Raw genomic sequence first — 72089 nt, 5'->3', positions numbered from 1 at the left:
CTTTGGTTATTTCCTTAGGGCAAAAGTCTTTTCTTCTTTGATGTAGTCAAGAACCATAGAAATGATGAATAGGAAGAGTTCAGAGAAGCATGGAAAGACAAATCTGAACTGATACAGATTGAGGTAAGCAGAAGGAAAATGAAGTGGATGATGATTACAATAATTTAAATGTCTGATAATAGTGAAAAAGCTTGGCTTCAAAGAAAAGTTAAAAAAAATGAACTTCCCTCCCTTACTTGTAGAGGCCTGGGACTATTACTATGTAATATATTTTATGTGTTGGTTATTTCTTCTGATTTGCTCTTATTATGTTCCTTTTTTTTCATTCTTTGTTACAAGGGCTTGCTCGTATGGAATGGGGAAAAGGTGGATAGATTTGAAAATAAATGTGAAAGAAAAACAAGTGATACTAATAATTTTAAAATATATAGATAGATATAGATGGATAAAAAGGTAGGTAGATAGATGTAACAAAATTGTCTGTTTCATCTTTTATGAACTCTATCTCTGATTTGGTTAACAATTCAGCTCTAAGCCATAGTTGTGAAAGGTACCTAATCTTTTTCTCTTCTATTGTTTTATATGATCATTTCATTCAGATCATATATCCATTTTGTGCTAATTGTGGCCTATGTTAAAAGCTTTTAGTCTAAACCTAATATCTGTCTGGGTGCTTTCCAGCTATGCCAACAGTTCTGATAAAAAAAAAAGAAGCTTCTCTCCCAGTAATTAATATTATTGGTTTTTATCAAATATAAATATTGTATAACAATTATGATCAGTCTTTTTTATGTTCAGGACATAAAGTATAACTGCCATATGAAACACATGATTAACATATATCTGCTAATAATGATTTCCGTTTCACAAAGCTGTTGGGCTTATAGTCAGAGGTGATAGTTTGCATTCTTAATCAGCTAAAAAGTCTTAATAAAGCATCTTTTAAAACCTACATATAACCCAAGAACTAGCAAAAAGGTCATTATTATATTCAGCAATCCCTCAACATAAAATCTCATATTTAAACTGTATCTCTTTCTCTACTCAAAATTTTTATCCCAGCTACTGATTTAAATATATTTGCATAATAGGATGCCTCTCTTTGGGATAATAAAATCTTATGTTTTATGTATTAAAACTTTTAAAGAGTCTTTTTTTCAAGCATAAAATAAAACTCCTTTTAAAATAAAAGTATACTTTTTGGTACAATATTTTAACCAATGCCCTTCTTATTTATAGTCAGGGGATTTTAGAAGAGCCATTTCACTAGATTTCTTTGGAGCAGATGTGTCAATTGAGGGTTAGGAGCTGATTTCTAAGTAATAATACTAATGACTACTGAAATTCATTCCTTAGTTTAGCAAAGGCATGCTCTTAAATGAATTTAGAGTACAATATAAGACAATGCAATTGACTGGTACAAAGCAAGGCTCGATGTCCCAAATTCTTTCCATATCTCAAGGCACACAAAGGGGTCAAAAGATGATCTGAGGACTATCAGAGGGCCTTCTAAATTCCTATAACACAAGCCTACTCAAAAATTCAGTCACCTGATTCTCTAGCAGGATGTCAAACAGATTGCCCATCTCCTTTCCACATAAATGCCCTCCCCCCACAACACAAAAGAATATGAAACTTCCCACTTTGTCATACTGTCTAAAAATGAACACATTAGATATTCGTTTGGGTTAATAGCTGGTCTTTTTAAAAAATTCAATTTGTACAATGAAAGGCTACCAGTTATTGGCCTTGGGATTTCAAATGGATTACTTTGTATGCTATCTAGTTTTATTATTACTATGAAGTAAGCTCTCGGGGGCAGGGACTGCTTTTCCCATTCTCTTTTTATTCCCAGTTCCTAACACAGTCCCTTGTACTGTCTTCCCTTAAAAAATGCTAATGGAATTGGAATAGATTGGATAAGATCATGATATTTTGGACCCCAGACCATACTTCAAACATTCAACAACCAATAATAAAGCATTCATAAAATGCCTATTTATTGTAGATAGAGCCTTGTCCTGAGTGCCAAGGGACACATAAGGTACAGATAAGTCTTTCCTAATTCCAAAACATTTGAAATCTTTTGTTATTGTTATCATTGTTGTTTGTTTTTTTTGTTTTTGTTTTTCCAGTTGTCTCTGACTCTTTGAGTCTTCTTGGCAAAGATACTGGAGTGGTTTTCCATTTCCTTCTCTGGTTCATCTGACAGATGAGGAACCTGAGGCAAACAGGGTTAAGTGACTTGCCAGGGTCACATAAATAGTAAACGTCTGAGGCCAAATTTGAACTCAGGAAGGAGAGTTGTTCTCACTATAGGCCTAGCCCTCTTTCCACTGTGCCACCTAACTGCCATTGGAAGTCTAATAGGAAAATAAAACATTGGTATTGATAACTACAGCACAGTTATTAAAAGGTAGTGAGGAAAGATGGTATAGTAGATAGTTAAGCTCAAAGTCAGGAAGTACTGGGTTCAGGTTCTGCCTCTGACATACTGGTTATTTAACTCCGGAGTGGGGGAGGGAATCCTTCAGTGCCTCACCTATTATCCAAGACTGTAAGTCTCATTAGAGATACCACTCTGTCTTGAAAGAGGGAGTTTCTTGACCAGGGCTTCCTCTCACTTGTGAAATCACTGATCATAATTAAAATAAAAGAGATAGAGAATGGGTTGATGAAAGACAGATAGGCAAAAAGACAGACAAAACAATAATTTATTTTATTTTTTTAGCCAGGAATTGTGCTAACTACTGGGGATAGAAATACAAACAAGCAAAACAGTCTCTGCTCTCAAGGATTTTAAATTCTAATTTGGAAGACAACAAATAAAAAGATAATAGAAATGGGGGTAGATAAAGGGGCTATTCAGAAAAGACATTGGAGGAAATATAATAGAAGACTGGTTCTATGTCAGTCAGTCAACTATTAGTACTTTATTAAATAACTACTATTTCTTAGGCCTTGTGCTAAGTGCTAAAGATACAAATAAAGGTGAAAGATAGTCCCTACTTTCAAGGATCTCACAGCCTAATATGAGAGACAACTACTAATAAATATCTATGTAACATTGTACAAACAAGGTTATTTACAGGATAGATTTTTGTGGGGAGGAATGTCTCGAAAGGAAAGAAATAAGTTTAAGGAGAAAAGGCTTCTTGCAGAAGATGGAAAGAATACTGACAAATTATAGCAAACTTTGGGAAATGTGATCAGGATAGTGACGTGCACCAAGATTATGCCATATGAAGACTTAGTGAAGGAACTAATGATGTTGAGAAGCACGTAGATATCTCCTTGAATAGACCACTGAGATGAAAATCATGAAGACTTGAGTTAAAATCTGGTATCAGGCACTAGCTGTATAACCCTGGGCAAGTCACTTAACCCTGTTTGCTTCAGTTCCCTCTTCTGTAAAATGAGCTGGAGAAGGGAATGGCAAACCACTCCAGTATCCTTGCCAAGAAAACCCCAAATGGGGTCACAAAAAGCCTGACATGACTGAAATGACTGAACAACAACAACTCAATGTTTGGCCAAGGCATTTTAACTATAGCTAGGGGGCAATAGAAAGCTAACTAAGAATTTTGAACTGAATGATGTGATCAGATTTGTTGTTAAGAAAATTAATTCTGGCAGTGGCATAAAGTTTTGTAGTCATCATGAGTGCCCTTATTGCCTTGCTTCTCCACTCAAAATACTTTCAGGATTCCCAGATTCAAGGAAGGCCCACCATCCCCAGGCACACCCTCCTTTCTTCACTCCCCTGAGCTCAGTCATCCATAACACATCCAAACTCCTTGAACATTCACTCCACTTGGATGAGATGGATATCACTCATTCTATTCCTTCTGGTGAAATGGAATAACACGAGATCTTCCTTACCATTTGTCCTGCCCTAGGTTATCCAGTCCTTATCATTTTCTTTCGTTCTATAACCAACAGACCCCCACCATGGTCATCTGACCTTGTGATGCAACCTAAGAACCAGTGCCACCTACACTGTCTTTGTACCCTTAAGATGTCTATGCCTGAACTTCCTTTTGTATGCTGACTTTTGTGATTACAGTGTGACTGTCTTGAGAGCAGAGACTATCTTGCTTTTTTCTCTTCATGTCCTCAGTACTTAATATACATTTTTTCATTCATTCATTCATTCTTTCTTTCTTTCATTTGGGAAAAAAAGAAATGGGAAGATCTATAAGGATATCTCAATAGCCCAGGACAGTAGTGATGAAGACCTTCACTATAGTTTATGTGTCAGTGGGAATTAAGAGGAAAGAAGGGATGGACATGATAGATTTTGATGAGATGCATTCATCAGGATCTACTAACTTCTACAATGTTATTAACTCTGCCTGAAGAAGAGACATATAAAATATATCAAGTGAATTTTCCAATATTATATCTCAAAATACAATCTCAAAATTTTTAAATGTTTTATCTCAAAAACAAAATCTGGTGCATGGATTAATGTATCAGGTTGAAAAGTAAGTTATTACATTGGTCTAAATATAGCTCACATGAAAAGCCTGTGGCTTACAATGCATTTGGAGTCAGAGGAATTAATGTAGTTAATTCTCCTACTTATTACCTGAATGACTCTAGGTAAGCTACTAAACCTCTTTGGATATTAGTGTCCTTATCTGTAAAATGAGGGATTCAGATTAGATTAGATTTAAAATCTTATCTATTTCCAAATCTAGTGTCTTCAGTGCTATATGCTTTCTTACCTTTATGAGAAGTCTTTCCTCATCCCCTTTAATGCTAGTGCCTTCCCTTTCTTATTTATCTCTACCTTGTCCTGTGTATATCTTATCTGAATATAATTTTTTTCATATTTTCTCTTCCATTAAACTGATACTTTCTTTCTTTTTTTTTTATTTTTAGTTTTCAACATTTACTTCCACAAGATTTTGAGTTTCAAATTTTCACCCCATCTCACCCCTCCCACCACCCCAAGATTCTGAATACCCCTTCCCTTAGTTTGTTTTTGCTATCTCTCCCCCACTTCCCCTTCTATTTTCTGGTAGGGCAGGATAGATTTCTGTACCCCATTTCCTGTATTTCTCATTTCCCAGTTGCATGTGAAAACATTTTTTTTAAACATGTGTTTTTTAAACTTTGGGTTCCAAATTTTCTCCCTTCCTCCCTCCCCACCCACCCTCATTAAAAAGGCCAGCAACTCAATATAGGCCATACATGTGCAGTTATGCAAAACACTTCCATAGTAGACAGGCTTTGAAAAACTAACTCTATTTCCCTTAATCCTATCCTGCCCTCCCCCATTCATTCTATTCTGTCTTTTGACCCTGTCCCTCCTCAGAAGTATTTGCTTCTGATTACCCCCTTTCCCAATCTGCCCTCCTCTCTATCATCCCCTTACTCTCTTGTCCCCTTCCTCTCCTATTTTCCTGTAGGGTAAGACAGATTTCCATACCCAATTGAGTGTGTATGTTATACCTTCCTTAAGTCAAATCCTATGAGAATAAAATTCACTCATTTCCTCTCACCTTACCCCAGTTCCCCTCCACTGTAAGAGCCTTTTCTTTTCTTTTTTTTTGTGAGATAATTTACCCCATTCTACCTTTCCCTTTCTCCTTCTCCTAGTATAATCCTCTCTCACCCCTTAATTTTATTCTCCATATATGACCCCTTCATCTTCAACTCACCCTGTGCCCTCTATCTATCTATCTATCTATCTATCTATCTATCTATCTATCTATCTATCTATCTATCTATCTATATGTGTATATATATATATATATATACATACATATAATTTTTTCCCTCCAACTACCCTAATACTGACAAAGGTCTCATGAGTTACAAATATCATCTTTCCATGCAGGAATGTAAACAGTTCAACCTCAATAAGTCTCTTATGATTTCTCTTTCTTGTTTACCTCTTCATGCTCCACTTGAGTCTTGTATTGGAAAGTCAAATTTTCTATTCAGCTCTGGTCTTTTCATCAAGAATACTTGAAAGTCCTCTATTTCACTGAATGACCATTTTTTCCCTTGAAGAATTATACTCAGTTTTGCTGGGTAGGTGATTCTTGGTTGTAATCTTATCTCCTTTGCCCTCCGGAATATTATATTCCATGCCCTGCTGTCCCTTAATGTAGAAGCAGCTAAATCTTGTGTTGTCCTGATCGTGTTTCCACAATACTTGAATTGTTTCTTTTTTGCTGGTTGTAATATTTTCTCCTTGACCTGGGAACTCTGGAATTTGGCTACAATATTCCTAGGAGTTTTCCTTTGGGGATCTCTTTCAGGAGGAGATTGGTGGATTCTTTCAATTTCTATTTTGCCATCTGGTTCTAAAATATCAGGACAGTTTTCCTTGATAATTTCTTGAAAGATGATATCTAGGCTCTTTTTTTGATCATGGCTTTCAGATAGTACAATAATTTTTAAATTCTCTCTCCTGGATCTATTTTCCAGGTCAGTTGTTTTTCCAATGAGATAGTTCTCATTGTTTTCTAATTTTTCATTCTTTTGGATTTGTTTTACAGTGTCTTGATTTCTCATAAAGTCACTAGCTTCCAATTACTCTATTCTAATTTTTAAGGAAGTATTTTCTTCAGTAATCTTTTGGACTTCCTTTTCCATTTGTCCAGTTTTGCTCTTTAGGGAATTCTTTTTCTCTTTGGCTTTTTGGACCTCTTTTGCCATTTGGGTTAGGCTATTTTTCAAGGTGTTATTTTCTTCAGTATTTTTTTGGGTCTCCTTTAGCAAGCTGTTAACTTGCTTTTCATGATTTTCTTGCATCACTCTCATTTCTCTTCCCAGTTTTCCCTCTACTTCTCTTACTTGCTTCTCAAAATCCCTTTTGAGCTCTTCCAAGGCCTGGGACTGATTCACATTTTTCTTGGAAGTTTTGGATGTAGAAGCTTTGACTTTGTTTTCTTTTTCTGGTAGTATATTTTGACCTTCTTTGTCACCAAAGTAAGATAATATAGTCTGACTCTTTTTGCACTGCTTGCTCATGATCCCAACCAATTACTTGAGTTTTAAAGTCTTTGTTAAGGTAAGAGTCTGTTTCCTATGTGGAGAATGTACTTTCCCAAGCTTCAGGGGGTTGTAGAGCTGTTTTCAGAGATACTTCTAGGGACCTGAAAAGTGTGAAAAGTGTCAGTTCTTCCAAGGTGCTATGAGACGGGGGGGGGGGGGGGGGGGGGGGGGGGGGCGCGGGGGGGCGGGGGGGGGGGGGGGGGGGGGGGGGGGGGTGAGGTGTTTCCTCTCCATAGCCACAAGAAGCTCCACCACACGAGAGCTCCTCCTCACCCCAGGACCGCCCCTCAGAACTGTGACTCAGATCCAAGCACAGGCAAAGCAAGAGATTCCTGCCTCAGCCCTGGCAAAGAGATCCATGCAATGCCCCTCTGATCAGTCACTGGATTCCCCCTTAGTCTGTGAAGCTCAGAAGCCAGCTGCTGCCCTTGGTGCAGCTGAGGTTTAACTTCTTTTCTCATCACAGTAACAGACTTTTCCCACTGACCTTCTAAGATGCCTTTGGCTGTTTGTGGGTTGAGAAGTCTGGAAACCTGTACAGCTGCCTGTGGTTCAGTCCTCTGAGGCCTGCTCCAGGTTCGCTGCTGCCTGTGCACCCGTGCCGACCTGCGCTCTTCTCCCAGCTCCTCACGATATACCTTTCTGATCAGCCATCCAAGTTGTGTTGGCCTGGAAATTTGTTTTACTGTTTTTTTGTGGGTTCTGCTGCTTTAGAATTTGTTTAGAGACATTTTTTGTAGGTATTTGGAGGGGTTTGGGGGAGAGCTCTGGCAAGTCACTGCTTTCCCTCCACCATCTTGGCTCCACCCCCTCTGATCCTTTCTTTCTATCCATATCATTTAACAGTGTGCCTGACAGTGGGTATTTAATAAATGCTTATTTACTTATTGATTAACTATGTTTGTATAGATACCTATATTGTTTCTTTTGGAGTCATAACCCTTATTTAGGAAGAGCCTATATTTAGTGAGGATAATTCACCACCAATTTACCCTTGCCCCTCTTGCCACAGTAGTGAGTATCAGAAGCAGGCCAATGTGAAATCTAGGGAACCCAAGACCTTCAGTAAAAGGAGTAACTGAAATTGTGTGGTAAATTAGTATGTGCATACAGTATCTCTGTGTATTTGTGTTTTGTGTCTTTGTGAGAAGAATTAAAAGAATGGATCAGAACTGGGAAGATGCTATTCAAAAAGTCTGTACTCCATTTTCTATAAGAGCTGAAGTAAAGGTTAGTGGAACCACACTGCTCTCAAAATGTATAATGGGTATGTAGCCTTCTAACTTCTGGATTAAATGAAAAGGGACCATTTGCTTAGATTCAAAGAATTGGAAATTGCATCGATACCCATCAATTGGGGAATGGCTGAACAAGTTGTAGTATATGATTGTGATGGGATACTACTATGCTATAAGAAATGATCAGCTCAATGATTTTAGAAAAAAAACAATGAAAGACTTGCATGAAATAATAAAGAATAAAATGGTCTCAACCAAGAGAACATTGTATGCAGAAACAGCAATATTGTTTTAAGAAAAACTTTGAAAGAATAAGTTATTTTGACTATTAAAAATGCCCAAATTAACTACATAGGACATATGAAGAAAGATGGTATCTGCTTTCAGAAAAAGAACTGATGAATAGAAATGTGTATAGAATAATTGCACATACACACGCACAAATACATATATATATACACACACACTTATTTGTGTCTAATGATAACCATCTTTAGGGTGTAGGGGAAGAAAAAATAAATTTATATAATAATTTTTTGTATATTTAAAAGGAATAGTAAGTTGTGCATAACATATTTGCATTTTCATGTGCAATCATCTTTTTTTTATTGTACTATGCTATGGAAATGCTTGTTTTATTCCATAAATTAAAAATAAAATTTAGTAATGATTCAAAAAAAGAATAATTTAGAAAGCATAATGTTCTCCTTCAATTAATTGGAAGAGTAACTTCCCCTCCCAATTGAAAACTAAAAACAAATATCTCAAGGTAATATTGTAAATGCAAGACTCAGTTATTTCCACTTACTTCACTTTATTATATAGAAAGAGCTGGTATAAAAGCTCATTATTCTCAAACTAGAGTCAAACAGGATTTACTATTCTAATATTTGATAAAGAAGTTTATGTCAAACATTTGTTACCTTACACTAAGTCTATTTTGAATTTCTACCTTTACTCTACCATCTTGGCTCCACATCCATATTTTGAGTTTCTAAGTCATTTTATGAAGTACTAAGTTTTTATGGATATCTCACCCTTGAAGTATCCTATGAGGATGTCTACCAAGGCACATGGGCAGATGAGCAGATTGGAAAAGTTCTGTGCTTTTATAAGTTCTAGGAAGTTTGAAAAACAATTTATAAAAAAAAGAAAATAAAGGGTAAGTTGATTCCTTAGGATCACAGAGATAGGAAGTCTTATAAGTGGAAATTGGCCTTATTTTCTCTTTAATTTTGTACTCTGACCACTATGTAATGTCTCTACAAAGACAAAAAAAAAATTAAGCTTGTTTTTTTATGATGAAGAACAAGCCATCCATACATAAACATGCAAAATCCAAATTCTCAAAAATTAGTAAAAAAAAAATCAATGATTGTAAGTTATTTCAATTCAAACAATAGGATTTGAAAAGCAGCCAATTCTGTTTCAGAATAAAATTTAGGAAAACACAGATGTTAAATCAAATCCTACATCTATGTCTTAGATCATTCCCCTCAAAAAAGGCTCTTACAAGAGTAGTGTGTTCAGCAATCAGTGAGACAGAAAAAAAGAGCCAGATTTTCCTTAATAAATTGAAGTTAGCTTCTGAAAACCACAAAAAGCTTACAGAAGACAGGCAAAGGGAACAGATATTACTCACTGTACTAGGAATCCTGTGAGACTTTGTTGATGCTTAATGGGGATTTCATTAAGAAGATTCAAGTTACCCAGAAGAATGGAATCTTCCCTCCTCCCCTTTTTAGGTTATCTTATGCTATGGAGAAATCCCTGGAATTTCTGAAATTTTCATTAAGATTTCCACATATCCCAGCTACAATCATTTGATATCTCTGCTAATGACCCAACTTCGTATTAATCATGTTTAGAAAGAAGCAGATTAGTAGGCATGGAATCAGTACTACCTCTGATGGTTACTATCTGTGTGAACCATAGGCAAGCCACTTAACTTTACTGGGCCTCACTTTCCTCATTTGTAAAAAATGAGGTGCTTGGACTAGATAGACTATAAAGTCCTTTCAGTTATTAATCTCAGTTCTTATTAAAGAGCAAAAGTATGACAATGACTGAGAAACACAGTGTCACTGGAGAGTTTTCCTTCAAATTAAATTTATGGACTAAATATAATCTCTGCTTAAGATAAAGGATTATCTTATGATGTTGTTATGTAATCATGAAATATCCTAAAGGAACCCATTTATCATCACCACAAGTTTGAACCCCAGATGATGAATATTTTGTTTAATACAATCCATGAAAATTTCCTACTAAGATATAGGACTATTCTAATCTGCCTGGATAAAGAAAGTACCCATAGGTAAAGGAATCATAATACTAATATTTGTAAAAGTAATTAGCTCAGAGCTTGGAACATAGTAAGCACAATAGAAACATTTATTCCCTTCCATATTTCACCTGTTTTTAAGGTAAGTGAATTTGTTTAGGAGACTTAACAGAGAATTTGGGGTTTAAATTTTGCTCTTTTAAAAAATTAAAGGAAATTTAAGATGTTCTTTATGGCTATATTTTATTCACTTTTTTGATAACTTCATGAATATTATTTCCTTTTTAAAAATTTTTAATTAATTTATTTTGAATTATCAGCCATCATTTCCATAAGCTTTTGAGTTTTAAATTTTTCTCCACCTCCTTCCCCACCTCCCTCCCCAAGAGGTTGCACAATCTGATATAGGCTATATATATATATATATTCCTATTAAACATATTTTCACATCAGTGATTTTGTAGGTAAGAATTAGAACCAATAGGAGGAATCACCAAAAAGAGGAAACAAAACACAACAGAAGAAAAAAAAATAGCAAATAGCATGCTTTAATCTGCATTCAAACTCCATAGTTCTTTCTTTTTTGTGGATAGCATTTTCCGTCAGGAGGCCTTGAGAGATGTCTTACATCCTTGTATTGCTGAGAAGGGTTAAGTCTATCAATATTAGTCATCATACAACATATCTGTTACTGTGTACAATGTTCTCCTGGTTCTGCTCCTTTCACTCAGCATCAGACTGTACAAGTCTTTCCAGGTTTTTCTGAAGTCAACCTGTTCATCATTTCTCTTAGCACAATAGTATTCCATTACATTCATATACCACAACTTGTTCAGTCATTCCCCAAATGATGGGCATCCTCTCAATTTCCAATTCTTTGCCACCACAAAAAGAACTGCTATAAATATGTTTGTACATGTATGTCCCTTTCCCATTTGTATGATCTCTCTGGGATATAGCCCTAAAAATGCTATTGCTGGGTCAAAGGGTATGCACATTTTTATATCCCTTTGGGCATAGTTCCAAATTGCTCTCCAAGAAGGTTGGATCCTTCATGAATATTATTTCAAGGTGCATAAAATTATTTGAGGAAAATAAGAATTTATCTGAAACTTGTACATTCAAACATAAATCCAACGAAAGAACAACATATAAAGCTTGGAAGTTTCAAAAAATATGCCTTTTTCTGATTTAAAAATGTGTTGTTAAAAAAGACATTTTTGATATAGTTCTTGAATATGAGATTAGAGACAGAAGTTCTGAAACATCAGGAGAAAAGATGTCTATGGCATTTATGGTCTGACAGGTATATCACAAAAATAATACAACAAAGCTTTATTTTGTATCACTTATAAAATCACCACCCTGAAATTATTTATGGAGTTAAACTACAAATAGCAGGAGAGTAAGTAAGGAACTGAAGTTTAGTCAGTAGTTAGAAAAGCTATGCTTTTGTAGGAGATTTCAAAATAGAAAGACACATGACTAATATTTTGAGCATTTGAAATCCACATTATCCTGGGATTTCTTGGTGGGTAATATTGTCCTTGGAAAGAAAGAGAAAAATAAGGAATACAGAGGGAACTTCAGTAAATTACTCATTTGGCCCTTACATTAGAGTAGCTGATGTGAAATAGAACTTGGTCTTTATTATAGGTTTTTAAATGAATGACAAACAAAACAAAATGTGGCATATCAATGTGATTGAATGCTATTGTGCTGTAAGAAATGAGGCATATGAGGTGTTCAGAGAACCCTGGGGGCACATCTATGAATTGATATAAATTATGCCAAACAGAATTATAAGTATAATATTTATAAGAACACAATAGTGTAAATGTAAATAACAAAATGAAGCTAACAAATTAGAATGATCATTCTTTTCCTGGAGAAAACTTGAATAATCATTTCTCTCCTTTTGGTAGAGATATGGTATTGTAGTTGCTAAATGTTATGCACATCATCAGACAGATTCATTGTGTTAGTTGATTTCAGCTATTTTTCTTTGGCACAAAAGAAAATACTCATTTTGAGAGATGTTGGTGGATTATCCAGAAATATACATATATACACGTATACATACACACACACAAACATATATATATATACACACACATATATGCACATATATGTATATAATGATCTTTACATGAAAACAAATGGAATTAATAAACATTTTTAAGTAAATGGAGGTAATGTAATTTTTCATTTAATTCCAGTATCACCATTCATTAATCAATGAGCATCAATTTTGTTTCCAATTTTTTCTATCATAAAAATACTACTATAAATGGATTGATCTATATTGCTTGAAACTTTCTTTTCATCACTAAACATCCTTCATGCATACCTAGCATTACATGCCCTTGGTCAAGGAAAATGGACAATTTATTTACTTTCTTCATATAAATCCAAATTGTTTTCTAGAATGGCTCCAGTATTTCACAGCTTTAGTAACAGTACCATAGAGTACCTTTATCTCTATGACCTCTCCCACACTGATAATTTCCAGTCAGTCAATCAGTCAATAAGCGTGTATTGCCTACTGTGAGCTAGGTACTATGCCAAGTGCTAGAGATATTAACAAAGGTTAAAAAAAAAGAATCACCTTCTCTTTCTATGCTGACAATCTGATGGGGGAGATAACATACAAATAACTTGGTATAAAAAAACTATTTTCAAGATAAATTTGAAATTTTCACCATTTGTAATCTTTGCCAACTTGCTGTCTATGAGGTGCAACATCAGCATTCCTTTGATGTACATTACTCTTACTATTAGTGATTTGGATCATTCTTTCATGTCATGGTTAAGAGTTTGTAATTCTCATTTTGAAAAATGTTTGTTAATATCCTTTGACCACTTATCCATTGGAGAATAGCTTTTGATCATATATTTCTTTTATTTGTCTATATTTCTGGAATATGAGACTGTTCAACATAAAAATGATGAATGTAATAAAGAGAAGCATTACAAGACTTTATGGGAGACATATGATCTTAGAAGATTTATATGACTGTAAGACTTCAAGAACCAGAACCAAGTAAACAATACACACAATGACTGTGGTGATGTAAGTGGAAATAACAAGGAAACTATCCAAACTAAATTACCACACTTAGGTCCAAAGATGGCACTTCTTCCCTACCTTCTCTACAAAAATGGGAGAGATTTGTTTGAGTGCAAAGAGAGGTTAAGTGAACTTATTCAGGGCTCACATAGTCACTTTGTCACAAAGGCAGGACTTGAACTCAGATCACCTTGATGCTAAGGCCAGTTGCCATATATACTATATCATGATTCCACTCCGATGTAATTGCTATATGATAAAATCAGGAATACTCGTAGAATTAACTGATATTCCTAACACATTTTAATATATTTAAAGCAATTTTCTTTAGATATCTATTTGTGAATGCTTAGTTTGTACTAATCACTAAAAGTTCACTTTAAAGCAAATACAAAATTGGATATCTTCTGGGTTCAGGATGAATGACAGAATTAAATAGGAAATATTTATGGTAAGGAAGTAAATATAAATGTGTTTTTAAAATGATTCACCTTTACTGAGAGAATGCCTCTCATTTTTTAAATGCTTAGCATAAAGAAAAGAGGTCAATCAGTGAATAGGCATTTAATACGAGCATCTTCTGTGTACACAACAGTGTTGAATGTGACTTAGAATTCCAACAAAGATTACCAGATTTCTCAGCCTACTCAGAAAAGACTCATGTGCCATTGCACAAACCCCCTGATCTGGTGAAGAATCAGCAAAGGATGTTGAATTTGAAGTCACATTAACTGGGTTTAAAAATCTTAATTTTCTATTCATATCTTGCCAAGTTACTTAATTCTCTGGACTTTAACTAACTCATTCATAGAATAAGGAAAGGGTAGTTTAGATGAATTTTAAAGTAACTTTTAGGTCTAAATAAATGATCCTGTGATTCAAAGAACAAGTATTTTCTATCTATTTGTCTGTCTGTTTATCTATCTATCTATTTTTTATTTTGAGTTCCAAATTCTCTCCAAGTCCTACCCTATTCATTGGGAAAGTAAGTAATATGATACTCATTATATTACACATGGAATCACGCCAAACATACTTCCATATTAGTCATATTGCAGAAAAAATACCAGAAAAATAATGTGAAAAAATACCCTACAATCTGTACCATCAGTTCATCAATTTTCTCTGTGGAGGTGGATAGCATTTTTTCATCATAAATTTTTCATAATTGTTGTGTATCATTGAATTTATCAAAATGCCTAAGGCTTTCACAGTTGATCATCAATATAATATTGCTGTTACTGTGTACAATGTTCTCCTGCTTACTTTGAAATAAGTATTTTTTATATGGAGTAAAAATATTATTTTGATTATCTACTGTGTACTGATCTCTTTTCTAAGCACTGTAAGGGATCCCAGGGCAAATCACAGTCCCAGCCCTTGAAATATTTTCAATCTGTGAGGATACATGATTTGAATGAAACAACATTTTTTTCAGCATGCAATATACTTTATCCTGATTATCAAAGAAAACAATGTGAGATATGAGCTCATGATATTTTTGTGTGATTCAGATTCAGAGTTGTAGAAATTCAGATAAGAAAGTGACAATTGAGTCATGAAGGCTTTGTGAAGAAATTGGGAATTGAGCTAAACCTTGAACAGGTGTAGAAGCTATATTTGTGCATTAATATTTTTCATTCTGTGGCATAAGGAGGGGGAAGTTAGTGTCACAGTAGATTAAGTGCTGGGCCTGAAGCTAGGAAGATTCATCTTCCTTAGTTCCAATCTGGCCTCAGACACTTACTGGCTATGTGACCTTGGGCAAGTCACTTCACTCTGTTTGCCTCAGTTTCATCATCTGTAAAATAAGCTGGAGAAGGAAATGGCAAACTACTCCAGTATCTTTGCCAAGAAAACCCCAAATTGGGTCATGAAGAGTCAGACTTGACCGAAACAACTAAAGAATAAACAATAAAAATCATAAGGAATTAGAAAATGTTGTATGAGCATTGTTGGAGTATATAACAACCCAGTCATATAAGCTCAGAGTTCATAAGATTAGAAATCTAGAGCTGGATGGTATCTCTAAGGTCATCTTGTCCAAACTCCCCTTTCTACAAGTGTAGAAACTGTGGCTCCCTGAAAATTAAATCACTTGCTTCAAATCATACCTGTAAATAAGCATCAGAGATGAGATGTGAAGTCAGATCCTCTGACTCCTGAGACAAAATTCTTTCACTGAGTCATAGGTATTTTTAGGATTAAATATAGTAATATCTGTTTAGTCATTTGTACATCATACAGTACTAAATAAATATCAGATATTATTAATGCTCTCATGATGATTCTGACTCTTTCCTAGCTGTGTGACCTTGCTCAAGTCACTTGACCTTCAATTCCTTTTTGCTTTGGCTGTTAACCCCAGCAGGAGCACTTACCAGACTGCATCTCTGCAAGGACTGTTTCCTAGTATGTTGGCTACAGGAATTGTGAAGGAATCATTGCTATTCCTAAAGCTCTTGGGTTTAGGCTCCTGGCCTGTCTCCATCTGTATCTGAGAGGAGTTGGTGGTCAAAGTAATGCTGGTTGTTTGACTTGTCTGACATGTGCTATTTCCTATCTCTCCCTTGCTGCTTCAGCTCCACTGGTTTGCCTGACCTGTGGGTTGCAGTTAGTTGTCAGTTGGAGGAGATGGCTGGTCCCTTCTCCACAGAAATTTCTTACTGGGATGATTGCCATGGGGACTGGCCTGGAAATAGGACCACTAGTCTGGGGAGGGCAGGGGTGCTTGTCTTTAGGTGATGAGTTCCATTTTCGAAATGCCGACTTTGAGACACATATCAGCAATGGTGGCCAATAGGCAGCAATCGATGAAGGACTATAGTTAGAGGATAGATCTGTGATTCATCTGTACACCATTGGAAAGTTCTTGTTCCTCCACCTTTTTGAACAATGTCTCCTCCTCTGCTGCCCAATCACCCTCATGGTGGAGAGAACATGTCTCTTTTCATGCAATTATTTTAATTTATATTTTTCAATATTTTCAATTATTTTTTCAAAATTTCATTTTCCTTCAATAGAATATATTGAGTGTAGAGATTGTTTTGTTTTATACTTCAATCAAGAATCTTTGAATTATTAAGCAGCATTGTACTAAGTACTAGGGTTACAAAGACAAAAACAAAATATTTCCAGTTCTCAAGGGGCTTACACAATATCTGAAGAAATAACATGTAAGCATAGTATATAGTCATAGTACATACATATATATTTTATGATATATGAGGAATAAATACAAAATAAATATAAGATTTTTAGGATGTGAAGGAACTACTAGATGGGGAGGTGAGAATCATTAAAGGTTTCATGTAGAAGATATTTCTTGAGACGAGTAATGAAAAAAGTGAGAGATGTCACAAGGCAGAGGTTAGGGGAATGTGCCTTACAGATGTGTGAAGTGGTCATACAAAAGCCTGAGAACAGAAAGTGGAATAATATTTGGAAAAGCAAGTAGGTTAGTTTGGTTACTGGAATAATGAGAAGAAGGGAATAATAAATACTGAACTTAGAAAAAATGTGTGGGTTGTGCAGAGCTTTATAAGATAAACAGAAGTTATATTTCCCCTAAAAATGATAAAGTACCACTGTACTAAGGGAGTGCCATTATTAGATCTGGGTTTAAGGAAAATCGCGTTGGCAGTTGTGTGGAGGTTTAATTGTAGTGGAGGGAGACTTGAGGCAGGGAGTGAAATAGGAGTCCATTACAATAGTATAGACCAGAGGTGGTAAGGGTCTGAACTAAGGGAAGGACTGTGCAAATAGTGAAAGTTGGGCTGGGGGGGATACAAGAAATGTTGTAGAGATAGAAACGACAGATTTTGGCAACTGTTTGGATGTGTGAGGTAAGGTGAAGTGAGGAGTCCAGGAAAATATTGAGATTGTGAACCTGGGAGCATGGAAGGATAATGGTCAACTCTGCAGAAATAAAGATTTTCAGAAGAAAGAGGAATTTCGGGAAAAAGATTACAAATTATATTTTGGATATGTTAACTTTGAAATGTCTTTGGGATATGCAATTTGAAATATCCAATAAATAGGATTTGGGTGATTCACAACTGGAACTTAAGAGATACTAGGGGCTTGGTAGACTGGAAAGCTAAACTTGGGAGACTTGGAAGACTTGGGAGCTAGACTCCAATATAAGAAAGTGTAGAAAGAGAAGAGAAGAGGTCCATGAAGTAGTAAAGGAGCTTTAAAAGTGTTGTCTCATAAATACAAGGAGAGAAAGCAGTGTCCAAAAGATCCAGAAAAGCTAGCATATCCAGTTACCGACAATAAATTATAAATGCTTAATAAATTAATATTTAATTTATAATTAATAATAAATCAATAATAAATATGTAATAAATTGCCTAGTAAATGCTTGTTGAATTTAAATTGAATTACTCCTTATCACTCAACTCTCTATAAGCTTCCACCAAGAAAAAAAACCATATTCTCTGTAACTAGTGGAAAAATATCCTTTTTGAATAAAATTATTATAATTTTATTCATTCCCATCTATTCTTTTCTCTCTTCCTGAAAATGAGTGGTGGGGTTCCTTGAAAAAGTGGGATTCTGAGAAATCTGAACTGGAATTCAATGAAGGTTCCTTACCATCTGGCCAGATAGATTTATAACCACCGCACAATAAACCATCTTTATTTTCTAAACTATTTGTTGTGGTTATTAGATATCCTGCTATTGCTGGGGATAATATTAGCCACTTGAAATCTAATATTTCCTAGGACAATATAGAAGGAAAAAAAAGAAGGGAGAATGACTTTAGTTCAGGGCTTCAAGGGTTTCCTATATTTTTCTATAATTTAGGAGAATGTACCCTGGACCTTGCTTCAGGCTGACCCTTGGGTTTCTGCATATTCTGATATAGATCACCAGGGGTATATTTCCTCTTTTCATTATTTTTGAATTATTTCAGCATACCATCAACTCCTATCAAAAGTACTATCTGGATCTCAGGGAGAGAAAGTTTGCCATTCACCCTGCATTTTGGCAATATTAATATACACAAGCATACATATACTGGCATGTATTTTTCCCCTAGGAAAAGAATCCCAATGCATGAAAAAAGGTATAATACAAGTAAAAGAATACTGAGTTAAAAGTCAGGAGATGTTGGTTCCAACACTAACTTTGTTAATAATTAACTATATTACCTTGGGTAAATAAGTGAATACATACACACATACACATATTTACACACACACACACACACACACACACAAATATGCATATACACATATATATTTATTTATAACACAATGGGGGTGGACTAGATAAACAGTGCCAAACTCATATAGAAATGAGATCCACTAAATAATACATAAGTTTAAAAATGCAATATTATTTATGTTTTACTGTTTATTTACTTATTTTGTTAAAAACATTTCCCAATTACGTTTAATCTTGTTCAGGCAGCATTTGGAATTGTTGTAGGCTGCATGCTTGAAACCTATGAACTTGATGATCTCCCAAAGTCACTTCCACACTATAAATTTCTGAGCCCATAAATGCTCATCAGAATAAGAGAAGAAAACAATGGTATTAATCACAGACAATTACTTTTAATTTACTATGCTAATATTATTGAACTTATCATCTGTAGAACACCCTGATAAAACTATTCAGTTACACACACACACACACACACACACACACACACACACACACAAAATCAGTTTCTGTGATTCAAAGAATAAATTTCAAATATGGGATTAGTGAAGGAGTTAGAATTTGGAGAGCTTATTCTTAATCCACCTTTCTTCTCTGTCCTCTTAAAAAGTTTAAATAATCAGTGAGTATCTCTAAAATGGTAGAATGCTTTTCTATAAAAATCATAAAAATTCATCTGGAAACATTCATGTGGATGGATTTGAGATGGATAAACCAATATAGAGATATCAAAACTGAGATTCTGAGTTTTGCTGTTTCTATATCAATCATTCCATAATTGATAATCATTTATTAATCTCCTTCTATGTGCCAGGCACTGTACTAGATTTCTGGGGATACAAAAAAGGAAAAGAAAAGAAAATCCATAATCTAAAGTAGCTCAAATTCTTTTTGGGAAGGCAACCTTTACATATATAATGCATACAGAATAAATTCAAAATAATATTCAAGAAATGTAGAAGATGGTAAAATATTTACAAAATGATGTATTTTGAAAGTCAGATGTAAGGAGTACATGAATTCCATGTTTGTGGGACAACCAGCACAAAGTCACTGACATCGAGGGAGTGCTCTGTATGAGGAATAGAGAAGAAGCCAGTTTATTTGGACAGAGAAACATTATTGTGATAATGTTAATGAGACTAGAATATTAAGTTGGGGCCAGAATTTGGAGGGCTTAAAAAAACCAAGCAGAGGAGTTTATATATTATCTTATAGTCAATAGGGAACTACTGGAGTTTATTACATAGGAGAAAAACGAGATCAGGTCTTTGACTAGGTAAAATTACTTTAGCAGATTCTCGGAGGATAGACTGAATTAGAATGGAGAGAGAGTTGAGGCCAAGTGGTAGTGTAGTATTGGACCTGTAGTTAGGAGGACCTGAGTTCAAATCTTGCTTCAAGCACTTATTAGCTCTGTGACTCTGGACAAGTCATATAACCTCTGTCTAGTTCAGTTCCCTCATCTGAAAAATGGGGATAACAATAGCACCTACATCACAGGTTTGTTCTGAAGATCAAATGAGATAACATTTGCGAAGTGCTTTGCAAACCTTACAGCACTATATAAAGATTAACAATTATTATTACTAAGGCTGGGAACTTTATTAGGAGACCACTGCAATAGTCCAGGTTGAGGGGTATGAGGGTCTATATTAAGGTGGTACCTGAATGACTAAAAAATGAAAGTCAGAATGCAAGAGATATTGGAGAGGTAGAAATTGCAATATTTGGCAAATGATTGAATATTTGGGATGAGACAAAGTGAGGAATCTAGGGAAATGGTGAGATTATGAATCTGAGACTGAGAAGAATCTTACTGCCTTCTACAAAAATAAGGAAGTTTTATAGAGGAGAAAGCTACTGGAAAGATAATGAATTTTGTTTCAGGCCTGCTGAATTTGAGCTGCTTCCAGGATATCTTATTTGAGATGTTTAATCAATAGAATCAATAGCCATCGGTGCTTAGATTCATTCACATAGATGTGGCCACGTAGGTGGTCACTCCATTTTTTATGTGTGTGATTTGTGTATACACATGTGTGTGCTTTTCTTTTTCAGTGACTCCATTTAGAATTAGTTTTGTTTCCTACTCCATGATTAGTTTCTTTTCATTAGAACAATCCTCCCATGAAGTAAACCCCCAACTATATACTTCAGGGTAGTACAATGTATTCAATAATATCACAATAGGAAAGAGACATCATTAAAAGGAAAGACCAGAAATTGTTGTCTTTGGTAGCACACTTTTCTTTTTCCTATGTTTTCCCAGCTAGCTTTTATCTGCCATTCATTTCTAATTCTCTTCTGGCTCATGGTGAAGTTCAACAAACGGAGGGCAGACAAGGATAGGGCCTAGTGGGTATCAGGAAGGATCTTTTATAAGTTAAAGATAAATGGTCCCAAGTTAAGGCCAAGAGAAGAAGAAGAAAATGAGAGGAGATAAGATCACAGGGAGAATAAGGTATATAAGTTTCAGAACAAGGCAGAATAAAAACTGCCTTCTTTCAATCAATCATTTCTTACATGTCTCCTATGTGTTCTATAATGTGCTAGGTGCTGAAAATACAAAGACACAACACAAATTATTTTTGAAGAATTGTGTATGGTAAGTTAGAACTTGCTGGGTTTTATTAACAACAAGGTCCTTTAAAATAGTGCATTCTATGTGGTATTTTAAAGTTTTCTCTTTCATTCCCCTGAATTCACATTTCCTAAGAAGTGACCCTGTGATTATATCCCATCTATCAAATTTGGGGGGCACTTATCTCTCGTAGCATCTGCCTTTTACAATTTATATCCTGCCTATTTCCAAGAGGATTTGGCAAATTTTATAATTTCATTCTCTCAACAAACATTTAATGAGGGTCACCTATATACTTATCACATGCTAGGGGTGGTATAGAATACTGATTTCATCTGATAAAATACCATACCACAAAGAACTTGCTGTTATGTGTGGAAGATAAGACATGGAGACAGCTATACGGTAATATCTTACGTGACAAATCATATAATGGTACTGACTTCTAAAAGAATTTGAAGTTAGAAGAAATAACTTACAGCTAGGGTGATTAACAATAATTTAGTGAAGGAGGAAACATTTTGATGGGGATTCTGAAAGGCAGAGATGGGATGGAGGTGGAAAAGAATGAGTGAATTCTAGGTGTGAGAAATGTCATGAGACAGTCCTGGAGGAGAGCAAGGCCATCCTGTATAACAAAGAAAAAAAGATCAGAGAAATGAATTATGCTGACATAGCAACCTAGTTTGATAGCATATATCTATTATCTTGGTGCATTCCCTCCGTTGAGAGGAAGAAGGAGGGGCCATTAGAAGTTAGGTGTGAAGGCAGGAAAGTACAAGGCTTGTTTAGAGAAATGAAAGTAGAACATTTGACTATTGTATACAGTTTGGTTAATATGGGTTGGATAAGTAGGTAAGGGTCAGATTGTGAAGTCAGTTAATTGACATTTATTAAACTTCTACTATAGGTCAGTCATGGCGCTAAGCACTGATGAAGGGCATTGAATGCGAGGGCACGAAGTTTTATCTTTACTTTTCTAGGCATCATGGAGACACAATATGTTGTTGAACACCAAGATGAACTGTCCCAAGTTATCCTGCACTAAAAAGAGAGACTGACATTATGTCAACCCATCAAAACAATTATTCAGCATATTCAAACAACTTGTCATGTCGGTTAAAACACGCACACACACATACACATACACACAACTGTCTGACCGAATTTGTCAATTAGTGATGCCACATGAACCTCATGTAGCTCTAGTCTGAATTTGGCTGCGGGTATCATAACATGATTTTGGAGCTACATTTTACTGTCTCCAGTTTCATATTATTATTTCTAACTGTTTTATTTTTGGTTTACTGTTTTTTTTTAAAATGGGTTAACATTTTTATCATATTTAATTGAAGTATGAATGTCACAGAATTTTTATAAGTATGGATGCCAATTAAAGCAGAGACCCAGAGAAATGCTACACATTGACTTAAGCTTCACTTTACTTATTATAACATGTTCTGACCTTTTCATTATTTTGGTGGTAATTATAGCATGTTTTCCAAACCCAACAAAGGCTTACATACATTGTTTGATCAAGTGATCTCATCTGACTCAAAGTTCAAAATTTCTATTTTTTTTCTCATGGTGACGTCTGGTGCTTTTTCTATCCCATTTCTCTACTCTTTTTATTAAAAGCCAGCTTTTTTGTCTACACACTTTCATTTTTTAACAGAAATGCAGTGGAAATGAGCTGGACGTAAAGACATGGGACCTGGGTATAAATCTTGTCTCTTTCACTTTCTACTTCTGTGGCCTTGGGTAAGTTACTTACATTTTCTGAACCTGTTTCTATATATATATATATATATATATATATATATTAGACAATGGGCTAGATTATCCCTCATCAGGATCATATTGTGAAAGGCAATGAATGCCAAGCAAAAGAGTCTGTATTTTTTTTAATAGTAACCTGGAAACTTGATATGCTATTGAAGACTAGTTGGCAAGATCCAAGTGACACAATAGTAGAAGAAGAAATAGAAGATGTGTTGACAGAACATTAAAATAATGACTGCCCTCAGTTCTTCAGGAATTTTGCAGTAGAGATTCCCAGCTTAAAAAGTATATGATTATATGATCTTTGCTCAAGATATTGCACATATTTATTAATCTTTTAAAAAAATAGTATTGCCTTTTCTTTCACCATAGTTATTTTCTTGCATTGGGTCTTGTATAGAACAAACTTTAAAAGGAGAATGACACAAATAAAGTTCTGAAGAAATCTGACTGGGGACCAGGGAGAAATTAAATTTCTCTGGAATGGAAAATGAATGAAATGAAATCAGTAAAAAAGAAGCTTCTAAAATACTTACTTCCTTACTTTTTAACTTGCAAACTTAGCTTCCAAAATTTACTTGTAAAATAGGTATTTAATTGCTTTTATAAATCCATTAAATCCATTTATAATTGCACTTCATCTTCATTTCTACATTACAATAGATGCTTAGCATGGTACAGTGAAAATAGCACTGAATGTAGAATCAGAAAATCTTATATTGAATCCTGGTCCCAAGACTGCCTAGTTGTGTGACCATGTGAAAATCATAATATTGTGTGTGTGTGTGTCTCAGTTCCTCATTTATCAAATGACAGGTCTGGAATAACTCTAAGGCCCCTTCAGATTCTGTATCTATAATACTAAACTAGAGTGATCTGCCATCAGATTAGGTACCAGATCTATCCTTTCATAGATTTAAAAAGAAGATGGTTCTAAAAATATAGACGACAAAGCTCCATCTGCTTGTTTTTAGGGTAATAAATAAAGAATTGTCATAATTCTTCTCATTAATTTTCCAATAGCTGTTCTTGCTAAAGGTGCTTATCAAAATAGGATCAAAGAGATTTGGATTACTGGGGAATAGAACTGGCAGATAATTCTGGAAAGACTTCAAATATAAGCTTCTTGACAATGAACATTGGCACTGTGATGATTATCCTAGGTAGGTACTGAAAAGCTAATCACTATGTTTGTATTTACTATGTTAAAGAAGAGTTGTAATCTGAATCTATATATGGAGTATCCACATCAATGAAATTAGAGATCCTTGAAATATATATATCAAGGTATGTGTGTGTATATGCGCTCTGTGTTGCAGGGACACATATATTGATATGCATATGTACATGTGTGTATAAACATTATTTTTGTATGGGGGAAGGTGGGCAGTCTAGATCCATGACTTCATTTGTATACTAAACACCCAATGAGAAAACCTCTAGAAATACACTTCATTGATTATTCTGCGAAGTAGTCTTAGGGAATTATCTTGGGCTCTGAGAAGTTGTGGCTAAATGACTTGCTTACAGACACACAACCTGTGTGGAGGAGAAGCAAGACCTGAACCCATGTTTTCCTCAATTCAAGGCCAGTTTTCTATCCATCACCAAATTGCTTATTATAGATAGATAGATAGATAGATAGATAAAAAGATAGAGGTATATACACATACATATGTATACACATACGCTTATGTCAAAGATTCTTTCCATTTCTAAATCTGTGATCCTATTGATGAGCTCTAGAGGTTTAGGGGTGCGAGAACCCTGAGATCGCGACACGTGGGCCCTGCCTGAATGAAATCAACCCAAATCTTTCAGCCAGAGAAAAAGTTTGTTAGAGAGAAATCATGTAGTCCAGGTGATGCCCGTAAGGATGAGCAGGCATGAGAAAAGCTCAGTCTTTTGGGCATGATAGAATCTCAGCTTTTGAATGGGGGCCAGGGTGGATCTTACATACACTAAAGTAACTTTGAGTGTCCAGGGAAGGGACTGGGAAAAGGGTCTAGGTGAGAATCCCTGTTGGAATGTCTAAGAGATTGAATAGACAAAGGGAATAAATAATGAGAGGTACTGGAAGGAAAAAGTTTGAAAGGCATCTAAATAAGATCAAAAGGTGGGGCTAGGGCTTTCAAAGGGAGATAAGGAGCTAGACCTGTAGACAAATGGGAGCAGATTCCCTTTGGGGTAAGGGGTAAAGGTCTCAGCTTGGGCACATACCTTATCACTATGACATATTTGCCAAGAAATATGTACAATATATATATTTTTAACTACAACAAATATCTTTAAAATAATTTATTAAATTGTAAAGAAATCATTATCTCTGTTGGCAAATGGAAGTCACAGCAGTGAAATCACAGATCACTAAAGAGAAAATTCAGACTGCACAATACTGAGATGAACTCTGGCCACTGTCCTGCAAATAATAAAACATTTTTTATTGATTCAGCTGAGTGATAAAATTTAGTCTTGAGTCTTTTTGAGGCCCTCCATGATTTTCCACTCAAGTCCTCCCTCTGAAGTGGCAGCAACTTGGAGAAGTTTGCAGAAGATTTTTCATTTTCAGATACCAGGGGCCCAGTTCACTCCATGTTTACAAAAAACAACACCTTCTTTCCTTTGAAAGATAGGACTCAGAAAGGATCCCTTCAGGGTGCCAAGACAAAGGCCATAAACCCTTCCAGGAATAATCAAGGATCAACCAATCAAATTAAAATGTGGACTGGGGAGGGGATACATTTGCAGATGTTGGCAAGGATGGCTTTTAAGCTGGTGATGAGTGCCCTTCATTCATTGCTTCCTGTAATTGAAATGTATTGCATGAAGAAATAAGGCTTGTTAATGAATTACTGAATTAATTAGAAATGAAGTAATCAGTAAACCATGCTAGTCAGCAAACTGCTATTCTACTAATTTCTTTCCTGTTCTTTTCAGCAAGAGTAAATGTAATTGCCATTTAATACAAGTACCAGTACCATGGGGTAACAGCATCACTGAACACTTGACCTTACACTTTTTGCATTGACCACTTCTTTTCCCCAAATGCCTCATTGTTTGTAGATTCAAGCAATACCCCAATCTAACAGAGCTATCAAAATAACTCCATTGTATTCAATCATGGGGTAGGAAGAAGAATTACAAAAAGGTATGGCCTTCCTCTGACTCCTTCTCCCTCTTCATTCCTCCTCAAGTGCCCTGAAGGCCTATCCAAGGAAGATGGTATGAAAGAATTCTAAGGTCTTCCAGGTCTTTCCATCTGCTTGGCTGTTACACACCTTAGACCCTGAGTTATGCCATGTTACCTGTTAATGTACCTTAAAAACCTCTGTATTTTTCTCTGTTGCATCCTTGGAAATCTAGGTCCTTTTTATTGATTCAGTAGATGAACCCTCTTATATGTATATTCTCCCCTATTTAAACTGTGAACATCTTGAAAATAGAGATTGTCTTTTTTCTATTTTCCCCAGTGCTTAACAGAATATTTGACCAACAGTAAAAGCTTAATAAATAATTTTCATTCATTTTCATTTCCCTCTCTCCACTTTCCAATATGTATTCAGTCTTATTCTCCAATTTTCCTGGAGGCATAAACCTTATAAGGAGACACACATGTAGGAAAGTCTAAAAGAAAATTAACCACCACTGAGCATTCCCAGCTCTGAAATTTTCTCCATTCAGATTGTCCCTTCACAGTTTCTATCTTACCCTTTCCAATTGATCCATTGATCATATTTTCAATATTTCAATATGAGGCAGTAGGTATCACAGAAGATAGAGTTCAAGACCTGAAGTCAAAAAAGACCTGAGTTCAAATGCAACTTCAAATATTTCTTAGCTTTGTGAAACCAGGCAAGTCACTTAAATTCTCTCTGCCTCAATTTTCTCATCTGTAAAATGAGGATAATAATAGCACCTACAATCCAGAGTTCTTATGAGGATAAAATGAGATAATATTTATAAAGCTCTTTGAAAACCTTAAAGTATTACATAAATGTTATTATATTTTATTGTTAATATTATTATTATTATTATTCCTTGCCTTCTCCCTTATGTCTTAATGTACACCCATTCACACATATATGCACATGCATGCTAATATTTATATGTATTCTCACATATATGTTAGTTCCCAGAAACATATATTTAAATATTAAAAACATTTGGTCTGACCTCAGATTTCAACTCTATGTGGGTAGTCTCCTTTTGAAAACTTTCTACATTAATGTAAATTGTTAAGTGCTTTTGTTGCTAATAGTCTTAGTTTCTTAGAGGTCTCAGAAGTTAAGTGACCTACTCATGGTCACATAACTCCTATGTATCAGAGGTAAGATTTGAAATCTTGAAATCAGGTCTTTCTGATTCTAAGACAGTCTCTAAATTCCAGAAGTCTGAGATTTTAGGATTTGATAGCTGACATCACCTTGCCAACAAAGTTCCATATAGTCAAATTTATACTTTTTCCAGTAACAATTATAGCTGTGACAGTTGTACTATAAGGAAAGCTGAGCACTGCAGAATCAATACTTTTGAATTGTGGGACTGGAAGAGATTTTTGAGAGTCCCTTGGGCAGCAAAGAGATAAAATCAGTCAATACTTAGAGAAATTGATTCAGAATAGTCATTGGAAGGTCAAATAATGAAGCTAAAGCTTAAAAACTTTGGTCACATAATGAGAAGACAGGACTCATTGGAAAAGACCCTGATGTTGGGAAAAAATTGAAGGCAAAATGAAAAGAGGACAGCAGAGGATAAGATGGATAGATAGCATCTCTGAAATAACAGACATGAGCTTGGACAGATGTCAAGAGAAAGTGAAGGACAGAAGGGCCTGGCATAATATGGTCCATGGGGTTAGGAAGAGTCAAACACAAATGAACAACTGAACAACATTAACAGCAACAGTCACATGTCATAGACTATCTGTATAGCTTTCAAGAAGACACAATAATGCTCTCAACCTCAGTTTGCTGATCCTCTGTAAAATGAGAGGATTGAATTAGATATCATATAGGTCCTTTCAAACAATTATTTAGCTTTCCATATTGTTTTCATCTAAGAAAGAATAATTTGTAAGTTATTTTTCTCCTTTTATTTCATTATCGGTATCTTCATAGGGTGGAAGGGATAGCTAAATTCCTAATTTTCACCTTATATTAAGTTGCAGGAAGCACTTCACCTTCTCCTCCCACTCCTGAAACAATTGTAGTTAGGCAAAATGTAGAAAGAGTTACATTATTTATGGCCATAGGTTAATAGCTGCTAAATGCAGTAGACCAAAAACAATAATAAAATAATGATCCTGAAAACAAAGAGGAAAATCATAGCTAAGTGGAAAAAAGGATTTTAGGATATCCATAAAATAGATTTACAGAATATTGGTTGAAATTTCCTGAAAAACCATTAAAATATTTCTTTTTTTAAAAAAGGTACATGGCTATATATTTACACAGTGCTTGGAAAATGAGAGGTAAGTAATAATGGCTAGAGAAGTGGTCTCAGAACCAGGAAGACCTTGGTTCAAGTCTTGCCTCTGACAGGTTCTGATCTGTGACAGGTTCTGTGTGACTCTGGGCAGGTCAGTTAAGATGTCAGTCTAGGCACCTCTCTAAAACCACAAGTTAAAGATAAGATGCCAACATGCATTGTTAGGGGAAGTTATCTAACTCAGGAGCTGCCTACCCAAAGACTTGTCATATAAAAAACAAGACATATTATTTCATAGTTAGAATATAATTCTAACAGGCTATAGTGTACTAGGAGTTAATCCCATGTGTGTGACCTTGGTCAAATGACTTGATACAGGTTATACATGTATAGTCATGCAAAGCACTTCCATAGTAGTCATGTTGTAAAAAACGAACTATTTTCTCTTCATCCTATCCCACCCCCCATTTATTCTATTCTCTCTTTTGACCCTGTCCCTCCTTAGAAGTGTTTGCTTCTGATTACCTCCTCCCCAAGCCTGCCCTCCCTTCTATCATCCCCCTGATCTCTTATCAACTTCCTCCCTATTTTCCTGTAGGTTAAGATAGATTTAAATATCCAATTGAGTATGTATGTTATTCCCTCCTTAAGCCAAATCCAATGAGAATAAGATTTACTCCTTTCCTCTTAACTTCCCCTATTTCCCTTCCACTGTAAAAGACTTTTCTTGTCTGTTTTATGTGAGATTATTTACCCCGTTCTACCTCTCCCTTTCTCCTTCTCCCAGTATAATCCACTTTCACCCCTTAATTTTATTCTCCAGATATCACCTGTTCACCTTCAACTCACCCTGTGACATCTATCTATCTATCTATCTATCTATCTATCTATCTATCTATCTATCTATCTATCTATACATTTATATAATATTTTCCCTCTCCAACTACCCTAATACTGACAAAAGTCTCATGAGTTACAAATATCATCTTTCCATGTAGGAATGTAAACAGTTCAACCTTAATAAGCACCTTATTATTTCTCTTTCCTCTTTACTTCTTCATGCTTCCCTTAAGTCTTGTATTTGAAAGTCAAATTTTCTATTCAACTCTGGTCTTTTCATCAAGAATGCTGGAAAGTCCTCTAGTTCACTGAATATACATTTTTTCCCCTGAAGGATTATACTCAGTTTTGCTGGGCAGGTGATTCTTGGTTGTGATCCTATCTCCTTTGCCCTCCAGAATATTATATTCCATGCCCTCTGGTCCCTTAACGTAGAAGCTGTTAAATCCTGTGTTATCCTGATTGTGTTTCCACAAAACTTCACTTGTTTCTTTCTGGCTCCTTGCAATATTTTCTCCTTGACCTGGGAACCCTGGGGCTACAATATTCCTAGGAGTTTTCTTTTGGGGATCTCTTTCAGGAGATGATCGGCAGATGCTTTCCATTTCTATTTTACCCTCTGGTTCTAGAATATCAGGGCAGTTTTCCTTGATAATTTCTTGAAAGATGATGTCTAGGCTCTTTTTTTGATCATGGCTTTCAGATAGTCCAATGATTTTTAAATTCTCTCTCCTGGATCTATTTTCCAGGTCAGTTGTTTTTCCAATGAGATATTTCACATTGTTTTCTATTTTTCATTCTTTTGGTTTTGTTTTACAATATCTTGATTTCTCATAAAGTCACTAGCTTCCAATTGCTCCATTCTAATTTTTAAGGAAATATTTTCTTCAGTGAGCTTTTGGCCTTCCTTTTCCATTTGGCCAATTCTGCTTTTTAAGGAATTGTTTTCCTCATTGGCTTTTTGTACCTCTTTTGCCATTTGGGTTAGACTATTTTTTAAGGTGTTACTTTCTTTAGTATTTTGGGGGGGGTTTCCTTTAGCAAGTTGTTGACTTGTTTTTCATGATTTTCTTGCATCACTCTCATTTCTCTTCTGAGTTTTTCCTCTACTTCTCTTACTTACATCTCAAAATTGTTTTTGAGCTCTTCCATGGCCTGAGACTGATCCGTATTTTTCTTGGAGGCTTTTGATGTAGGGGCTTTGACTTTGCTGTCTTCTGGTTGTATGTTTTGATCTTCTTTGTCACCAAAGAAAGATTCTATAGTCTGGCTTTTTTTGCAAGTTTGTGCATGTTCCCAGCCTTACCTGAGTTATATAGTTTTGTTAAGGTAGGGATCTGCTTCCATTGTGGAGAATGTACTGTCCCAAGCTTCGGGGGTTTTGTGCAGTTGTTTTTAGAGATCTTCTAGGGACATGTAAAATTTCACATTTTCCAAGGTGTTACAATCAAGGGTGTGATATTTACTCCTTTCCTGGCCTGTGCTCTGGTCTAAGAGTGACCACAAGCACTTTTTTCTGGCTTGGAACTGTGAGGAGGATTCCCTTTCCTCCACCACACCAGTGTTCCTCCTCACCCCAGTACCACCCCTCAGAACTGTGACCCAGATCCAAGCACAAGCAAAGTAAGAGATTCCTGCCTTAGCATCAGCAAAGAGATCCCTGTAATCCCATCTCTGATAAGCCACTTGATTCCCCCTCGTTCTGTGGGCCAAGCTCCAGATGCATCCACCACTCCAGGGCTGTACTTGGACTAGGGCTGGCACTGAACCTCTCTCTCACCACAGTCACAGACTTTTCCTACTGACCTTCTAAATATTTGGCATTTGTGGATTGAGAAATCTGGAAACTGACACAGCTGCCCATGATTCAGCCTTCTGAGGCTTGCTCCAGGTTCACTGAAGCCTGGTCTTTGCCTATGCACCCGTGCTGAAATGTGTTCCTTTCCCAGCCTGGTGCAGTAGACCTTTCTAATCCACCTCCAGATTGTCTTGGGCTGGAAAATTGTTTCTGTCTTTTTGTGGGTTCTGATGCTCTAGAATTTGTTTAGAGCCATTTTTTACAGGTATTTGGAAGGGTTTGGGGGAAAGCTCAAGCAAGTCATTGTTTTTACTCTGCCGTCTTGGCTCCACTCCCCTAACATGGACATTTTAAGAGAAACCTACTAAGAATTCTATGAAATACAGAATGAAATAAACAGAACTTGAAGAACTAGTTCTATGATGACATCATTAAAGAGAAATGTGGATAATCTTTGAAAGACTTCCTAGACTCTGACCAGTGCAATGACAAACCATGAGTCCTGCAGACTGAAGGTGAGAGAGGTCACTCACTTCTTGCCAGAGAGGTGATAGACAAGATATTGGGTCTAGCATCAGATCTGAGTTCAAATATTGACTCCTGGACATTTCATATGAATTTTTGAGCTTCACTTTTCTACTTTGTGAAATGAGAGTACTGGACTAGATGACTTCTAATATCCTTTCCATCTCTATATCTATCATCTTTCTGAGATATCTTCTAGTTCTACTTCATCTATGAAATAAGCTTTTTCTCTGATTACACATTAGATCTCTCTCTCTCTCTCTCTCTCTCTCTCTCTCTCTCTTTCTCTGTCATTTGCATTCTAATTTAGAAAAAAAATCAAATCTTTATCTTGTTTAATATTATTTCCTTTGTGTTGGCCTCATCTGTCCAATTACCCAGTAATATTCTTGAGTGGAAAAACTTTTCATAATATTTTTATTATTCCCAAATCACTTAGTTAAGCACAAAACACATATTAGGTATTTTAAAAATATTTAAAGGATTGATTGCCAACCAATCAAAACTCATGTATGCTATGTACCATTCCCATAAGGTCCTGCTGATGACTGACTAGCTTGTCTAATACACTAATTGATAATGGAAAAATTACTTGATATTGATGTCTGCAAATAGCTTAATATATCGTATCTCCCAAATACAATTTCACTTTAACATGGTTAGTCAGTGTCTTAAGCCATAAGAATCAGTAACTCTGGGAATTTCCTACCTTCTGACAGGTTAAGTGGAGAACATATCTGGGGAAGGAGGTATTTCATTGTCAATTATATCATATCATAGAGACACCTCTCTGTTTTGCCTAGCCAATAAAAAGCCCTAATCATAGTCTTGAACCATACAACATGTCCCTGATGTTTCTTGGCACTCTTGCAATGGATTCCATTCAGAGTTCCCCATATAAATGAATAAATGAATCTCACATGATGCAGTTGAGATAAAACCTTCTCTGATCACCCCTTCCTTCAACCTCAACTGAAAGCTGTTTCTCCCTCCTAAAATTGTCATTGGTCACTTTGTTAGTTCATTCTTTGTACCTATCACATTCTACCTGCTATTTTATTTATTTCCCTGTCCTATGACCTCTCTTAGAGGGTGAACTCCTTGAAAGGAATAAGCTTGTCCTTTTTCATCTTTGTATTCAAAGTCTATTGCAGGACAAAATTGAATAAAATGTATCTGAGGTCAAATTTTAACTCATGTCTTCCTGACATTGGAGCCAATACTTCTATTCACTGCACTGCCCAGTTTCCTCTAAATTAAGGAAGAAGTAGAGAAATTAGACTCAGAAATTTATGTAATATCATTAGGGAAAAAGATATCCCATATATGAGATAACTGAGTAAAAGCAGGAACTCACCTGAGCTCTACTTCAAGCCCCTTCAAATAACTTTAAAAAGTTACTCTGAACAAATTCTAGAGCAACAGAACAAACAAAGAAACAGAGTAAGGCAGATTTCCCACCCAAGACAACCTGGAAAGTCAACAGGAAGGGTCTGTCATTTCAGAAAAAGAAACTGAACAAACCATCAATGAACTCCCTAAGAAAAAAATCTCTAGGGTGAGATGGATTTACAAGCAAATTCTATCAAATGTTTAAAGAACAATTAATTCCAATACTATATAGATTATTTTGGAAATAGACACAAAAGGAGTCCTACCAATTATTTTTATGATACAAATAAGGTACTGATACCTAAACTGGGAAGAATCAAAACAGAGAAAGAAAATTATAGACCAATTTCCCTAATAAATATAGATTTAAAAATATTAAATAAAATATTAGCAAAAAAGATTATAGCAACTTATCACAAGGATAATATACTATGACCAGGTAGGATTTACATCAGGAATGCAGGGCTGGTTCAGTATTAGGAAAGCTATCAGCATAATTGACCATATCAATAACAAAATTAACAGAAACCATATGACTATCTCAATAGATGCAGAAAAAGCTTTTGACAAAATACAACACCCATTCCTATTAAAAACACTAGAGAACATAGGAATAATTGGTGTTTTTTTTTAAATGATAAGTATCATCTACCTAAAACCATCAGCAAACATTATACATAATGGGGATAAGCTAGAAGCACTTCCAATAAGATCAGGGGTGAAACAAGGATGTCCATTATCATCACTGTTGTTCAATATCGTACTGGAAATGTTAGCTTTATCAATAAGGGAAGAAAAAGAAAATGAAGGAATTAAAATAGGCAAAGAAGAAATAAAGCTATCACTCTTTGCAGATGATATAATGACATACCTAGAAAATCAAGTAAAGAAAAACTACTTGAAATAATAAACAACTTTAGCAAAGTTGCAGGACATAAAATAAACCCACATAAATCATTGGCATTTCTATATATTACTAACAAAGCTCAACAGCAAGACATAGAAAGAGAAATTCCATTTAAAGTTACTGTAGACATTATAAAATATTTGGGAGTCTATCTGCCAAAACAAACCCAGGAATTATATGAACACAATTACAAAACACTTTCACACAATTAAAGTCAGATCTAAATAATTAGAAAAACATCAGTTACTCATGAGTAGGCTGAGCTAACTTAATAAAAATAACAGTTCTACTTAAATTAATTTACTTATTCAGTGTCATTCCAATCAAATTACCAAAAATTATTTTATAGAGCTAGAAAAAATAATAATAAAATTCATCTGGAAGACCAAAAGGTCCATAATATCAAAGGAACTAATGAAAAGAAATGCTAGAGAAGATGCTAGCCATAGCAGATCTTAAATTGTGTTATAAAGCAGCAATCATCAAAACTACTTGGTACTGGGTAAGAAATATAGTGATGGATGAGTAGAATAGGTTAGGTACACAAGACACAGTAGTCAATGACTATAGTAATCCACTGTTTGATAAACACAAAGACACCTGTTTCTGGGATAAAACTGCTGGGAAAACTAGAAAAAGAATGGCAGAAGTTAGGCATAGACCAATATCTTATACCTTATACCAAAATAAAGTCAAAATGGGTACACAGAGGGCCAGTCAAGTGGCACAGTGGATAAAGCACCGGCCCTGAAGTCAGGAGGAACTGAGTTCAAATCTGGTCTCGGGATAAACACTTGACACTTACTAGCTGTGTGACCCTAGGCAAGTCACTTAATCCCGATTGCCTAAAAAAAAAATGGGTACACGATTTAGATATAAAGGCTGATATTATGAGCAAATTAGGAGAGCGAAGAACAGTTTACCTATCAGATTTATGGAGAACAGAAGAATTTATGACCAAACAAGAGATAGAGAACATTATGAAATGCAAAATGGATAATTTTGATTACATTAAATGCAGTAATATCTGCATGTAGTGGCACTCTATCCTTCCTAATTCCCTCTATTATGCAGAGGAAAAGTTACAAGCATAGCTGTCTTAAAGTCAGGATACTTGGGTTCTAGACACCAAGGTTGCATGGTGGATTCAGCAAAGGACTTGAAGACCTTTGTTCAAATCTATCCTCAGACACTTACTAAATGTAAAATGAGAACGATAATACCATCTAATTCCCAAGATATTTGTAAAGATAATATTCATAAAATGTTTGGAATCTTACCTTGCATGTAGTAGGTACTTAATAAATGCTTCCTTCCTTCCTTTCTTTAGTCCTTTCTTCCCTTTCTAATCAAACCCTGCCACTAACTATGTGATTTTGGGCAAATCACTTGACATCCCTAGATTTCATTTTCTTCATTTTTCAAATTTGCTGATTAGGTTAAATGGTATTTTCCTATTCTAAATTTCTATAAGCCTTTAATGTCATGTTTCTAGTTTCTTTTTTGTGTTCTGGGAAAGCATAGAATGAAGCTAATAAGTACTGAGGTTGATTTTTGAAATAGCTTGGACATTGAAAGATATATTTATTTTGTGGTTCTCTCAGTGTATTAAGTCATTGAATTTTCTAAATAAATGACTTCCATTAAAAAAGATGTAACATTGAATTTTGAATTCATATTTCTTTTTAATGCATTCATGCAAGAGTATTTTTGTTTCTTTTTTTTGTTTAAATGTTTGGGGTTTTTTTGTTTATTTTTTAACTGGACATGTGATATCAGTAGGGAAATTACCAATGTGCATCTGCATCTACTATGCAACTTGTAGTCTTAGAGAGTTGTCTGGGGACACTGAGAGATTAAGAACTTGCCCAGGGTCCCATAATCAGTCGGTGTCATAGGTAAGATTGGAACTCTTGTTTTCCTGACTTAAAAGTCCAATTCTCTATCCACGCCTCTAGGTTGATCTTCAAGTTATCACTAAGTGAAGAAGCTTATTTTTATACTCTGTTGCTGTTCAGTCTTTTTGGTCTTGTCCAAGTCTTTGTGATCTCATTTTGGGATTTTTTTTTTGGCAAAGATACTGCAATGGTTTTCCATTTTCTTCTCCAGCTCATTTTACAGATGAGAAAACTTAGACAAACAGGGTAAAATGACTTGCCTAAGGTCACACAGTAGTCAGTGTCTAAGGCCAGATTTGAACTCAGGAAGATGAATCTTTTTGACTTCAAGCCTGGCACTCATTCTCTACACCAACTAGCTGCCCAATATTGTTATACTAGGATTCAATATAATTCAGCCAAGAATTGCACAAAAGTAGTATGAAGGATATCATCAGAGAGATGGATGACTGGAAAAAATAGTAAATCAACCAGTAGCATAGCAAGAGAAAAATATAAACAATAGATAACTCTCATGTTCTACTGGTCTCCATGTGACCTTGAGAGGTTTAGAAAAAAGTCCTTATCAGGTTTGTTGCCCTCTTTGGAGTAGTGATGGGAGGACATAGACAAGTGATCCACAGGATGGTCAGGTATGAATGGATTATGATCTGCACCAATGGAAGGACATTCTTTCATCAATGAGATCACAAAGCCATTCTAAGATCAATGATGTCTAACCATGTTAGAGGAAGAAATGGGGCAGAGAGACCACCTTTCTCTTATCTCAATTCAGATAGAGAGAATACAAGCTAGAATCCCCATTCAGAATTCTGAGTAGAAGGAATATTGTTTCAATGAAGGGAAAACGGGACAAGAGAGAAAGTGAATGATTGGCTACTAGAAGGAAGAACAAGTAGAAAGAAAGGAAATCAATTACATGGAAGTAAAGAGGAAGAAAAAAGATAGTGTCTAACTAGGTTTTTCCTCCTCCAAAGACTGGTCCCTAACAATTTATCTTTTTTGACACAATTGTCCTTGCAGGTTGTAGGAGTGGTTCAAGTCAACAGTTTTCAGTACCATAATCCAAAGGTATAAGAAAAGTTAAGTTGTTTTTATTTCACCAATTACTTTGTTAGATTTGATTCCATCAGCATTGGAATAACATACCACCCAGAAAACCCACTAGCAAAGGATTTATAATTAGTGACTTTTTTTAAGATACCTGCCACTCAAATGCCACTTGACTTGTTATTACAAGGAAATGGTTGCGTTCCGGCATTTTTTAATCTCTTAATAAATTAGCATATATTAGTTTATGTCATATTGTTAAGCTAGACAAAGGATATATATATATGTACTGAAATTGAGATGTTGCAGTAATGTGGTAGTTTAAATGTTATTTTTAATTTAACTTTATTGTGCTATTTTACTAGAACTTTGAGAGAATTCATTTCAGTAGATTCTGAATTATTTTAATAGTAAAATTCCTATTAATTATAAAACACAAGTTATTTTAAACCTTCCTTCAGAGAAGAAATTTCCCAACTGTTAAATTAATGTTAGCACTAAGGCAAATTTGCGGACTAGAAATGAGGAAGGCATTTCACTTATTCTGTGAGTCATAGAATCATAGGATTGGAGGTTTAGAGCTAAAAAGGATGCTAATGATCAGTTAGATCAATTTTCTTTCTCTTTTACACTGCACATGAGGAAATTGACACCTGGAAATTTTCAGGACCTTGTACAAGTTTGCACAAGTAAGAAAGTAAGGTGGCAGAATTAGGATTCAAAGCCATGTTATCTGACTCAAAATCCAGCCCTCTTTCACTTAAATCTATACCTTATTAATTCCTTAGAAGCAACTAGGTAGCATAGCAGATAAAACACTGGGCCTGTTGTCACAAAGAACTAAGTTCAAATCTGGCCTCAGACACTAAAGGTTTGACTGTAGCAAAGTCATTTAATCAGTATCTGCCTCAGTTTACTCAATTGTAAAATGGGATAATAATAGCACTTACATCCCTGGATCAAATAGATAAGATAATATTTGCAAAATGTTTAGCAGAGTGTCTGGCACATGGTAAGCCATGTTAACATTAATAAATGTTTGTTCCTTTTCTTCCTTCTTTCTACACATCCATTTCCCATAACTAGTGATGCCCTGGAAATAGTTATCTTTACACTGTCTGTTATAAAAAAAATTATTAAAAATTAAAAGTGTAAAAAGATTTAAGGAATCATCCTTAAACTACCTTAAAAAGCAAATTGTGTTCAAGCACCTTAGGGATAGCTGTTCTCATATACTAAAATGATAGAGCAAATCCCAATTGTTGATATTAACCTCTATCTATCCAACACAAACTTTCTAAAATAATGTTATTAATCTTATGTGATTAGGAATTAGAGGTTATAAAGCTAATTTATTTAAGCATATTCTAAATGTAATTCAGATTTTTTTTTAATTCACACTGATCTATCTCATTTTACAACTCCCATTTCCTCCCAGAGACCTTAAATGGTGATGTAACCTGTATTCTATACCTAGGTAATACCTAGACAATATATGCATCCCTGTAGTATATGATCTTATATAACTTATCTGGTCTCTAATTTGCCTAAGGGACTTTAATTTAAAAATGAAGTGGAGTTTTCCTAATAATCAGATGATTTACTTATTCCAAAAAACCCCAATAATAACTTTTTTCAAGTATAAAATTGAGTAAAATTATATATTTCTTCATTTTATTGAGGAAAAACAGAAGATAATTATCAAGAAAACTATATGGTGAAAAACCGTAGAAAAGCATATCCTTGATTTTTTGGATAAATTGCTGAAATTTGTTATTCTGAGAAAAACACATTATCTTATAGGGTCCCATATTTATAAGGTACTCAATGTTTATTTATGGTAATATTGTATGTTGACATAAACAAGTAATGTCTATTATTTGACTGCTTATTCTAGAAATTGTTATTTTTATCAAGTTACATATGCTCTCTTCCTTATTCTGAGAGGTTATCTAAGAGAGACTATTATGAAATTTAAAAGCAGCGTTTGCTAGTGTGTTTATACCCTAAGCCTTACTTCTGACAAGTACTATTGGTATCTATGTTGATAGAAGAAACTACCATAAGGTTGAAATCATTTATGTAATAGGAAGTACAAATCTATGGAGAACATTTATTTATGTTTTCTAATCTTTTTGTGTTGCTGAAAACCTATGATTTTGACTATTGTGTCAAGACTATTAGGTTTGATGATTAGGAGCTAGCTTCAACTATTCTTCTCCAAAACATTTTTTTGATCAAGTAATTTTGACACAAGTTCTAATAATTTCATTTATATGATTCCAATCATTGGACATATGCTCACATGTCATTCCTCCTCTTCTATTTACCATATCTTATCTCTATTCCACAATTTATACTTTTTGTGAAATTTGGTATTAGAGAAGGAAATGCAAACTACTCTAGTATCTTTGCCAGGAAAACCACAAAAAGAGTCACAAAGAGTCAGACATGACTGAAAACGAAACAACAGTAACAACAACACAATTTGGTAAAGTAATTCTTACTTGGTATCACAGATCAACAATGGGAAACTATGATTTCTAGCAGAAATGATCCTGATATGAAATCTTTATAATAAAACTTCCCTCTCAAAGTCACTAATGACCTAATTGTCATATCCAGTGATTTTGTTTTAATCCTTTCTTCTCTTTGACTTCTCTGCAGCATTTTGCACTCCCTCATATAATGAAAAGAGAGATGGCTTCAGAACAGAAAAACCTTGGTTAAAATCCTGTCTTTGAAACAAACTCATCATGTGACCCTGGGCAAGTCACTGAAACTGTCAGTGCTTTAGGCAACTTTCTAAGACTATAAATTTCAAAGAGATTACCAACCTGCATTGATAGAAGTTTCCTGTCTGAGAGTTCTCTATAGCAAAGAAATCACAGGTCTAGCTCATATCCCTACATCTCTAGAAATGTTTTTCTCCTTTGGCTTTCAATGTATCACACTCATGATTCTGTCAGGTTCCTTCCAGCAAAAAGACAACAACATGCATTGGGAAGAGATGAGATCTGGTTTTAAATCCTTGATTCAGTTCTATTTTAACTGCATGACTTGATATGAAAAAAAAGACTTTCAGCCTCAGTTTCCTCATCTGTGAAAGGTAAATAATTATATTTGCACTGCTAGACATTTAGGGATGTTGTGAACATATGCTTTATAAACCACAGAGCACACAGGAAAATGAAGTTATTAAACTTCTGGTGACTGTGGTGACAGTATGTAGGATACAGGCTGGTGATACTTGCAATCTGCCCTTGGGCCACTGCCTGGTAGATACAGTCTTAACATTCAACAAACGATTCTGCTGGCATGACATGTGAATGTGACCTAATCTTGTCATTCTGATTACCCATCTGATCTGTTTTTCCCTTTGAAATAATATCTCCTTATTAATGCTGGCAAAATTGAGCCTCATATATTTGATTTACAAGTCAGTAGTTCTGTTCAAATAAAATAGTAAGATAAATGTACGTAATAAAGTGAAATCTAACTCAATGAATCCAATATGGTTTAATTAGTTGTGCAGTTAAGGATCAAAATTCCACTTGTTTTCTTTCATTTGGACTTTATGTTAATAAGACTATAGCTAGGATAAAATTGGTAGTATGATGGATAATTGATTAAAATTAATAGGTCTTTGGAAATATCCTGTAAAAATATAAGAACCAAATCTAAGAAAATGTTAACTGAATCTTGAATTTAATTGATGCAAGTTGTGTGAAATTTACTTAAAGAAAAAGCCAATTATATTGATTCACAAACTTTCAAATCTTCTATGTGATCAAGCTAGCTAGCCTTAGTCCAGGGAAATCTATAGCTACACTACAGACCATGGTTGATATGTACTATGTTTCACATAACGATCTGACTTAAGTAAAGAAATTAAAATAAACATTCAAGTGGTCTGTACTTCATTTATGCAATGAGTCTAAACTGATTCTTGGCATTAATAACAGATTAGTATTTTACCATTGATTCTATATTGCTAATTCATGGAGTAGTCAGTTAATTGATAAGCAATTGTTGTTCTTTGAGAAAGAAGGGCAAACAACAACCCCCTCTACCTTTCCCTCTCCTTCCTTCTCCTCCTTTTTTCTTTTTAGCTTCTTCTTAGTGTTGTTTTCCTTTATTAGATTGTAAGTTTCTTGAGGACAGTGTTGGTCTTTTGGCTTCTTTGTATCATCAATGCTTAGCATAGTATCTGGTCCATAACAGGTGCTTAATAAATGCTTATCAAGGAATAGAAGGGAAGAGATTGGAAGGGAAGGGATTGGAAGGAAGGAAAGGGATTGGAAAGGAAGGAAAGGGATTAGAAGGAAGGGAAGAGGGAGGAAGGGAAGAGAAGGGAGGGGAGGGGAAAAGAGCAGAGTTACTCAACAGGAACTGTCCAATTGGGTCCCCAGTCGGGTAGCTCAGACTATTCACAGGTTGTTGTTTGTCCTTCCTTCTTGAAAAGGACCATGACATCAGTCAGAAGAAGCCATGACTTTTAAATAAATTGGATATAAGTGAGGGAGTGCTGTGCAAGGTTACCAGCCTAACTTTCTCTTCCAGAGTCATCTGGGTACAGTGTAGATCATGACAACTGGAGACTCCAAGGTACAGGAGATGAGTGCATGATAAAGTCCAGCAGAGTACAGTGGGAAATGAAGAATAAAGTAGTTTCTGTCAGAGGTCCAAAAGGCAATGAAGAGATATGTGTTCAGTGTACATAAGCTAGGGTAGATTTCCAACAATGATTTTATCACAAGATTTGATCACAGGAGTGGAACAGTGAGATCAAGGGGCAATAGAAACTCAGTCTGAGTAACAGGAAGGCTTCTGGGACATTGAATAGATTTTCTAGAGAGGACTGCAGGGATGACATGATTGAAAATTTCACAGGTTAGCATTACATGGATAGGTTGGAATTTATACCATTGAAAGGAGTACCAGATCCCATTAATTATTGATGAAATATTATAAACATGATTAAAGAATTATAAGATTAATTGTTCTTTACTATTTCTCTCTTTGCAAACATTCTAATTATATTAATATAGCTTAAAATCAGCAAACATGCAGTCTGTTTCAACTGATTCAGCAAGATAACATAAACTGTTAAATATGTAGACAGTCATAGAAACAAAAAATAAATGTTATAATAAGTGAAATTAAAATACTTATAAATGTCATGGGCAACTAGGAGGCAAGGTAATAGACTGCAGGGCCTTTAGTCAGGAAGACTCAACTTCTTGAGTTCAAAAGTGGCCTCAGACACTTGTTAGCTGGGGGACTCTGGTCAAGTCACTTAACCCTATTTATCTCAGTTTCCTCACCTGTAAAATGAGCTGGAGAAGGAAATGGCAAACTGCTTCAGTAACTTTGCCAAGAAAACCCCAAATTGTGTCACGAGGAGTCAAACATGACTGAAAAAAAAAACTGAGCAACAGCAAATATGTCATAGGTGATACAACAACAATGCTTCACTGTTATCCTCGAATTTCAAGGAGAAGTTGAGGAAGATCTTCAGCATATCGGATACCCTGCACTGGCAAACTTTTAGGAGGAGAAGGATAAGTGTTGAACAAGATGGGCAAGTATTGATGGGTTATGAATCTGTATCACTGGAGGTAGTTCATATCCATGAGATCATAGATCCATATAAGTAATGAACATCATAAGTAAGATTTTTTTGGGGGGGGAGGGAGTGGAGTAAAGATGGCAGAGAAAAGGCAAGGAATATCCTGAGCTCTCCTCAAAACCCCTACTTTAAATAGTGTCCTAAATCTTTAAATAGTATCCTAAAGCTAATTCTGGAGCTGCAGAACACACAAAAAAAATTGATGGAATAAAATAATTATCCAGGCAAAGACAATATAGAAGGTTGGCAGGAAGGGTCTATAGAGGCTGAGAGTAGAGTACAGACCAGTTCAGGCTACACCAGTGCAGAATGACCCAGCCCCAGCAAACCACAAGCAGGCCTTGGGAGCAAGTGAATCAGCAGTGGCAGTGGCTGCTTCCAGAGCTCTCATCCCACAGAAGGTAAAGGTATTGAACTAGTGAGAAGAAGATTGCAGGGTTCTCTTTGTTGGCACTGGGAGCAAGATCCTATTGCTTTGCCCGTATTTGGATCCAGGTAGCAGTCCGGGGTAGCAGTCCTAGGGAGAGGAGGTGCATACAAGAGTTTGGGGCTCCAGTGCAGCAGGGATCTTCATTACAATTCAAGGACAGAAAAGAGTGCTTATGATTGCTCACTGACCAGAGCACAGGACAGGAGAGCAATATACACACCTCTCCTTAGATTATACCACCTTGAAACAACCAAAAACTTACAGGTCCCTAAAAGTATCTCTGAAAACAGCTGCACAAAACCTTCAAAGCTTGGGACAGTGCCCCCTTTACTCTGGAAGCAGAGCCCCACTTAAGCAAAGAGTTAAAAGTCAAGAAATGGGCTTGGAAAATAAGCAAATAGCAGAAAAAAATTCTGACAACAAAGTTACTATGGTGACAGAGAAGATCAAAACACATTCAGAATAAGGCAACAAAATCAAAATTCCTACATCCAAAACCTCCAAGAAAAATAAGAATTGGTCTTAGGCTGTGGAAGAGCTCCAAAAAGATTAAAAAAAAACAAGTTAGAAAGGTAGAGGAAAACTTGGGAAAACAAATGAGAGTGATGGAAGAAAATCATGAAAAAAGTCAACAGCTTAGTAAATGACTCACAAAAAATACTGAAGAAAATAACACCTTAAAAACACAATAGGCTAAATGCTAAAAGGAGTACAAAAATCCAGCAAGGAAAAGAATGCCTTAAAAAACAGAACTGGCCAAATGGGAATATATGTGTGTGTGTGTGTGTGTGTGTGTGTGTATGGGTGTGTGTGTATATGTGTGTGTGTGTGTATATGTATGTATACACACATAAATTTACTGAAGAAAAAAAACTCATAAAAAAAGAATTGGCCAAATGGAGGTACAATCCTTAAAAATTAGAATTGAGTACACACACAAACACACACACACACACACAAATTTACTGACGAAAAGAACTCATAAAAAAAAGAAGAATTGGCCAAATGGAGGTACAATACTTAAAAATTAGAATTGAGTAAGTGGAAGCTAATGGCTCTATGAGACATCAAGAAACAATAAAATAAAACCAAAAGAATGAAAAAAATAGAAGACAACATGAAATATCTTATTAGAAAAACAACTGGCCTGGAAAACAGGTCCAGGAGAGGTAATTTTAAAATTATTGAACTTCTTGGAAGCCATGATCAAAGAATGAGCCTAGACATCTTCTTGCAAGAAATTATCAAGGAAAACTGTCCTGATATTCTAGATTCAGAGAGTAAAATAGAAACTGAAAGAATCCACCAATCTCTCCTGAAAGAGATCCCAAAATAAAAACTCCCAGGAATATTATAGTCAAATTAAGTCAAACAAAAATATTGCAAACTGCCAGCAAGAAAAAAAAAATGAAGTATCATGGAGCCTCAGTCAGGTTAACACAGGATTTAGCAGCTTCTACATTAAAGGAATATGATATTCTGGAGGACAAAGGAGATAGAATTACAACCAAGAATCACCTATTCAAAAAAACTGAACAAAATCTTTCAGGGTAAAAATGGACATCCAATGAAATGGAGGACTTTCAAGTATTCCTTATGAAAAGACTAGAGCTGAATAGATAATTTGACTTTCAAATGAAAGACTCAATAAAACCATAAAAAGCTAAACAGAAGTGGGAAATTATAAGGGACTTCATAAAGTTAAACAATTTACATTCCCAAATGGGAAGGTGATACTTATAACTCATAAGAAATTTCTCATTATTAGTCCAGTTAGGAGTTTATATAGACAGAAGGTATAAGTGTGAATTGAATATGAAGGGATGGTACCTAAAAAAAATTAAGAGGTGAGAAGTACAAATGCACTAGGAAACATGGAAAGTTAGAGGTAGAATGGGGTGAATTATCTGACAAAGAAGATGCATGAAAGAGCTTTTACAGTGGAGGGATTTGTGGGGGAGCTAGGGGGGACTGCTTGAACCTTGCTCTCATCATAATTGGCTCAAAGAGGAAATAACATACACACTCAATTGCAAATGTTATCCCACAGGAAAGAAAGAGAGGAAGAGGATAAGAAAAGGGGGGTTGCTCATAGAAGGGAGGCTAGATTGGGAGAGGTGGTAGTCAGAAGCAAAACAGTTTTGAGGAGGGATGGCGAAAAAGGAGAGAAAGAATAGAATAAACTGGGGGGGAATAAGATGAAAGAAAACACAGTTAGCAATCATAACTGTGGGGAAAAATCAAAGCAAATTTCTCTGATAAAGGTCTCATATCTCAAATGTATAGAGAAATTAGTTTAATTTATAAAAATAAGATCCATTCTCCAGTTGATAAATGATCAAAAAGGTGAACAGTTTTCAGATGAAATGATCAAAGCTATATATAACCATATTGAAAATGCTTAAAATCACTATTGATTGAAAAAAATGTAAATTAAAACAATTAAGTACTACCTCATACCTATTAAATTGGTTAATAGGATAGAAAAGGAAAATGACAGATGTTGAAGGGGATGTGGGAAAATCGACATACTAATGAACTGTTGGTGGAACTGTGAAGTGATTCAACCATTCTGTAGAGAAATTTGGAACTATGTTCAAAGGCTATAAAGCCATGCATTCCTTTTGACCTAGAAATACCACTATTAGATATGCATCCCAAAAGAGATAAAAACAAAGGAAAAGGACCTATACATACAAAAATATAGCACCTCTTTTCTGGTGACAAAGAATGGAAATTGAAGGGATGCCCATCAAATGGAGAATGGCTAAATAATTTATGGTATATGATTGTGATGGAATACTATTATGCTATAAGAAATGATGAGCTAGAAGCTCTTAGAAAAACCCAGAAAGACTTACATGAATTGACGTAAAGTGAAATAAGTAGGACCAGGAGAACATTGTACGTACCAATATTCTCAGCAATAAAATGATCTAAGACATCTCTGAAGGACTTATGATGAAAAATGCTACCCATCACCAGATAAAGAATGGATGGACTCTGAATGCATATTTAAGCATCCTTTATTTTTTACTTTCTTTACTTTTCTTGTGTTTTTATCTGTTTTCTTTTACAGCATGACTATGAAAATATGAATATATAATATGAATATGAAAATATGAATATAAAATATGAAAATATTTTGTATAACTACACATGTATAACCTATATCAAATTGCTTGCCTTCTCAATGATGGGGGTTGGGAAGGAAGTAGTGAATTTGGAGCTCAATTAAAAAAATGAAAGTTGCAGATTATTTTTACATGTAATTAAGGAAAAATAAAATGCTAAATAAAAAAAGAATTGATTAGAGAATGTATCAGGATCAGGGAAGAGGAGATGCATGAAACATCTTGCAATTCTAATTCTGGAAGAAAGAAGTTGGTTAGAAGAAACAGCTTTTTAAAACTTAAAGTGTTGTATCAATGTAAATTATTATTATTGTGATCTCATATGGTCATCAACCCTACATTATACAGAGAACTATACTAAAGTCCAAAAAAGTCAAGTGACTGGTTAAGGTCACACAGAAAATATATGTCACCCCTACAACCAGTACTAATATCGTTTTAAGTATATCACCTTGTAACAATGTATTTTTGCCACTAAAGTCTTTTAGCTCAATATCTTCTCTATACTGAATTCTCCTCAGCAATGGCTTTCTCCTAATTAGTCATCTTCAGTTTCTCTTTCTCTCTTTCCTTCCCACTCCTTAAGTGTTAGAATAAACTGTAACTATCTTTCCATATCTCTCTGCCTCTCTGTCTCTGTCTCTGTCTCTCTCTCTGTCTTTCTTTCGCAGTAGATGGGGCCACCATAAATCAAACTGTATGGATATTTCAGTTGTGATAAATACTGTGTCAATCATATAAACATAATCCTTGGCTTTTTAAATCACATTTGAAAAAGTCAAGTTGACCATAAGTTCTATGTAGGGTAGAGCCATGTTTGGGAGACAATATTATCATGAAGTCTGTTTGGTACTGTAAAAAGAAGGCTGCATATTTTTGGAGCCAGAGGTCCCAGAATCAAATCCAGTGAAGCTTGGCCAGTCATTTAACCTCCATGAGCCTCAGTTTTCTCTTCTCTAAGTTGAGGGATTTAGCCTAGATAACCTAGAATGTCCCTGCCAGATCTGAATATACACCTAATGAATAACACAAAGACAATTTATTATTACATATATAAATAAAATGATTCTATAGAACTCTCTTAAAATTATGAAATTTTCACTCTGATCTAATACAAATACAATTAGTCTGTGTTCCATATTAAATGGAGATGCAACTATCCCCTTTATTTGTTTGCTGTCCCAGTTGAAAATAGAAATATACTCGTGTTTCCATAGAATTTCACGTCCTATGAAACAATGTATGTACAAGTACCTGATTTCTCAAGTTTCTCTTTAAGTGTTTAAGCCACATCTGCCAAAGTTTTCTACTGCCCAATTTATCTCATTATAAATCATTAATGAAACCAGCCAGGTCCTGATTAGTGTGAATAATGAATCCTTTGAAGTATCCCCATGTATTTGAAGCTTTACTGTTAAAAATTATAACTGTAAAAGTGGTTATTGGTGCCAGCCCAATGGAAATATGAATTAAAAATTCAAGTAATGCAATATTTCAGTAGATTAATTATCCTCACAAAATGGGATCTAACTGTATTCAAATCCCCATTGAATGTTTCCATTGTGCTAGCACCAATTACCATATTTTTAGACAATTCAAAGTTGCAGTATAACTTCTAATAGTGTCAATATAAATAGTATGATTACTTCAGTGAATTCATTTTTTTCACACTAATCTGGACCCTCTCAGTACAACTGGCTATGTAATATGGACACTCAATAAATGTTTTAAATAGGTTCAGGGACCATATGGGTATTCTTCCTTTTACCTACTGTTTCTATTTCTCTTCCAGCCTCATACCACTTAGTACTCTCACCACACCATGTCTCTGTGTGGTGTCATAGACAATTTTAAAAATATATATCCATTTTAAGTGAGATATTAGATTGTAAAATATTAGTGAGCCTCAAACAGAAAATATTGAAGAAGATAATACAAAGACATGAGGACAATGGTATGCTTTAGAATAAATGCTCAAATTAATTCACAGATTATAATGAATGCTTACTATAGATAAAGATCTCTGAGCAGAGGAAGAGTTTTATGTAATGGAAGAATAAGGGAACTGGTACTAGCAAACTGAGAGCTAAATTGATATGGTCAAAGGGAAACGAGAATTTTTTTTTTTGGAGCATCAAGGTAAGTACTCTGCTAGTGTCCCTTTGTCAATAACAAGGAAAATCTAGCTGACAGTTTCTCACTTTTCTCAGCTATAAGATGGGAATAATAGTAGCATCTACCTCACATAGTTGTTTTAAGGATGAAATGAAATAATGAATATAAAGTATACCGCAAATGTTGAAGTGCAATATACACAAGCTATTATTTTAAAATATATTTTTATATATTTTTAATCACCTATATTTCCTAGTTCATGCCTCCCTCTGCCCCTCCCAGAGAGCCAATGCTTAGAACAACAAACAAAAAAAAATGTTTGGTAAAACTAAAGAACAAATTAAAAACATCTAACATTATCTGTAATATCCCATACCCATAATCTTCCTCCTCTGCAAAGAAGGGGACAAGTGCTCTCTTAAAGTTCTTCTTTGGAGCCATTGGAATTGGCTCCAATTTGGTCATTATAGTTTCACAGCCTTCAGTTTCAATTGTCTTATTGCTGTTATTCTTGCTATTTACATTGTTGTAATCATATGTATTATTTGGTTTAACTTACTCTCCTTTCTATCACTTCATGCAAGTGTTTCTGTGATTCTCTGTAGTCACTATGTTCCTCATTTCTTATAAGATAGTAATATTCATTACATCCATGTCTTGTTTAGTCATTCCCCAATTCATGTCCATTTGCTTCCTTTAGGATCTTTGGTACAGTGGTACAGTGAATAGAGTTCTGTTTCTATAGCCAGGAAGATCTGAGTTCAGATGAGGCATCAGTTACTTACTTGCTCTGTGACCCTGAGAAAACTACTCTGTTTGACTCAATTTCCTCATCTGTAAAAAATAAGGATAATAATAGAGACTAGCTCCCAAGGTAAAGCACCTAGCACAATAACTGGCACATAGTAAATAATTTATTATTATTATTACCCAAGGTGGGGCTATAAATAGTTTGATGCATGTAGATAGGTTCTTTCTTTTGATCTTTGACCACCTTAATATATATGCCTAGCAGTAAAATCTTTGAGTCAAAGGGTATTTGTCATCATCGTCGTCATCGTCATCATCATCATCATCATCATCATCATTATTTCCCACAATTCACAAAATGGCCACTCTAGGAAAGAAATTAATTATCTCAACAGAAAGAGAACTGTGTAATCCTTTACATGAATGCAATTAGGAAGGAAATTGGGATAAGACTAATTGACTCATCCAGGTGTCAAAACTTCCAGGGAGGATGGTTAAGGGTGGGGGATAGTGGTGAGGAGTAAGATAGATTTACATTCTGGATGAAAGTTACAAAGATGTCTGCTGATAGGAGGATACACTGTAATTTTGTTTTAATGTCTTCAGTAGAATGGTGCCATTTAGTTCAGCTTTTAATGTGGCCTTAAATTGCTATTTTATTACCCTTGTTGACATTTTGGAGGCATGAAATTAAGAAATCACATTAAAGACGCAAAGAAAAAAAGCAAAATCTCTCAGCCTAGTTAAACAATGCAAGCCTTAGCCACACATTTGAGTAATGTTCTTACCTTAAAACACTGAGCATGCATATATTTGAAGTTTTTGTTTTCCTACCCAATGAATTGGTTTTTTATGACTAATTGCATACTCTGTCACATTCCCAGCCTCTTGGGTCTACGGTGACCTTGAATCAATGCTTTGTAGTTGTTGTGTGTGAGAGAGAAAAGATTTTTTTATTGTATTTCTACACCCTTCCAAGGAAACAAGATTCCTCTTGAATCCACTTTTTGTAATCATTCTGCCTTAGAACCAAAGCATATCAATATGCTGGCTGCTCTACCCAGCAGTTCTCTGATTCTATATTAAGACAGGAATAGTTTTGTCCCTGATCAAAGTCATCTTATAGTGAGATTTGGAAAAAAAAAGATATGTTCACTCATTATAGTTAGTGTATTTTCTGCTTCACTTGTACAACTAAATTGGTTATAAAACAGCAACAGAAGGGAGAAGGAGGTATTTACCATCAAACAAAAAGTGGTATTTGGTGAACTAGAGTGTATGAGTGTGTTTACTCTTTTTTAAACTTATTTTTTAAAACCCAAAACTAGTTCTTTCCTTTAATGTATAAAAATGAAAGAAAATACTCATTCCTAAATTTATTTTCCAGGAGGCAGCACAAAAGAATAAAAAAACAACAATCTAAATAGATTTGTTTTTTGAGAATAACAAGTTTGTTTTTATCAAGTATTCAGTCCCAATAAGTATCAATAGGATGAGTCCTGATGCCAGGAAAGAAAACTTCCTGAACAACTATCACTAGGGATAAAACCTATTTTGAGGCTGAGTTTTCAAAGGCAAGACTGGAAGATGAGGGGATGTTTCACTTCCCCTAAGTTAGGGGAAAATTAAGGATGGAAATCTGCACCTATAAGCTCTTCCCTCATTTTGTTGACAGAAAATGGAGGCAAACAGAGTGCTGTCTGCCTGACGCATGAGGCAGCAAAACTAGAACCCAAAATTCAGTCTTATTTTGATCCTGCAAGTGGTTTCCTTGGTTTTGTTCCCTTGTCTTCTAGGGTGGCAGTTCAGTTTTTACAATTAAAAGCCAAATATCTGGGTTGTAATTCTACCTATGACTTCATTGCTTTAGGAGACTTCTAGGTAAGGGACCACTTTGTATCGGTTCTTATTCTTCAATTTATAATCTCAGAAAGATGCCCAGAGAACCTATAGATTATGTGACTTGCTGGGATCACACAGCCAGTATGTGTCAAATGTGGGAATTGAACCCAGGTTTTCCTGTCTATAAGGCTGGCAGTCTTTCCACTATGCTATGCTCCTTCCCTTCCCTGAATAGAGGGGTGCATTTTCCCCTCAAGTCTCCCCTATTCCTACCCTCTTCTTTTTCAGGAATAAATTAAGTAGAATGTGCTACCATACTAAGATAAAATATTACCCAGAGAATATCACTGGAGATGAAGTTTTTCTAAACTGACAACGTGTAAAAGTTAATGTGTAATGATCGAACATTAGCAGGTACAAGAAATAGGGAAGCCAACTTCCCATACACAAAATTAGAAATGTTTGGTTAGGAATAAATGCATCAAAAATTATGTATAGGTCACCATAGGATGAATAAACAAGAACAGAATGTGGAATTGGTTGGGTAATTTAGAGTGTAATTAGAATACTCTGTCTTCATTTTGCTGCATAGTGTAGACTACATTTGGAGAGAGCCAGAACTAGCAATTCTTACAAACAAGACAAGGACCAAAAAAAAAAAAAAAAAAAAAAAGCCTTGAGGCAGACTGTGAGGCAGGCTGTGATAAAGTTAATGTTGAGGAGAAACCCTGACCTCAGGATAAAAGGCATCAACGGGAAGATACCCAGGGCAAAGCAAGGCTGCTGCTGGGTGAATTCACCACGGAAAGCCAGAAGACTGACTGGGGAAAAGCTGATTTACAGTGTCCTCTCAGGCTGGAGAGAGGAAAAGTATGACCACCATCTGGAAGCTTTCTATTTTAACTAATTATTCTCACTAAGTAGGTGATAAACCCTATTTTTCTACTGCCCTGAAGGAGTGCAATAATAGCTAATATTTATAAAAGTGCTTGCTATGTGCCAGGCACTGTGCTAAGGGCTTTACAAATATCTCATTTGATTCTTTCAAGAACCCTGGGAGACAGATGTTATAATTAACACCATTTTATAGATGAGGAAACTGAGGCAAGCAGAGTTCAAGTGACTTGCCCAGGGTCATGCAAGTGTCTGAGGCCAGACTTGAATCCAGGCCTTCTTGACTCTAGGACCATTACTCTATCCACTATGCCACCTACCTGTCCCACAAATATTATAAATTAAAATGCTTTACCTAATGTATACCCCTAGTTGGCCTCTAAAATGGCTAATGCTTATGTAAGATTTTAAGATTGCAGAAGTAATACATATATACATATATATATACACACACACACACATAAACACGTGTATGTATGTATATGTATACATGTATATGTACATACATTCAAATTTTTTATTTACTCTCATTTTAGAGATGAAACAGGCTGAGAGATGAAAGTGACTTCTCCAGGGCCATGTAGCTAGTGACTTTTTGAGACAAAATTTGAATTCAGGTCTTCCTGACTCCAACACCAGTAGTTTCTCCAACATGCCACTTAACTCTTTCTTTATTGTTATAACTCTTTACCTCAAATAAGAAGACCATGACCAAAAACTCTAAATGAAATCCTAAACAACTCTCCCTTGCACTAAATAAATTCCTCCCAACTGATCTTTCTTACTCTAGTGTCTCAAATTTCCAAACCATCCTTGTCGTTACCACCAAAATATTCTTCCTAATTTGTCACTCCGATCACAACACTCTCCTGCTCAAAAAAATTTGCTCTTAAATGATGTACATTCTGGTTCACCTGACATCCAAGACAATTCATACTGTGGCCCCAGCATACTTTTTCATCCTTATGACATGCTTACTCTGCCCCCTATATGAACTCCGTGTTGCTGCCAATTGAGACTATTTTATTTTCTCCAATCTTAGTGGAACAGGGGACTGTTCAATAAGCCCACTCCTTAAGAGTAGTGGACTGGAGTCTTGTGAATCTAATCAAAAAAGTTTTACATTGAGAAGAAAATAGAAGTTGAAAATTGTCATATATTTATATATCAAACAAGAGACTATAACATAGAAAGACCTGTAATTCAATGAAGGCAAAATCCAAGAAGGTAGACAACACCAAAAAAAAAAAAATAAAAATAAAAAAAGATACAAAAAAGAAGGAAAGCAATAACTTCGCAATGTCTATCTATAAACTCAGAAGGTATGAGTAGTATTAAAAATCTAAAATTAGAGGTTCTAATGCAAGGAGACAAATATAACATCATGGGAATTATCAGATTTTTGGGGTTAGGACTTTTGACTGGAATGCAGTTTTGAAAAAGTATAACATTCAAAATAAAAAAATAGTAGAAAAAGCAACCAGGAGAATTGTTTATTCAGAATAAAGTATAATCATGTGAAGAATAATAGATAAGTACAAAGTATAATGTAAGGAAACAAAGGAACTGAAAAGTGTTAGCATTGTGGAAAGCATTAGGTAAGGGTCAATGGTGAAATAAAGGGAAATGACACTGCCTTGGGAGTGTAAAACAGAAAATCTGAAAAGTAGAAGGAAACAGATGAGGAGCATGGGAAACAGATTACAAACCTGGCAAAAAGTTATGACATAGTATTGCTGAGGGACTTCAATTAATCAGTATGCTGGAGAAGCTCTCTTTCTGCACAAAACAGAAGCTGAAAAATCCTTGTACTCTTTAAGAATATCTTCCGTCTTCTAGTGGTGGAGGAAACAACAAGAGGGACTTTGTTCTTGATCTGATTCTTACCCAGAAGGAGGAACTATCTGCTGAGGTAAAACTGATAGAAACCATGAAGAAGGAAAGTGACAATCCCATGTGATAAGTGATGACAGAGAAGAGAAAAGATTGCTGTGGTCTGGTGTACATTCTAGATTTGGGGAGAACAAGATTGAAAATTTCAAAGACAGAATAAGTGATAACCCAAGGCCTAGAATGGTATGTAGGAGAAGTCAACCAAGAATGATCTGAAAGTTCTCCAAAATGAAATTCTGAAGATATAAATGGAAATAATTCCATTGAGGAAAAAGAGAGGAAACTGTCTAAAGACACTGGCATGGGTAAGCAACACTGAGTACTTTCATTTTTTTTAATTGTAAGCTTCATAGCCATTTATAAATTTAAAATATTTAAATCAATATATGAACAAGAAACATTGATTACTCCCTACTTTTAAGTTTAATAATGGAGAATCATGTAAGTCAAGTAATAATTAAAAACAAAATAAAGCACTTTTTTGCTCTTTGACTAATAGCCAAGCCTCTTTCCACAACTTTATGGCTTTATTGTTTCCTTTCTCATTCCCTCTTCTTTTTAAAAATTATACCCTTTTTCTGTTTAAAATTTAATGTAATTTTAGTTATTTATATAAGATCTAGTTCTACTGATTTTCATGATGTATCATGTAGAATAGGCTTTACCATATTCCAAGATTTTCTTCATATTTCTCATTTTTGGAGGCAATAATATTCTATGATGTTGCACCATAAGAAAGAGCCCATCTTAGAGTCAGAAAGCCTGTGTAAAAACCTAGCTTCTGATACTTAATACTTGCATGACTTTAGTCAAATCACTTAGTCACCTTGGGCCTCTGTTAACTCACCTATAAAATAAACAGGTTGGACTAGATATATAGTGTGACTAGACATATAGTACCTTTTATCTCTAAATCTGTAATTCTATGATTATGTTAATGTACTATAATTTAATCAGGAATTTTCCAGTTGCTAGACATAAAGGTTGTTTATAATGTTAGCTATATGAAATAAAGCATTTGTGATTTTTTTTTGTAAAAATGAATCATCTCCTGCCCTTCCTTTCCACCCAACTTGCATCATGTAACTAAAATAAAGTTTCCCCCCCTAAATATTTTATCTTCCCTCCACGTACCCAAGCTAACTCTCTTTCTCCTTATTCCTTCTCCTGGTTCTGGGATAAGAAAGAAACTGCCACCCCTCCCCTTCTCCAATCACACAGTGAAGGTGGCTGCATGCCAAGCCCTGTTTGTGAGACCAGTGAGGTCAGAGGTGATAGTGAGGCCTCATGTAAAACATATTTCTAAACCAAAATCATTGGGTCAGGTATCTGTATTCCACCACTTTGTTTAGTTCAAATTAGAGTTAGTTTCATGAGATGTTTGTAGTAGATGTTGTTGTTTTTTGTTTTGTTTTGTTTTGTTTTATTTTTTTTGCTGAGGCAATTGGGGTTAAGTGACTTGCCCAGGGTCACACAGCTAGTAAGTGTCAAGTGTCTGAGGCCGTGTTTGAACTCAGGTCCTCCTGACTCCAAGGCCGCAGCTATATCCACTGCACTACCTAGCTGCTCCTGTAGTAGATGTTAATAGTATTTTTCTCATCTAACCCAATTACAAACTATATTAGATTGCTCCTTCTTCCTCCTTTCTTCCCTAACATATTTATTTTCCCATCTCATTTCTTTCCTTTCTTAAAAATCATCAAAGCAAAAGATCAAATATGAGGACTTCTGGCAGACAAGATGGTGAAGTAAGCATTAAATCACCTAAACTATCTCATTTTCACCTCCAAACTCCCATAAAATAGCACCCCTCAAAAATCCCAAAACATCAGAACCAGCAAAAAGATGGGGTGAAACAGTCTTTGAACCCAAGAAATTTGGAAAATCAACAGGAAAGTCTCTTACTCTGGTAATGGAGGAGTGCAGTCTAGGATAGCAAGCATGCCAGCAAGCCAGTAGTAAGCCCAACTTCAGCAAACCAGTGGCAGATCCTGAGCTCCAGTGCAATGGAGCAAGCAAACAGCAATATCAGGAACCCCTGCTCCCCCCATCAAGTGTCTCAGCATAATCAGAAGAATGACAGACTCCAGCTCAGAGAACCATAAATACCAACCCTAGACATGCCTAAACAAATAGCCACCAGCACTGCCCCCTCCCTGCCAGCCACGTGCTTCACTACATCCCAAAGGAAACTCAAAAAGACCCTGTCAGCCTCAGCAAATGCCACTAGGACCCCAGCTTAGACAAGGTAAGCTGTCAGATCCCTGTGTCCTTCAGCAGCACCAGTGATCCCCCCCACCCCAACCCTTTAGCACAGCACCACACACAAAGGCAATATCAGTGCAACACCAGGTAAACAGCTAGGGCCTGTAGCCCTTAGCACAAGAAGAGTGAGACAACACCTCTTCCATCTCAGGAGCATAGCTCAAATTTAAAAAAAAAAAAAGGAAAAGGGCCAAAAAAGATGAGCAAAAAACAATGAAACAAAACAACAAAAAAAGAATCAGATCATAGAAGTGATAGGGAAATTCAAAACATAAACTCAGAAGAAGACAACAATGTCAAAAGACCTTTGGGCAAAATGCCAAAGAGAAATTGGAAGTGGTCTCAAGCCCAGAAACTACTTATAGAAGAGCTCAAAAAGATGCTTAAAAATAATAAATGAGAGGTAGAAGAAAAAATAGTAAAAGAAATAAGAATAATGCAAGAGAGTTATGAAACACAGATCCAACAGCTTGGAAAAAGAAAACATTTGCATAAGTTATGTGACCCTGGGCAAGTACCTTAACCTCAATTGCCCTGACCCAAAGAACTAAAAAAAAGTACCATTGTCCAAATAGAAAAGAAAATACAAAAGCCAATTGATGAAAACAACTCCTTAAAAGTTAGAATTGGGCAAGTGGAAGCTAATGACTCTATGAGACATCAAGAATCAATCAAGCAAGTTCAAAAGAATGGAAAAAAATAGAAGAAAATGTAAAATACCTCTTTGGATAAACAACTGACCTGGAGAATAGATCCAGGAGAAACAATGTCAGAATCATTAGACTACCTGAAAGCCATAATCAAAAGGAGGACGTGGGCAAGCATCTTTCAAGAAATTATCAAGGAAAACTGCCCTGATATACTGGAACCAAAAGGCAAAATAGGCATTGAAAGAATCCACCAATCACCTCAGGAAAGAGATCCCAAAATAAAAACTCCAAGGAATATTGTAGCCAAATTTCTGAACTATCAAGTCAAGGGGAAAAAAATATTTCAGGTGGCCAGAAAGAAACAATTCAAATATCCTGGAGTCACAATCAGGATTACACAGGACTTAGCAGCTGTAATATTAAAGGACTGGAGGTCATGGAACATGCTATTCTGGAAAGCAAAGAAGTTAGGTGCATGATTTAGACATAAAGGGTGATACCATAAGTAAATTAGAAGAGCAATGAATAACATACTTTTCAGATCTATGGGGAAGGGAAAAATTCATGACCAAACAAGAGTTAGTGAGCATTACTAAATACAAAATACATATTTTTTATTATATTAAAATAAAAATCTTTTGCACAAACAAAACCAATGCAACCAAGATTAAAAGCTGGGAAACAATCTTTATAGCAAGTGTCTCTGATAAAGGCCTCATTTCTCAAATATATAGAGAACTCAGTCAAATTTATAAGAATACAAGTCATCTCCCAGTTGATAAATGGTCAAAGGATATGAACAGGCAGTTTTCAGATGGAGAAATCAAAGGTATCTATAGGCATATAAAGAAGTGCTCTAAATCACTTTTGATTAGAGAAATGCAAATGAAAACAACTCTGAGGTATCACCTCACACCTATCATATAGGCTAATACAACAAAAAAGGAAAAGGATAGATGTTGAAAAGGATTGTGAGAAAATTGGGACAAGAAGGCAGTTTTGGTGGAGTTATGAACTGATTCAACCAAAAACTGGAGAGCAATTTGGAGTTATGCCCAAAGGGCAACCGAACTGTTCATACCCTTTGATCCTGTAATATCATGACTAGGTCTGTATCCCAAAGAGATCATATAAAGAGAAAAGGACATACATGTGCAAAGATTTTTATAATAGCCCTTTTCATGGTGTCAAAATATTGGAAATTGAATAGATGCCCATCAATTGGGGAATGACTGAACAAGCTGTGGTATATGAATGTAATGGAATACTATTGCACTGTAAGAAATGATGAGCAGGCAGACTTCAGAAAAACCTGGAAAGACTTGTATGAACTGATGTGAAATGAAATGAGTGAAACCAGAACAGTGTATACAGTATTAGCAACATTGTGTAACTATCAACTCTTTATGATTGAGCTCCTCTCAGCAACACAATAATCTAAGACAAGTACAAAGAACTCAAGAAGGAAAATACTATCCACATCCAGGTAAAGAACTAATGGGCTCTGAATGCAGATCGAAGTATACTTTTTTACTTATTTTATTCTTATTCATGATTTTTTCTTTTGATCTGTTTCTTCTTTCACAATTGTGATTAACATGGTAATATGTTTTACATGATAGCACAAGTATAACCTATATCAAATTGTCTACCATTTTCAGGAGAGAGTAGGGGAGGGATGAAGGGAGAAAAAATTTGAAACTCAAAATCTTGTAAAAATGAATGCTAAAATTTGTCTTGATATGTAATTGGGGAAAAATTAAAATACTATTAAAATTAAAAAAAAAACTATCAAAGCAAAATTAAACTGCTCAGGCACTTACATTTTTCTTTCTTTACTTCCTTTCTGACCTTTGAAGACAGTGAAGTTCTAAAGCAAAACTTGTCTCTTCTCCCCCTATTTGAATGAAATAATTTGATTTTTTGTGTTTCTAATTTTCTCTAAACTTCCATGAGTTCATTTTGATTTTGTTTTGCTCATCTCTGGTCTTTTCATTAAAAATGGTTGCAAGTTCTCTAAACTCTTATATTTCTAGGTTTTCCTTTTTGGGTTATACTCAGTTTTGCATTTAAATTAGCTGAAACACATTGGTAAATGTTTAACAATCAGGTCTAGAGGGAAAATGTACATACACATTTTTAAGTAGAGTCATCATAATCAACATTTTCCCCATTACTTTCTGAAATGTTTGTAATCCACAAAACAACAAATCAATCCCTGATGTTTGCCAGTTTCTGAGATATAAATGCTAACACTGAAAATTTAACAATCAGCTACTCCAAACAGATTTGAACTGGCTCCAGCACATCTCTGGTTATAAAACTAATTCTTTTGCCTTCTGTTATATCATATACTAAGATTAGCTCTTTTTTAAGGTAGTTGCTGCTGAATCTTGTGTGATACTGACTGGTTTCTTGATACTTGACTTCTCATTGGCTGTTGATAACCAGAAAATTATCTGAAAGTTCCTGTATTTTTCCCCCATTTTGTCTTTGAAACTCTTTATTTTGGCTATACGGTTCCTGGGAGATTCCATTTTGGAATTTCTTTCAGGAGGCTATTAGTGACTTTCTATTTTCATTTTGCCCTCTGATTCTAATAGATTTAGGCAATTTTCTCTTATGATTTCCTGAAACATGATACTCAGGTTGTTGTTTTTGTTTGTTTTCTTTTACTTTTATCATGCTTTTCAGTGAGCAAAGCAATTTTCATATTCTGTCTCTTCAAAATATTTTCAGCATCGGTTGTTTTTAAAAGAAAATTCATTTTACTCTTTTTTCCAATATCTTAATTTTTTAAATAATATTTCTCATTGGCTCCTGAAGGCACTGAATTCCACTTGCCACATTACATTTTTTCAGAGAATCTACCACTTGTATTTATACCTTCAGTTAGAAACACTCTGATACTACCAGTCATTTTTTTTTCTTTTCCCTTTGAGCTTCTTATTTCACTTCTAATTTCCTTCTTTAAGGTATTATTGAAAATCATTTCTTTTCCATTCATTCTTGGGATCCTTATGACAAATATACTTTGTTATCCCCTCCTCCCTTCCCTAAGGCTTTACTAGTATTTGTGGTAATTTTCTTCCATTGATTTTAGCAAAAAAGGTGTCTCTATCTAGACTTTATTCTTATATTGTGTCCCATATGTTCTTTGGTTTGCTTAAATTTACATCCTTATTCCTTGATAAAGACTCTCTTCCAGGGACAGGCTATGCTCCTTTTCCCCTCCTGGATTCTGTGGTCAGGCCCTAGTTGATCCTGTCCCTGATTTCAAAAGGTTCTAATGAGGGCTCCCACCATTCTTATTTGTCTGTGCTCAGTGATTCATACTTGATCACAGCACTACTGGTTTCAACTTCTTGCTCCTGTCACCCCCAGCATTCCTGGTCAGTGTATTGAGGGCTTGTGGGCCACTTGGATGATTCTCAGGCAGAGAGTTGGCAGGCTTTATGAGTTTTTGTTTGGGCTTATACTGACTTTCCTGATTTTTCCACTATTCCAATGTCTGCAGATATTTTTTCTGTCTTTTTATATAGTCCTGGATTTCCTGCAGGAGCTTAACACTATTTCTCTAAATTTCGTGATAATTATTCAATCTTATGCCCCTTTTAGATTTTTGCTAGCACTTATGCTGGAGAATGGGTCCCTTCTGTCTGTGATTTTTCAAGAAACCATCTTAACTGGAAGTTCTCTCTAGCTTTTTTTTAAAAAAAATTAAATATTTGATGTGTTTACCTCACAATTGGAGTTAGTTGTGGGGTATGTTGTAAAGTGAGGATTTAAAGTGATTTTTTAAATTTGTGTACCCATTCATTTCCCAATAGTTTTTTTATTGATTCATTCCTTCTACAAATATATATTTTTATTGTGGGTTTATCAAATACGTTTTATATACATTGGATTTTGTTTTGGGATTCTGTGTTCTACTAATCTATTTCTAAATCTCCTTCTCCACTAGGAATCAGTTTTTATATTTATCATTTATTTTAAATTTGGCAGGTTTTTTTTAGATCCAGCTATGCTAGCCTTTACTTATTTTCATGTCTATTTTTCCATATGAATTTTATTGCGACTTTATCTAATTCTCTGAAATATTGGCACTTTTCTTAATATAACATTAAATATGTAAATTATTTTGGGAAGTATTTCAATTTCCATATCCTGGCTCCATATAAATCTGAGAAGAGAATATTGCTGTATCTGTTCAGTTCTTTTGAAAAGTTCTGTCAAAATCATCTTAGAGTTACCTGTATACCTGTGTCTTACACATCATGACAAGTTAACACAAAAATAATTGATATGTCCTCATCATTATTATGAACATTTTTCTATGAATTTACCTTTGTTCTTAGGGGCTGTATATAGAAGCAAAAATTATTTCCATGGGAGAAATTATCTTATAACCTATTACTTTTCAAAAGCCATTGCTTACATCCATTATTTATTTGTTCTTTGTTTATAGTATTTCTTGAGTATTTAGAGGATACAATTACGCCATCTAGAAATGAGCTGTTTTGTTTCTTCATTGCTGTTCTTTTACTTTTCTTCTCATACCTTATTTTAATTGCTGAAATTTCTAAAAATATATTAAGTAGGAGTGGGGAGAATGGACATCCCCTTTTTCTGATGGATTACTTATATGTCTCTGCTGTATAATATTCTGCAAATATTAAATGGTTATATTGACCCTTGAATTTGCTTAGTTATACTTTTCATATTTTCTTATAAAAGGAACTGACTAGCCTACCAACTTTGTATTTATTTAAAATAATCTATAAAGTATTAGTTACTTGGTTTAAAAGTTTAATAAGTTTTACTTGTGACTCAACTAGACCTGATAGTTTTTACTTCAACCCAGATTCAAAAATAATAATAATAATTGTATTTATTCTGAACTTAAACACAGCACAAAACATCATTTACATTTATCACACAGAATATAAAAATGAGTCTCTATGAAAACACAAATTTTTAACACTTGCCTTAAAAAATACTTACAATTCTACTTGATACTTTCAAAATTGTTCCACCTTGCTTCCTTCTTAATTCTATTCTGTTCTGTAGATACTTTAAAAATGTTTTAGTGGTCTTCTGTTTTTGGTATCACTACTGATAACCTCTCTCCCCCTTCATTTACTAAGATTTTTTTAACCTTAAAAAATAAGCATACGTAAGTAAAATGAATTCACATAGTTGCCATGTATCAAAAGGAAGAAAAATAGTATGTCTCTTTCTGGACCTTGTGTCCATTACTTCTTTCAGGAACTTGTATTTTGTTGTTGGTCCTCTGGAATCAGGTTGGTCATGGAACTGAATGGAGTTCTGGAGTCTTATTTTTATTTTTTTGGCAATGTTCCTGCATATTTATTCTTATGACCCAAGATTTTCTGAAATTGGCTTTTTATTTATTATGATGCAATTTTTTTTATTAAATTCAAATACAATTTGTTCAGCCATCCCCTAGTTGTTTAAGGAGTTATTTTCTTTCATCTTTTCATCTTTTACTCCCCTTTCAGGATAAAGAGGTTTGTTTTACTTGCAGCACTTTCCTCATAGGTCTTAACCTCCCTCTTACTGTTTCCCTATCTGTGCATTTTTTCCCCTGTTGAGTTTAATTTATTTCTATTTCAAGTCGTTTGTCTGTCTATTTGTATAACCATCTTTTTCTTTCCATTTCAGATAGGAATGGAGTTCACTTAATGCTCTCTTCCCCTCTTTCTCCTTGTCTCTATACTTCCTATCTCATAAATCCTAAATATGAGAAGTTTTTTTTTCATCTTCAAACTCTCTGAACATAACCAATTCATCTTCCCAAAATCTCTGTCTTATTTAATTCACACCATACCATTTGAAAATGTTTTGGTTTTGAAGGGACACTTGTTTCTTCTCCCCTTTTAAAATATTAACTTTATGTCATTGTATATCATAACACACACACATATTACACACATGGATTTGTTCTGACATGCTCACCATATATTTTTAAAACTTATTTCTGATATTTTCATCAGAAATCAGAAATTGAAACCAGCTATTCCATATTAAAATCCCATCCTCCCACCCTTTAAGCTCATACTCAGTTTTTGAAGGATAAATTATTTTATATATAAATCTATATTGTTGATCTATATGGAAGAAGCTGTCAGATCTTACATGATCCTGACTGTGGTATCTTATTTCTTTCTGAATATTTGCATTTTTTGCCTTTGTCTATGGAGCTCCCAATTTGGGTCAGTTACTAGGAATTCTGCTTTTGAGGCTTACTTCAAGAGATGTATTCTGTATTCACTTTTTCCTCTTTCCAATAGAGTTATGCAAGTTTTATTTGTGATTTCTTGAAATGGAATGTTCATGATTTTTTGTCATGATTGTCATGAAATGTAAATGATTCTTAAATTATCTCAACTTGAGATGTTTTAACCTGTATTTTGCTTTTTTTTCTTTTCTTTCATTATTTTTACAGTTTATATAAATTTAGACAACTTAAAGTTTTTATAAGAAGGTGCTGACCTGCGTTCACAGGAGTTTTCTAATTTAGGAATTCCCTAATCAATGCAAATACAGGCCAAGGACCTTTCTTCTATTACTTACAAATATGCCTTTCTCCTCTCCCCCTCCTTAACCTATGAAGCATACCTTGTTATAAAGAAAGAAAAAAAAAGGAGAAAAAGAATAATTTCAGTAAAATTGAACAATGTTAATAACTGAGTCAGCTAGTACATACAGTGTGCCACACATATATGGCTATAACTCTGGAAAGTTGCTTTTTTCTTAATCTACTCTCTAGTACTATGTTTGTGCACTAATTTTAATTAAGTTCTTTTATGTTGTTTTACTCACATAAATTATTTTCATTGTATCTGTGAGTGTGTAGGCATGAGAAGTAATGGAGAGAAGAAAGGATGAAAGGAGAGAGAGAGAGACAGAGAGAGAGAGAGAGAGAGAGAGAGAGATTAAGTTTTCCTGGTTTTACTTATTCTCTATCCATTTTTGTTATAGGAGGGAATTAAATATAGGTTATCATGACTGTGAGATTGTCTCTCTATCATCACAATGCCTCTCCCACAGGACAGATATGGGCAGAAAAAAAATGAAAGCATGTGAAAGTACTTTGGAAATTGTAAAGTGTTTTATAAATGTAAGAAATTAGCAATTGAGTAGTATACTGTAAACAGTAAATACAGGCCTTGGTGAAGAAATGAGTGACAACAAAAATACATAAAGGGTTAAGACACAGACTTCATTAAAAATGCTAAACAATTGGGAAGTTTTGATATAGGACTTATTAACAGATATCAGAATTTCTAGAGGTATATCTGATAAGTGATAATAATATGATGTTACAAAAAATTTGTACTGGAGATAAGACTAAGGGGAAAAGGCTGAAAACTTTTGAAGACAAATATATATTGGATATTAAAAATAGGCTGAAGGGTTTTGAGCCATTGGAACATGTGTGCAAAGGATATTTAGAAGTTTTTTTTCCCCCTACATCAGTGTGAAATTCCCCCAAATTCTTTGTGTAGGTCAAGTTATGACCCGAGTTGGGTCAGTGGCTTAGATACCAGTTAGATTCAGGAAGGCTTGTAAAAAGTTCTATTCTCTCAAGAACTGATTGGAATGTTCAAAAACAAAATATTCACATACAACTCTACTGAGTCTAGAGAAAACTTTCTGAGGTATTTCCAATAGCTGAAGTATTTTTATTTCTCCCTTACTTGACCCAAAGTATCATAACCTTATAGCACCAAGACCCCCAAAGAGCACAACTTATGCCAATATCCTTTGTGTCATTATATTGCATTGCTTTCAAAATCCAAGTTAGCTTATAGACCTATGCTGTCTCATTCTTTTCATTCATAGAAGCATTTTCATAACTTTGACAAAGATTTTAGAAGGAAGTGGGCTCATCAGAGCCCCACTGAACAGTGTTTTAGGACTCCTGACAGCCTTCAGAAATAGTGTAGCAATCTCAAGGCACAGACTTGAGAGCCTATTCAAAGACCATTCATCACCCTGGATGGCATTACCTTATTTTATCATTGACCAGACCTGCCAACCCCCATGGCATGGATAATTGATTGTACATTGTGGGATTTTATTATTATTATTGTTATTGTTGGTGTTACTATTGTCATTCTCAATACATACGGGTCACAATTTTCATTTAGAAAGATGTCTTTATCGGTAATACTTTTTATAATTTGTATGTGTCTGCTGTGTGATTATTATAAAGCACTAAAATTGTTCCAGAAGCTTACAATATAATAAAGATGAGAGTCACATTTCTAGAGACGTTTAACTTGGAAAAGAGTGATGTTGTATTGAAGTTTCATCATCTTGTAGCTTCCCAAAAGAATATGTTAGTTTTCCATTTTGACAGTATGTAGAAAAATAAATGACAGCTGTCATCTCTGTGTAACTTTATGCAGCAAAGAGAGGCAAAATTTTAATTCTATAAAACAAACATTCATTAAGCATTTTCTCTGGGTAAGGCACTTCCTAGGTACTTGGGAAATGAAGATTAAAATTAACACCATTTCTGCTTTCAAGAACCTTGCAATTTCAAGAAGAATGGGTTGGGAAGAAGGAGAAATGGCATATATACAGGTAAGAATGTAGAACTCTGGTCTTAGGGTTAAAGGATGCGTTTGTAATTCCCACTTATATGTCCTCAGGCATTTAATCATTTCATCTCTCTGAACATCAATTTTCTCATCTCAAAAATGGGAAAAACTTGTCAAACTTCCTTTATCACTGGGCTTTGGTATAGACCAAATTATATATCTGAAAATGAATATATATATATATATATACACACACACATATATGTATGTATGTATACATGGTGCTTGACAACCTTAAAGTGCAATATAACTTTTGTATGATAATGAAGATGACGATGATAAAACTTAGAAGTACCAATAAATGTCAGGAATTATTACCAAGTCACTTTGATAGAATTTTTTTTCATGATATGCTTTGTCTTCACCCAGGAAATTACTGGAAAACATTTAAATCCACAGATATCAATGGCTAACTTCTTTGGTTATGACAATAGAAAACAGCTAGAGGAGTAACTTTGGTGCACAGTGAGGGCTCATTGATTTGGACAGCCCTTCTGAGATGAAATTTTGAGATCCTTGCCAGTATTCAATTTTATGATGCTCCATACTTAACAAATATGGCACTTAATAAACTGAAATAGGACAAAAATGGAAACTTCTGTCCATTTTGATCCTTTAAGGACCTTTTTCTCCCAGTACCATGTGCTCTGCTGAAGCACTTGAGTTTTTTTTCTGCTGTAAAAGTCAAGATGGTCTGGTATTAGCTCTTAAGCATGTGAAGTCACAAGTAAGAAATGAACAATATGTTCTTCAGGACTTTTCATTGTAGTAAGACACATTCCAAATTGGAAATGCATTTTGGTACTAGAAAACTCAGGGTACCTGGCAGTAAAGCATGAATTTGTCCATATGTAATTGACTAAATGTATTTGTGTGTATGTGTGTGTGTGTGTGTGTACACATATAGAGATTGTGCATATATACATATATATACATACATACATATATATTATTAGACTACTGTTCTTAATGGTATTTTGTTTTGCTTTCTTTTCACAGAAATGCTTATATACATTGCTATATACATAGCACACACACACACACACACACACATGAATACATTTAGTCAACTGCATGTGGACAAATTCATGCTATTTTGCTTTTTTTATATAGGATATATGTAACAATGTCTGTATGTATGTATATATCTAACCCCACTGGGCTAGAATAATAATAATAGCTTCTATTTATTAACTGCCTTCTAGTTTACAAAGAACTTTATATCTATCATAACATTTGTTACTTACAATAACTCAAGTGAGGTAGTTGATAATCATGTCCATTTTATACATGAAGCGAATGAGACTCAGATAGTTGCTTGTCCAAAGTCACAGATGTATTAGGTATCTGAGATAGGATTTGAACTCATGTTTTACAGATTTAGACACACAGAGACACACACAGAGACACACACACATCCGTTCACAGTTTCCTTCAACTTACATTGCCCCTAGATGATCAAGAGTATAACAAAAAAAAAAAAGATAATAGATATACAGTGAGGAAAAATTTTAAAAGCCGTTAAGCCCAATCCCCTTATTTTACAGTTCAGTATATTGAGGGCCATGGAGTTAGTCAACCAATAAGTATTTATGAAGTGCCTACTATGATTAAGTGACTTGGCCAAAATCACATAGTTAGGAAGCTTCAGAGTTAGAATTTTTATCTCTGACTCCAGAGATAGTGTTTTTCTCTATCTCCACCTGCCCCACAAGCCTCGCCCCTTCCCCCATACTATTCCAGGACTTGGGAAGTTGTTCTCAAATTGTACGTCTTATTTTCTAGAAGCTCTTTCATCTCAAAAACCATCAAATGATTCAAAATTATGCTATAAGAGAAATGGAAAGGAACTCATAAAAATCATCTGTCCCAGGGCCTTTTTAAAGGAAATATATAAAAGAGCAGAGGACTTTAGAATCTAAAGACCTGGCTTCTGTTACCAGATTACTACTGAATTCCTCTGTGACTTTCCCTGTTACTTTTCCTGTTTAGATTTCAGTTTTCTTACCTGTAAAATAGGAGATTGGGTTAGATAATCTTTAAGGTTCTATTTTGCTGTAAATTGCTATGATCATATGAATACCAAAACAAATAGGGCAGAAATTCATCTCTCTCTCTTTTTACTTTTAATAAAGATCTCTAAATGTAGAGATTCCCTACATTTCTTGTGTCTGGCCATTCAATTACTTACAAATTTATCTGTTTCAAGAAGTGTGTGTGTGTGTGTTAGGTATATTTTTCTTTATTTTTAAAAATTTATTATTTATTTATAACATTTATTTAAAAAATTGAGTTCCCCGGTCTCTCCTTCTCTTCATCCCATCCCTTACCCATTGAAAAGGCAAACAATATGTTAATTATACATGTGATGTCATGCAAAACATATTTCCCTGTTAGCCATGTTGACAAAAAAGCAGGAAAAATAAAGTGAAAAGAATTATACATGAATTTGCATTCAGACTTCAACAGTTCTCTCTAGAGATTGATAGTCCTTTTCATCATGAGTCCTTCCCAATTGCCTTAGATCATTGTATTGATCAGAGTAGCTAAGTTTTACAGTTGATCATTGTTACAATATTGCTATTAATATGTTCAATGTTCTCTTGTACTTCATTCTGCATCGATTTATATAGATCTTCACAGGGTTTTTTTATCTTCTGAAACCACCCATTTCATCATTTTTATAGCACAATTGTATTCCATTACCCTTATATACCACAACTTTTTCAGTCATTCTCCAATTGATGAGTACCCCTCAATTTCCAATTCTTTGCCACCATAAAAAGAGTTTCTATAAATATTGTGTATATGTACCTCCTTTCCATTTTCTTATTCCTTTGGGATACAGACCTGAAAGTGGTATTGCCAGGTCAAATGTTATACACAGTTTTATAGCTCTTTGGTCATAGTTCTAAATTGTTTTCCAGAAGGATTGGACAAATTCACACCACCAGTAGTGCATTAGTGTCTTTATTTTCCACATCTCTTCCAACATTTATCATATTCCTTTTCTGTCACATTAACCAATCTGTTATGTATGAAGTGGTACCTCAGAGTTGTTTTAATTTGCATTTTAAATCAATAATGATTTAGAGTTTTTTTCATATGACTATAGATAACTTTGATATTTTTCTTCTGAAAACTGCCTGCTTATATCCTTTTACTATTTATCAACTGGGGAATTAGTTGAATTCTCTTAGTTCTCTATATTTTGAGAAATGAAACCATTATTAGAGAAATTTGCTGTAAAGTTTCCCCCAATTTCCTGCTTTCCTTCTAATTTTGGCTGCATTGGTTTTTTTTTAATGCAAAACCTTTCTTATTCCATGTAAATAAAATTTTCCATTATTCTTCTCATGATCCTTTGTATCTCTTGTTTAGTCAAAATAACTCTCCCCTAATTTATAGATCTGACAAGTAAAATTCTTTATGCTCTCCTTATTTGCTTATGATATCGCCTTTTATATCTAAATTATATATCCATTTTGACCTTATCTTGGTATATGGTATGAGATGTTAGCCTATGCCTAATTTCTGCCAAACTGCTTTCTAATTTTTCTAAAAAAATTGTCAAATGAGGAGTTTTTGCCCCCGGAGCGTGAATCTTTTGTTTTATCAAAGTTTATATTACTATAGTCATTTTCTGCTGTGTATCATATACCTAATGAATTCCACTGATACAACACAATAGTACCAGATTGTTTCCAAGAGAAATACTTTGTGATATAGTTTGAGATATGGTACTGCTAGGCCACTTTCTTTCACTTTTTCTTATTGATTCCTTTGGCATTATTAACATTTTGTTTTTCCAAATGATAGTTTGACAAAATAATTCTTTAGCAGTTTGATAGGTATGGCACTAAATAAATTAACAGGCAGAATTGTCATTTTTATTTTATTGACCTGGGTTATCCACGAGCAATTCATGTTTCTCCAGTTATTTAGATCTGTCTATTTCAAGGATTCTTGATTTTTTATACATATGTGTCATGAACCACTTTTTGTATCTTAATAGTCTGTTGAAGTCCATGGACCCCTTCTTAGAGTTATGTTTTTAAATAAAATACATAGGATTACAAAAGTTACCAATTAAATTAAAGTAATTATCTATTTATTTATTAGATTCATTGTTACCTAATTTAAGAAACTCAGATCTATTTGTATTATCATCTAATCCACATCTCTCCATATTCTTCACAAGATTATTAAGAAATAATTTATAAAGTAATTTATAAAAGGCTAGGCAAATTATGCTATAGATATTCTAGTTTAGCAAATGTACAATTTTAATTACCCTATCAAAATAAAAAATAAGACCAGTTCTTGATAACACTATGTTGTCCTATATTATGATCAAGGTTCCCCTTTTAAGATGTTCATTAACCATTCTAGAATTTTCCCAGGAATTGAAGACAGACCCCCTCGGCCTATACATTATTTTACAGACTCTGTTTTCTTCCTATGATTGAAATTAATAAAATATGTTAAATGACTGACCCATCTTATTTAGTCATGTTTTTTCCTAGATGTCATTTATTCTGATTCTATAGTGTAAGTTATTATAAGTAACATACTACAAGTTACTCATACCTACCATTGCATCTTTCCAACATCGTAGGTCACCTGCAATCTTATTTCTTCTGGTCTTGTCTGCAGATATCACCCTGGAAAGAATGCTGGTGAATAAACAAAGCCATGATTTTTGTATGGAACAAATATGAACATGTTACTCTCCTAAACTCCAGTGATTCCCTATTGTGTCTAGGATCAAATCAAAACATCTGCTTCATATTTAAAGCCATTTACAACCTAGCCACCAACTACTTTCCTATTTTTGTTATATATTGCTTCCCTATTTACACTCTATGGTTCAGCCAAATTGATCTTCTTAATGTTTCTGACAGTACACTTCATCTTTAAATTGTGTGCCTTTATAGGAATTGGCTATTCCTGATGACTAGAATATCCTGCCTTTTCTGAGAAGACCCAGTTTATTTCAAAAGTTAGTTCAAGTGCCACCTTTTAAAAATAATTAATTAATTAATTTTTAGTTTGCAACATTCACCTCCCCAAGATTTTGAGTTCCAAATTTTCACCCTGTTTCTCCCCTCCTCCCACCCCAAGACAGCATGCATTCTAAATACTTCTTCCCCTACTCTGCCCTCCCTTCTGTCATTCCCCCTTTCTCTTATCCCAGTCCCTTTATATTTTCCCGTAGGGCAGGATAGAGTTTTATACCCCATTGACTGTATATCTTCTTTCCCAGTTGCATGTAAAAACAATTTTTAACATTCATTTTTAAAATTTTGAGTTCCAAATTATAAGTGCCACCTTTTGCTTGATGTCTTTACTCAGTACTTGGTGCCCCCAAATTATTTTGCATATAATGTATATGTATATACAGATAGATATATATGCATATATATCCATATATATACATGCATACACATACACCCATATATCCATACATACACATGCATATATATATATACACATTCATATATATAATACACATACATATGTATATATGCATACATGAATACACATATACACAAATATGTGTATATGTGTATGTGTATATATGTGTTTATCATATACATATATAAACATACACATACACATATACACACAAGCATATATTATGATATGTATATATTTATATGTATGTATACATATATGCATACACATAGGTATATGTACATGTATGTGTATATACGTATGCATATGCATATGCATATGCGTATGTATATGTATATGAATATGCATATGTATATGTATATCATATAGCTTTTCCTAATAGAATTTAAGGTCTTAAAGGCAAGGATTTTTCTATTTGTATCTCTATCATCTAGTGTTTGGTCAGTATATAAGCATTTGTTAAGTGCTCATTCTCTGGCAGGTACTGTACTAAACCCCGAGGATATAAAGAAAGGCAAAAGACAATCCCTACTCTAAAGGGGATCACAGACTATTGGGGAAGACATCATGTAAACAACTATGTACACCGAATCTGTATACAGAATAAAGTGGAGATAATCAACAAAAGGAAAATGCCAGAAATAATTCATATTGAAAAAAGCTTTCTGGAATATAGTAGGAATTTTAAAACTGCTTGTTGATTAACTGATTTTTTTTTTACTTAAATAATGTATGTGTGTATGTGCATATGCATGTATGTGTATGTATATATGTATCTGTGAGCAACCTAGAATCATGAAAAGCATCTTATAATTTCATAAGTGAAGTCCAATCCATTTTCTTATTCTTCTTCAGCTCTGGATCCTGCTCATTATTGATAAATACTAACTGACTAAGATATAGATGCTTATTTATATATGAACTGATTCAGTGGGTTGTCCATATAACCATATCTTCATCTGGGAAGTATGTGTCTTTTATTCACTTTGATTTTTCAATGCAGGTGGTTAAATCCAAAATCTTTTAAATAATTATGTATTTTGCAGTAGAGGTTTTTATAGAGACCCATGAAACATGAAAATTACTGTAATTAAATTTCAGTTTTTCCTTTCTACATTTCTTTATCCATATCTATGAGTAAGCATAAAGAGCACTTTTTAAATCAAGTAGCACTACATTAGCTATGACCTATTTATTCCATTTCTTTAGAGATACAACAGATCAAATTACATGTTCTCAAAATTGACCATACATGTAGAAAAAATTCTGATATTATCTCCAATGCCGATTTCATAAAGGTATGTCAATTTACCACATACTTAGACTTGGTCTATCCACTAAAAAAATGTTGACAATTGATCAGCAACAGTTACCAGACAAACAACATAAAGAGAAGGGATAATAAAATTATCCAGATATCTACATTAATATCTCCAGCACTAAGTTAAA

This window comes from Vombatus ursinus, unplaced genomic scaffold (genome assembly GCF_900497805.2).
Source record: "Vombatus ursinus unplaced genomic scaffold, bare-nosed wombat genome assembly UNPS02014945.1, whole genome shotgun sequence".
In the NCBI taxonomy this organism is placed as follows: domain Eukaryota; kingdom Metazoa; phylum Chordata; class Mammalia; order Diprotodontia; family Vombatidae; genus Vombatus; species Vombatus ursinus.
Note: the sequence above shows the minus strand (reverse complement) of the source record.